Source organism: Helianthus annuus, chromosome 10 (genome assembly GCF_002127325.2).
Source record: "Helianthus annuus cultivar XRQ/B chromosome 10, HanXRQr2.0-SUNRISE, whole genome shotgun sequence".
Taxonomy (NCBI): Eukaryota; Viridiplantae; Streptophyta; class Magnoliopsida; order Asterales; family Asteraceae; genus Helianthus; species Helianthus annuus.
This window is the reverse complement of record NC_035442.2, coordinates 47,963,447-48,035,535: the sequence shown is the minus strand read 5'-3', so window position 1 is coordinate 48,035,535 and position 72,089 is coordinate 47,963,447. Positions and strand designations below refer to the sequence as shown.

Below are 72,089 nucleotides of genomic sequence, written 5' to 3'. Positions count from 1 at the left end.
ATGAATCTGCGGTTAAAAAAACCATTAACCGGTTACAGTTTCGGTTATTTAATCATTTATTTTGTGCACCTCTAAGCACACCCATTTTTCAAATTCAGGCCTGGGCCCAACCAAACAGCTACATTCACTCTTTATTTGTTTTTTTTTTCTTGGCTTTTTTCCAACGGTCCAACCTATAGGATCAGCTTTTCTTGGCCCTGTTAGATCTGTTCTTTGTGCATCTTCATTAGTTATAAATTTTTAATTATTGATGGTTGCAAAATATGCAGCTTGTTTGGAATCGTCGGGGTAACTGACAAATGCCTAGAAGCCCTCTCGAAATTCTGCTCAAACACACTCACGACACTTGATGTGAATGGATGTATTGGCATTAAGGTGAGTCAGATTTGACTTCACTGAACACTATATAACGGAATCCCAGGGAAGGATTCATAATCATATTGGTATTGTTAGTTTAAGCAAAAAGGGCAATCTTAACTCAGAAACTATCTAAAAATGGAATCTTTATGCTTCTCATGAATTATTTTGGACCGTATGACAATAAAGATCATTCGTTAATATTTATACCCTTGTAGAGACGTAGCCGGGAAGAACTTCTTCAACTGTTCCCTTATGTAAGATGCTTTAAGGTTCATAGTTAGTATATGGTTCCCTTGGATCATATATATCCTCGAAGGTATGTTTATGTTATTAATACTTGCTAGATAATGAATATTCAATATCATGCAATATGCACATTATTTTATCCTGAGTAAGTTTTTCTCTTCAGGCAGCTTCTTGACAACAGAACAATCTGCATAGTATCAAGTGAGCGTGGTGGTTTATTTATTTTTAATTTTAATTCAATATACATGTAGAATAACTTGTCAAAGAAATGCTGATGAAATTGGTTTGTTTTTTTGGTGAATTTTGCTGCCTTATTTGGATGATTTTGTGATGAAATATGAGTATAATTATTTAGAATGTTAATTGTTACAACAATTTGTTGAAGAGTTCTGAATGAAAACTAAGTTAGCTGAAAAATCTGACTAGATTTTGATTTTAGATGAAAATGGCAACAAAATTGAAACACTGGGGTCCAGATTCAAAAGGTTTGAGTTTTGGACTAAAGTGGTAAAAGTGACCAAACCTCAGAGATCATTATGGCAGTTTACGCTTAAATTTGTGAAAGTGTAATTCCATAATGATATTTAAACTAATAATACCAATATGTTCTTTTTCAAACGATAAATAACTTTCAAAATATGTTTTTTGTATGTGTTCTTAGGTAGAGATGCACAAAAAAACCCTTTAGCCTGACCTGGAACCAGTTCCTACTTGATCCGTGGGTACATACTAGTTTTGAACCCGGGTGTAGAAAAGGAACCGAATCGGGCCCAATCCTGAAACACCGGACCTAGTTCCACCTCTACCCTGTCAAAACCCGGACCCGAACTGGCCAAAACCCAAAAAAAACCTGGTCGAAAACCCGAACATACCCAGAATCGGTTCCTTCTCTATCCGGTTCTTGACTTTGTTGACCAAACCCGGACCCGATTCGTACCCGGATTCAGGTTCTAAAAAAACCCGATTTGTGCATCTCTATTCTTAGGAAGTGAAGGAAGTCCTGATTTTGAGGATCCAAAAAAGTCACAACCAAAGAATCCTCTCCAAAATTAGTAACCCCTAAAAAATCTATTACTTCTCAATCAGACAATCTTTCATTATCCATTTCTAGATCCTGTAAAATAAAACATACAACAGAAATCTCCATTGTTTTCTCTCATATTCATATGATACACACGACATTGATCCGTTGTCCACCCTTTCGATACTCCTACGAAAGGGTTTGTGTGTTTTCGGTGATAACCTTTGTTTAACTGTGTCGATAGATTCGACACGAAAGCTATGGTGATGATATAGTCTGCAAAAATAGGGATATATTATAAGTCATGGATGAAAGTCATGATGATCAAAATTTTAGATGTAAAATCAAGAACATATGGAATAAAACCTGTGTATTTTGTTGTAAGAAATATCCAATTCCTACAAGTATTGTGATCTTATTCTTTCTTTTGTATCTGTTCTTCCCTTTTGTCTTCAAACTTTTAATCTATTCTGTCCCTCTCGTTGGATTTCCGCTTCTTGTTCAGAGAGTTTTATCGGGTAACAACGATCGTCAAAAGATTAATAAACAAGTTGAAGATGATAGGAGGAAAAGGCTTGCAAAGTCGCGCAGGAGTTTTAAGTCTGTTTATAGTGATCGTAGTCGCCTTATTCGACAAAACACCCTAAAGAAAAGTGACGATACAAATGCTGACGACAACGATAATATTTTCTTGAAGAGTTTACATGATCTTTTGTCCGAGAAAAAGTCGAACGATATATTTAATTTTGAATCTTTTGTTGGAAAAGGTGAAAGTTCATCCTCAAATGATAAGGTTAAAAATTTTCATCCTCAAGTGGTTGATAAGGATCGTCTTGAAGATGATGACAAGCCAAAAGATCATAATAAGGTTGTGCGATGGACCGAAGATGATCAAAAGAATGAGAGGGATCTCGATCTTGCAGAAGCCGAAAGAAATAAGAGGTTGCAGAGTCTGATGGTGAGAAGAAGATCAAGAAAGAATCTTGGTTTTGAGGAAAGTGGATCATCAGGAAATGTTGAAATCCCTGCGGTAAAAACCACGAAAATAAATCCGTTTCTTGAAGATAAATCAGATGGTAAAAAATCTCCTGGTTCAGCTCCATCTTCCATGATAAAAACAAGCAATCCTTTTGACATTCCTTATGATCCTCATGAAGAAAAGCTGGATCTTACTGGAGATAACTTTCATGAAGAATTCACACTTGTTCAACCGAAAGAGCCCGTGTTTAGTAGACATCAAAGCTTTAGCTTAGGTGCTTTATCGCGTTCAGTTATCGCGCATGACAAACATGAAATACCATATTACAAAGATCTTTCCGACAAGCAGAAGTCCGCCATAGGATTTGTAACTTCAACCCTTGGTAGGTACATTTCACACTACTTGTTCTTATATGCTGTTTCCTGCTCAATCTACTGTTCCTTAACGTAAATAATGTGAATAATGGATCATTGCGCGTAACAGAAACATCTTTTCAAACTGTTAAGAATGAGTAAACTGCCATTTTGTTCCCTGAGGTTTGGTTACTTTTGCCACTTTAGTTCAAAACTCAAACCTTTTGCATCTGGGTCCCTGTGGTTTCAGTTTTATTGCCATTTTGGTCCAAAAATGAAATCAAGTCATACTTGTCTTATAAAATATGGTATTTATTTATAAAAAAAAATGATCATTTTGCCCCTGCGGAAAATGACAAAATAACAGGATTTTATAAGACAAATGACCTGATTTCATTTTTGGACCAAAATGGCAATAAAACTGAAACCACGGGGACCCAGATGCAAAAAGTTTGAGTTTTGCACTAAAGTGACAAAATTGACCAAACCACAGGGACCAAAATGGCAGTTTACTCTTTAAGAATAAAACTACATATTTTGAAGTTCATAAAAAATAACAAAATACACTTCACCAATCATAGAAACTTTAAGGTAGATTTTGCTACCTTAAAACTGCAATGTAATTTGAGATTATTTTTATTTTTCTAGCAGATAATGAAGATGACAACAAACATATGCAACAAGATAGTCCAATTTCAGATGATAGCATCGTCAGTAACCATCCGAAAGAAGAAGGAACCGAAATAAAACCTCAGGAAACTGATTCATATGATGAGCGAAAAGCTGATATTAATTTCTTCTATGGGAACAACAAGAAATCACACCATGCTGTAAGCTATTCCATGGTTTCTGACATGCAGGTTGAGCTTTCGGATGAAGATTCTGTCCCTACCATTGATGATCTAGACGTAGAAAAAGATAGAAAAAGTTTGTTAAACTTGTCAAACCCTCAGACGGATTCTGAAACGAACGAGGTACAACAATCAGATAACGTGTTGCATCAGACTAACAATGATTCAGGAGAACATCCATTTCGTGACAGAGATGTAAATAACTTACAGGTTGGTCAATTATAGCTTCCTTTACAACTTAGAGTACTAATCAATATAGTAACGTTCTCTTCATGGCTACACTAGTACATCATCTGATCACACGTTTTGCTTAAGTTGTTCGCTCTTATAATAAACGTGTTTCATTTATAAGCATGAAGAACTATAGATTAAATTATAACAAGTTTTCCGCTTATAATTGTAGAAACAACGTTCTCACTTATGACTTATAAGCGTCGACAAACATAAACTTATTTGTTATGCACTTATTTAATTGTAACCATTATTATAAATGTAACCATTCAGTACACGTTTACAAGTGCGAACAATTCGAGAAAAATAACAGTTTTTCAAAGTTTGCAAATGATATATATGTTGTAGCGCCCCTTACTTTCAAAATGATATGTGTTGATACTGAATGTTTAGTAAAATGTTCAAAGAGAAGTCCGTTTATTTAATAAACAGACGAACATGAAGAAATTTTTTCATTCATTTAATTAGACAAACACCATTCATTTGTGAATGTTCGTCGATAATTGGTTCCATTTCAACTGCTAGAAAGTCTATTGTTATTGTTATTGTTATTGTTATTGTTATTGTTATTGTTATTGTTATTGTTCTTGTTCTTGTTCTTGTTCTTGTTCTTGTTGTTGGAAATGTAGCAAACTAACGTTTGAATGCTGCTGTGAATTGGTGCAGGATCAAAATGTTCGTCAATTATAGAATCGAAACGAAGAACCAGATAACTCTGCTATGCTCAGTGACTCCAGCAGCAAGATGAACAACTACACTACAAGAAACATAATCAAAGACACCAGATATACATAAAATTTGTAAACATAGGCCATCCCATTTCACTATGAATGCCACTGCAAGATACACCACTGAAACCGCTGATGTTATCATATTAAAGTGATGTTAGAGTCTAGCTTTGTACATTAATCAGGGGTTTTGTCCTTTTTTTACAAGTAGAAGTAGTTGGTTTGAACATATAGGTTAATGCATATATTACTAGTTGATAATTTGGGAATGGAGATCATGTTAAACCTTTAATGTGCAATCTTCTGATATATTAAAAGCTATAAGAAGAAACTACAAGGAAAAAAGGTTTGATTTCACCGTCGATTTCAAACAACTTAATTGGTTTGTTACCTCAAACTAAGCTGCCATGGATCAATGTTCATGTTATTATGATGGATTATGTGTCACACCCGCTCGTAGCGGAAGCGCGAGGTGTGATTATGAAAGGTTTCCTTAGCATATTGCATTCGATAGTGTAAACATCTACCTGATTTAAAAGAAACAACGATGCCAAATATATAATAAATTGAAACGTCATTACAAGGCCAAGTATTTTGTTCACAACATAAACCATAAGTTTTCAAATTCACAAAAGTCTTAGAAACACAATATAGTTGTCAAATAACAAGGCTTTGACCGCTATGTTTCGAACGAAGGTGAAATACATGAGGCAAACCCTACCAAAAGGCATCGTTTCTTGTATCCTTTCTTTGACATCCAAAAATTCATGCATCGTTTCCTTTACTTCCCTGAAATACATGTTAAACAAAAAGTCAACGATAAAGTCGGTGAGTTCACAGGTTTTGCTTGACATTGTATGTCCCTGTAATCCTGTATAGATCGTAACAAGACTGCTAATCTACTAAGGGTGCGGAATCCCCTCGATAAACCTTCGAACACAGAATCAGAAACGTGTAGATGAATAAGAACTCGAACACACAAACTTTCAAACTGATCTTCTGTGATTATCAAACCTTAGAAACGTTTTACAATCACTAAGATCTCCAAGAACCTAACAGCCGATTTCTGTTTGTTCTAAAACTCTCTCAATTTCGAATACTCTCACACAATGTCTAAAAGTCTAACCCTAAAACTCAATCTAAATGATGTTTATATACACACATCCTATAACTCGAATTGGGCTTTGCCCATATTACATTTATTACGTAAACTTGGGCCTAATAAACTTGATACAAACTTGGACTTGATTGGGCTTCATAGAACTCGTTTTTCTTTAAGTCTTCATGATCCAATCCTGTTTAATATCCAAAGACCAATCCACAGCTGTTGTCACATAACATGCACCAACAGACATAAACGGATCTTTAAAACATTTGATAACTTTGTATAAAAATCGGTATGCACAGTGTCAATGAAATTCGTTGACCAACTAATGTTTTGCAATTACGTTAATATACATGACGACATAAGCCAACAACCAACCCTTGACAATGTTATGTCGTTCCGAAACACTAATCCTAGTGACGCGCGACTAGTCGGACACAAAAGCACTCCTACTGATCTTGTGGACCAGGAGTGGAGCTTGCCCACACTCAATAGATCTACCCAATTGTTCCTCGGTGATGTGTGTAAAATGCAACATATAAATTACATCAAATAAGGCATAAAACTAACCCTTTTTAAGTACTAATGTTGGAAAAAGAGTGTTTTTGTCTTCCTTTTGTATTTTCAGGATGAAATGAGCTCAAATTCACAAAAGAAGCAAAAAGACAGCTAATTCTAACATAAATACAAGAAAAGGAATAAAAGTAGACTGCCCGAACCCTCAACGGCATCCTCCCAAGCAAAGAAGAGAAAACAGAAGCCTGAACACGCCCCGTGCTCAGCCAGCACGGGGCCTTGCCCAAGAAGCAGCAGAAAAGACAAACCTGTAGAAGCTTCTATTGCCCACCACGGGGCCGTGTCCAGTGAGCACAGGGGCGTGGCGAAAGTACATCAGGCGCATTAATTGTAATTGCGAATTACAATTAATGAAGAGAGAGAGTGTCAGACGGGCACGGGGGCGTGTCCAGCGGACAATGGGCCATGCCCAGCCTTCTGTTCAGCCTATAAATAGGAGTGCTTGGTTTCATTCCAACTCATCCCTTGGCACACCACCTCTCTCACACTTCATCCACCACCCACCACCACCATAACACCATCATCCACCACCATCATCCATTGTCCATCGTAGAGTGTGTGAGTCGTCTCGGGATCCAAGATTGATAGTAAGAGTTCTTGACAATCAAGGCCATGTTTGCCTAAGTCCCTTACATCACTTGGTGAAGACAAGTGTTTAGTATAATACTTTTTATTTTTAATCTTTTGCACTTTTTATTTGGTTTTATATTAATGACTTTAATAACTAGTTGCTTATGTTGAAGGTGATCTTTCCTTATCGTTTGTCCGTGGTGTCTTGGCATTATTTTACTGTCTATATAAAATAAAAGATTTTCACCATTCATATCTCCACGGTCTATATGGAGGTATGTTGGCTACCTGGTCGGGGGTTAAGGGAACGGTTTGGTAAGGGTCTTGCCCTTGTTCAGCGTTTAGAGGTCCTGCAAGGGACCTGGGTCAAATTTAGTAGGATCTCCTTCAATGCCCATAGGTATTGGATGGCGGGGATCCAAACTCTTTGACCCCCTCATAAGTTAACTACTGTTAGGCCCTAAAGTGTGAGACTGACGCATCAAATTAACATAGCGGGCTATGGTTACGAACTGGGCCTTACGGTTAGTTTATATTAGGTTTTGGACCTTTACAGGTCACCTGGACCAAGCTTTAGGCCATGTGGGCCAAGCAGGCCCAAGGGGAGCCCATGTAGGGAAGTGGGCTTGAGTTAGTATATAAACAAGTTTACAACTTGTTTTAGGGTTTGATCTTGATAGTTACAATTTCTCTAGAGAGAGAGGTGATTTGGTGTGATCACTTGTACTAGACGGTTTTTCTTATTCAAGTAATAGAATCGTGTGCAAGTGGTTAAAGGTGATTCGGTATTGTTCTTCGTTTTTGTATTTTCAGTTTCTTGTGCTTAATCTTGAATCATCTTGTGATTGGATTCCGCACTCTCACAAGATTAGGTTTGATATCATTGAGAGATCCAGTTTACGGGACTTACAAGTGGTATCAGAGCCTTTAGAACCTATTCTAGGTTCGGTTTGATATCAAATATTCAAGAATTAGAATTTTTGTTCATCGCGTTCTTCGTGTTCTTGAAGTGTTCATCGGAATTTTATCAAAATTCATTATATTTTGGTATTTTGATCGTTTTGGAAGTTGTTAAAGGATTGGGGATATTGTTTTATTTTTTTAAAATTGATTTGAAAAATCCCAATATTTTCGAGATTTTGGTTGATAATATTTTGAAAATTTCTTTGTTTCCAACTTTAAAAAATTTCCATCTTCTGAGTATTGTGGTCTCGAGTCCCTTTCCATCAACAGGTTTCGTGTCAACAACTTCACTCCACTGTTACAATAGGTCTCGACATCAACAAATCATCAACTGGTCTCGACTCTTCACGGTTTCACGGTCTCGACTTGTCACCAAAGCTTCATTCATCAGGTTTCGAGTCTTCATCATCATTCCGACTCACAACAGTTTCGAGTCACCACATCTCCAGTCACAATCTCCATTTCGACTCCACCGTTCCGACTCGCATACATCGTTCCGACTCGCAACCTCCATCACCTCCACTGGTCTCGAGTTATCTCTTTCACGGTTCCGAGTCGCAACCGAGATCTCGAGTTATCAACATCCGTTGTCTTGAGTCGCAATGACGGTTTCGATATAGGTTTCGAGTTACACTTCCTCCTGTCGCAACCACCTCCGATGACCTTTAACTCACCTCCATATTCGTGGCCGTAACCTCCACGTCGAAACATACTACCACCATCTTCTCCGACGATCTCCGGCGACCACCACCTTCACCATTATCTCCGTTCATCATCTTCATCGTCGTATTGTCCAACACCGTCCATCTGATCATCTCCGGCAACCGTATCAACAACTCCGGCTGACAACAATCATCGTTCATATTTTCATCCTCTCCAGTTACCATCATCGTTCTTCATATCACCTTGGCGGCTGAAAAGGGAATTAGGGTTGTGGTTCGAATCTTTGTTACGAATAAGAAGGAACTTTGTTCTTTTCTGAATTAATTATAATAATAATTTATTAATCAATCATTACATAATCATTAGTTATTTATAATAATAATAATAATAAGTATTCTTTTATAATTAAAAAAAAAGTTTAAAATTTTTTAATTATTATTTTCTAATTAAAAAGGGGTTAGAATTAACTAAAAAAATAATAAAAAAATAAAAAGGAGGTTTGTTTGTTTGGTTGTGATAACGGTTTTGACAGATTTTTGAGGTGCGGTTCAGAAAGCGGGTTCATTCGATTGAAAGGGTTTGAGTTAGCGAGCACACGGATTCTCGTTTGGTTTGTGTTTTGAGGAGAAGAACAAAAGTATCAACCACCCATTGAAATTATGACATTACGTGAAGAGATACTTTCTGTCTTTTGCACTCCTGAGTGTAGAGAAAGAGTTGAGGCATATCGGTTACACAACGCTGAGTTGATTCAAGATTACAAAGATATTAAAAATAAAAACTTTACTTTGGCTAAAAATGAAAAACTTTATAAAGAAAAAATTGAAGCCCAAAGGAAAGATATCATTCGGTTGAAAGAAGATCTCAGCGCTAAGAATTGTAATTTTTTAGATGCTCTAGCAACAATTAGTGACTTGACCAAAGAACTAGAAAACCTAAAGGTCAAATATCAGGTAAATGAAATTAATATTAAAAAATTTGACACTTCTAGTAATTTGGTCAAGAACATTTGTGATATACAACTAGAGTACAAAGAAAAGAAAGGGGCTGGTTTGGGATACACAAAAACTCCTCCTCCATACAATCACAACTATACTTATTTGCCATTCACGGAAGAGGAGTTAATTAATGAGGGCAAGATGACTTATGGACCAAAAATTGATAAGTCATCAGTCAACAATGGTCCTGCTGGCAATAAACAGTCAGCCCCGTTAATGAACTTTGTCTCTAAAGGAGATGTTGATCCTAACCAATCGTTTGCATGTGCAGAAAGGGTAGACTTGAAATGTGAAGATACTCTTGGGGGAGAACAAGCTTTAAATTCTGATTTACCTAAAAATTGTTTTGATGAAAATAATCCTGATCTTGTTTTGGGACAAAATATTTTTAGTATGTTTCTTTCGTTGGCATCTAATGGGCCTGATGTTTTAGGCAAGACTGATGACGGTTGTGTTGAACCTGTGAACATTGAGTCTGGTGATGAATTTTCTTCAGTTAATGATTGTGAATGTGATGTTTCTAACTCTTCAGTTGATGATAGTGGTACAGGTGAGGTCCCTCAGGATACATTCAGTGAAACCACTGAAACTACTTCTCAAGAAAATCAAGAATATCCTGATTCTTCTTCTGAATCGGTCTCAGTGGGTGTCCCTAATGTTGAATCTAGTGGGACCCCATTGGAAACCGTTGATGCATGTGATGCAGAAACACGTTTTGATGAAACTTCTACATCTTCTGAAATTAAAACTGAACCAGATTTTGAAAAAGAAGAGGTGGTCACATTAAATGAAAAGTCACAAGAAAATGTTTCTGAAAAGGAAATTAAAACAGAAACTGAATCGTCTTTTCAAAATGATCCTGATAAAATTATAAAAGACGAAAAACATCAGCTGTCTGAATCTCATGCTTGTGCTAGTTCTGATCAACAGGTACAGAAGAAATCAGAAAAGGCACATGGAACACAAGCAAAGCAACCTAAGCATGCTAAGCAAGCTCGGTCATCTAGACCCATCAGATCAGCTACTGCTGCTGGCTCTCCGAATCTCCATACATTGAAGCGACAGACATGTTTCAACTGTGGAATTCCTGGGCACATTGCTAGAAATTGTGTTCATCGCCCAAACGTGCAACAAAATGCGAATATTCACTCTTGTGCTGATGTTTGTGAGCCAGTTCACAACACGCAAAAGGAGCCAAAACGAGCAGATCAAAGTCGGGGGTATATGAAGTCTGCTTATCAAGGACAATCACGATCTCATAAGGCTCGTGACAAGGTGATTGAAAGCTCCAATAAGGGAGAAAAGATGAAGAATGGTGCTCAGAGCAACAAGACTTCTGCGAACAACAAATACAAGCACCCAAATTCGTCTTCGTCTAAGAGAAATGTGCAGGCGTATCTAGCGCAAAAAGGACCAGTTTGTCCTTCAGGACCTGCTAGAGCAAATCAAGATGCTCAAAACTTTTTTCCGATGAAAAGACAAACTTGCTACAACTGTGGCATTGCGGGTCATATTGCTAGAAACTGCACACGGCGTCCCCATGTACCCTATTATATGCGAAATCAGAGGGTTACACCAAAGGATAACAATCATTCTAAGCCGATGAAGGTATCTTCACCTAAGGCAATGAAGAATGTGAATCCTAAAGTTAAACCTTCTGATGGGGATTGGAATGCTGCCAAAAACAAACGTAAAGCTTTTCAGGAACAAAAACATGTTTCTAACTCTAACAAACCTGACACAGTTACAGTTGCTCAACCGAAGGCAACAAACACGTTTGTTAAATCGAAACATATTTGGAAACCCAAATCTAAGGCAGCAACGTCTCCAATCCTTGAGACAAAAGGGGACTTGTGTTTGAAAGAAGTGTCTTACTTTGATGCTTCAGGAAATCCCAGGACCACGATGGCCTGGGTACCCATGTCTTACTAATCTCCTTACTTTTCAGGAACAACCAAGGAGGAGCTGTTGACAATCTCTGGAATGTTGATAGCGGTTGTTCCAGAGACAAAAACGGGTAACATTTCACTGTTGCAAAAAGTTCAATTTTTTTTTTACAGATGATGTGTTTCCTTTGGAGGAGATAAAAGAAGTAAGAAATGATCAGCAAAAGGTACCGTTTAAATTCAGTACTTTGATTTGAATTTGATTAGTCTTCAATCTGATGACAGAACGGTTAAGCAAAAAGATTTTTCTCTCTTTTTCTTAGTTTATTACCTTGTATATAAAGTGTCCCTTCTCTTGTAAATGGTAAATTTGCGCAAAAATACAAGATTTATGCACAAATTTAGGGGGAGAGAGAGACATATATAGAGTTTAGGGGGAGAAAATGAGAAAAATACAAAAAACATTAGAAAAATGAAAAAGCCAAAAAGAAAAATTGCATGATATGGGAAGTGAAATAAATGTTCGTGTTAAAGGGTTTGACTAACACATGTAAGGTGCCATAGCTGAGAAGACTAGGATCTACTGCGATATGTCGATAGGCTTGACGCTCAACATGATAAAAGATACTAAGTGATATAAACATAACGAACTATGTACCATGTGGGTAACATACCAACGACGTATGATTTCATGGTCTTAAATCTTGCGTTGATAGATAGCCAACATCTGAGGTTTCGGGTCTTTATATTGTTGAATCATCCGGGGATATCTTGGCTGTCTTTCTGTTCAGAACTAAAATTGTACATGACCCCAGGAAAGAAAGTCACTTGGAATTAGCTCATTTCTATTTGAATGTCTGTATGTTGTCCCGATACACACAATTTTGATCTGATTCTGAAATCTTCTCTGAAAAAAGTCGTGTACCTCCTCTGCTGCATCCAGATATATGCTGACCTGGAGGTGCTAGGCAACGACAGCTTCTGCTGCATCCAGATACATGCTGACCTAGCTGTACGTTGTCGCGCTATAGATCTAATGCACCCGAAAGAGGCCCTCTAGTGCCCAAAAGAAACCCAAGAAACCTATATCAAATTGAGAAAAACTCATTTGATCTGTATATTATACCATCTCTGCAAAAGATCTATTCTGTTCTCTTCTCAACCTACTCCCAGTTAAGATTTCAGAAATCTGGATTGGACTTGTGAAATATGTGGTAGGGAAGATACTTGCATGATAGAGTGTGCTGTTTATATTTCCGGGATTTGATTAGTATTTATTTGGGTGTTCATTGTTAAGAAAACAAAACATGATAAAACAGATTATATGCAGACCTAGACACAGTCAGGATATCTTAAAGGATGACATCAGTATACTCACCTGCTACGATGAATCGTTGTGCTTACCTTGATCGCGGGGGTATGCCTTGGAATGGGACACACGGGTATAATAGTATAATATTACCTTAAGCATATCACGAAGTTGAAAAATTGAAAGTTGAGCGTTAAAGTTTAAGTGGACAAACATATTGGCAATCGCATAGACCAGTCTGATTAGGCTCGTACTGAAAAGTGTTCCTTACTCTGCCTGAGAACGAATTTTGATCCCATTGCAATTGTAATTGTATATTATGGTAGTTGTTTATATTTTGAGTCTTTATTTGTTTTTAGTACTTAAAAATTAAAAATTAAAAAAAGATGAAAAATTCAAAAATACAAAAATAGTGTCTTGTTTTTCTATAAAACCAAAAATCCAAAAATAGAGTTTTTAATTGTTTTTCTTAAAATTAAAAATTATAACCGTTCTTGAAGATTTGACTTATCATAAAAAGTTAAAAGAGTTTGAATTGTGAAATCCGAGTACAAGTACTTGGATGTACCTAGTGTTCATATGGTACTCTCCCTGTTGCATAAGAAATGTTTGCTTATGAGTTTGTGAGCATGTGTAGAACTTGATTTCAATCAAGAACAGGGGTTGATGAAGACTGAGATGCTGTTAGTTGCTGAAGAAGCCTAAAGCATCACAACAACAAGATGTACCTGAGTCAGAAGAACTGGATACAAAACGCCGTCTGACAATGAAAGTGCATTTGAAGAAGTACCGTGAACCTGCTTGAAAGACAAAGAATGAAGAAGAAAAGAGCTGCTGAGAATCCTCCTCTCACATTCTTTTCAACAAGATTTTCAAGCAAATGCTGATCGTGATCCTGATATGAAGCTAACCACAAAATCTGAAGAAAGAGACCCAGTGCTGAGAGTTAAGAAGTCAAGAACTTCCACAACATCTGCAGCATAGCGACAACCATAGAATTTGTTGAAGACGTTGCTGAATTCATGTTATGAAGACAATTTGATGGCATCAGTCTAGGGGGAGATTGTTAGGCCCTAAAGTGTGAGACTGACGCATCAAATTAACATAGCGGGCTATGGTTACGAACTGGGCCTTATCGGTTAGTTTATATTAGGTTTTGGACCTTTACAGGTCACCTGGGCCAAGCTTTAGGCCATGTGGGCCAAGCAGGCCCAAGGGGAGCCCATGTAGGGAAGTGGGCTTGAGTTAGTATATAAACAAGTTTACAACTTGTTTTAGGGTTTGATCTTGATAGTTACAATTTCTCTAGAGAGAGAGGTGATTTGGTGTGATCACTTGTACTAGACGGTTTTTCTTATTCAAGTAATAGAATTGTGTGCAAGTGGTTAAAGGTGATTCGGTATTGTTCTTCGTTTTCTTATTTTCAGTTTCTTGTGTTTAATCTTGAATAATCTTGTGATTGGATTCCGCACTCTCACAAGATTAGGTTTGATATCATTGAGAGATCCGGTTTACGGGACTTACAACTACTATTAATACTATAATCCGGCTATTTAGGACTGTATTCCTGCTGACTCAGACTACTTAGCCGAGGGTAACGTCACCGCCAAAAGCGGGGCCTACCATAATTTGCATTAATAACTTAATTCATTATCTTCCAATAATCCAACCCTTTAGGATTGTATCCTTGCTGACTCAAACTACTGGGTTGAGGGTAACGTCGCCTTCAAAAGAGGGGCCTACTACAATAACTAAGATAATCTCTTAAACAAGTGCAAAAGTGCGAAAATAATCAAAGGTTATACTAATACACGAGTCGGATCCAAGTGATTCATCTTGTCTATCTGTTTTATTTTATTTTTATTTTTCAGCATTTAGTTAGTTTTTATTTTATTAGTTTAAAAACATTTTTCTAACTTTTTGATTTGATTAGACGTTGAGGATAAACCGGTATTAAAAGCTCTTGTGTCCTTGGACGACCTTGGTATCTTACCAACACTATACTACGTCCAACGATGGGTGCACTTGCCCATATGTGTGTTTAGTGTTAGTGAATATCGTGTTTTATAAATTTAAAACTTGGCTAAAGGTGTAAAAAGTGCTTAATTATATATCTAAATTATATACACACCGATACACATCAAGTTTTTGGCGCCGCTGCCGGGGACACAAGGATTTTAAGAAAGTTGGGAATCAACGACCTAATCATACTTTTTTTTTTTAGGATTTTCTTAGTTTTTCAGCTTCTGCAGAGGTCAGCACAGGCCGTGCCTGGTCGGACACGGGCCGTGCCCAGCATCGTTACTGGCAGTTTTTAGTTTTCCAAGATTACAGAAGGCTGACCACGGGGCCGTGTCGGTGCAACACGGGGCCGTGTCCAACTTCCAGTAACTGGGATCTGGAAAACAAACACTGTAACTCCGACCACGGGCCGTGTTCGCTGAACACGGGGCCGTGGTGAACCTTCTGACCAGCATTCTTTTCTGTTTTTATTGCAGGACTTGGAACCCGACGCCAATCTTACATAGTGTATGAGCTCCAGTTCTAATAAGGACATAAAAGAACCTCTAGAAGAACCCGAACGCTTTCTTAAAAAAAGATTAAAAGCTAAAAACCAAGAGAAGGTTTCGGGTGATTCACCTCCAATGGCGGACCAACGTACCCTCATGGATTATCTACGACCCACCGTAGGTAACTTAGGCGCCGCTATCAATGCTCCGAATGTTGAAGCTAATAACTTCGAACTTCGGCCGCATTTGATACAAATGCTCCAAAACTCCGCAACCTTCCATGGGCTTGCGGACGAGGATCCTCATCTACATATTACTAATTTCTTAGAAATATGTGATACCTTTCGGATCAACGGAGCATCAAATGACGCCATCCGCCTCCGAATGTTTCCTTTCTCACTAAAAGACCGAGCAAAAGCTTGGCTCAACGCCCTCCCAGCTGGATCGGTAAACACCTGGGATGAACTAGCCCAAAAATTTCTATATAAGTATTTCCCTCCCGCTAAAACGGCTAAATTAATGACTGAAATTAATACATATTCACAAGAGGACGGGGAATCCTTATATGAAACTTGGGAAAGGTTCAAGGAGTTATTACGCAAGTGTCCACATCACGGCCTTGCGATATGGCAACAAGTATCCACTTTCTATAATGGATTGTTACCACATACAAGGCAGACACTTGATTCTAGCTCTGGGGGACTTTTAGGTAATCGACGCCCGCATGAAATATATAACCAAATTGAGGAAATTGCTCAGACCAATTTTCAATGGCACACCCCCCGAGCAATAAATCTATTGCCCCGGGCGCCCATAAGGTCGATGAAAGCACTTCTTTACAAGCCCAAATCGAGGCCCTTTCTTCAAAAATAAAAAAATTGGAAATGACAAAAACAGTCTCGGTTATGGCTTATGAAGGGTGTGGTGGGTCACATGAAAATTGGAGTTGTATGAAAGAAACAGACGATCAACAAGAATTGGTAAACTACATTGATAATAGACCTAGGCCATCGGGTCCTCCAACGGGAACTTACAACCAAGGATGGCGAAACCACCCAAACCTTGGTTGGAGAGAACCCGGCAATAGTAGTAACCAACAAACCCAACGAACAAACTTTCAACAACCAAGAAATGAGTCACAAAATTTCACTCAACAACAAAGTGGACGAGAAAGGCTTGAAGATACTGTATCTCGCCTCATCTCCGACACTGAAAAGAAAAACACGGAAAGATTTCTACAATTAGAATCAAATTTTAGAAATCAACAAGCTAGTATTCAAAACATAGAAAAACAATTAAATCAAATAGCTCAAAATTTTGCCGAGAGACCGCAAGGCGCATTACCTAGCAATACCGAAACAAACCCAAAAGCGCAAGTTCACCTCATCACGCTACGAAACCGCACCGTAGGGCCTGCAGAAGCGCCGCCGCCAACAGAAGAAACGACACCCACACCTCTGCAGGAAAGGAACTCCCCTCCGTCACCAGAGCCTACCAAAGCTCCTCGAGTTCCATACCCCGGTAGGTTAATTCGTCAGAAGACCAATGAGCAATTCGCGAAGTTCGAAAGTCTATTAAAGCAATTGCATGTCAATATTCCTTTTATTGAGGTCCTAACCCAAATGCCCAAATACTCTAAGTTCATGAGGGACTTCCTCACTCATAAAAAGAAAATTGAAAATTTGCAATTAGTCAATTTAGGCGAAGAATGCTCTGCCCTCGTACTCAATAAACTTCCCCAAAAGAAAATCGATCCCGGAAGCTTCACGATTCCCTGCTCAATAGGGGAGTCCCCCGTTCGTAATGCCCTAGCCGACCTTGGGGCTAGCATTAACCTCATGCCTTCATCAATGTTTAAAAGACTCGGCCTGGGAACCACGAGTCCTACAAAAATGAGCATACAACTCGCTGATCGATCCGTCAAATTCCCACAAGGTGTCACTGAAAATGTCTTGGTAAAGGTAAGCAAATTCATCTATCCAGCCGACTTTGTCATACTCGATATGGAGGAAGACACCGAGGTCCCCCTCATACTAGGGAGACCATTTCTTGCCACCGCACAAGCGGTGGTAGATATGAATGACGGAACGCTCACCTTGAGGTATGGGGATGATGAAGTAAAATTCGGAGTTGGGAAGAGAATAGAGGACGACGACCCGGTCAACTATATGAAGGTTATTGATTCGAGCTTGGATGCTGCTCTCCGACGGTGTAACATGGGACGCCAAGCATCCCATTCAGAAAATATATAACCTCACATTGGGTCTAGCCAAGGACCCTTATAAACGTGGCGCACCACGGAGGCATTCCGCGGAACTATCCTTAGTTTAGTTTAATCTTTTAGTTTTAATTTGCAGGAATAAAACACACTCGTGGTGATAATGGATGAAAAAGGGAATGAGAAAAATGGCCCCATGCACAAAGAACGAAGCAACCCGACACAAATCTCCATTACAGAAGGCTCAACACGGGCCGTGCTCAACCAACACGGCCCCGTGCTGAACCACCTGCAGAAAAAAACGCCCAGTTCAGGTAACTGGACACGGGCCGTGTTCACCAGACACGCCCCCGTGTCCAGGCTTCTGTCTCATTTCTTTAATTTTTGTTACTGGCACCTGAACACGGGGCCGTGTCCGGTCCCCACGGGGCCGTGTCCAGACTGCCAGTAACATAAATCTATGCTTTTTAACACCACATTACACATCCAATCAACCTAAAAATTTATTTTTGGGACACATTGAGGACAATGTGTAATTTAAGTGTGGGGGGGGGAAGCTAACACTTTGAAATTTTGCAAGTCCTAACAACAAGCCTTACACAAAACTCTATTGGAGCCGCTAAACACCCCAAATTTTTTCAAAAATTTTTCATTTTTTTACTTATCTGAAGTTTAAGTTAGGAATCCCAAGATTAATAAGGTTATATTTTTATAAAATTTACAACCGAGAGCGTCGTGATAACAAGAACCAAGATAAGAAAATGATGAAACGGCATAACAAGTCTAGTTAAAATTTGATTATATATACTTGATCACATTAAAAACCCATTCCCACAAAAGTGAGTTTTGAGCCTTTATAGAGCATACAAATTTACATCTTTAGACTAAATGCTCATTTTTCGTTTCTTGTGTGAATAGCCGCTTGGTTCTTACAACTCTAGAACTTGCCACGACGATTCATTCCCGGTCCTTACCAACTTAAACCCAAGTAAGTAAATGATGGAGGCATTAGGACTAACCATTTTTCTTTCTACACCATTATTTTTTTTTACCACCTACCCAAAATCCCCCTAGTTAACCCCTTTGAGCATAAACCTTTCGTTTCTTTACCCTAAACCCTTTTTACCCACCAAAAACCCTTTTTATTTTTTTTTCACCCTTTATTTTAGTAACAAGCTCGGTTTTTCGCAAGCTCGTTCTTTTATGTGACAAAAAAAAATGATGATGAAGTTAAAAACAAACAAAGCTATACAAACAAAAGCTTGTTTGGAGAAATACTTCAAAATAAAAAGTCACTAAAAACAAAATGCGTTACGAAAACCGACGCTTTTTACGCTTTTTCGCCCTTTTACTAACCACTAACCCAACCACCCACCTTTAGCCCAAGCCTAACCCTTCACCCAAAAAGTCCTCTGGATATTTACAAAGGTATAAAGTTAAAAAGGAGGAAGATTGATTGCTTGGCAAGCCTATGGAAGGCGTAAGTTCCATGCCGCTCTCGAGTGATTCACAAAAAAAAAATACACCTTCGGCCGAGTGTTGAGTGATTTCTCCCGTGAGGTATGTGAACTTGTATATAAATGAAATTTTAAAAAGGCATGTTATGCCCAAATAAGTAATTTATCCTATGAAACGTTCTAAATAAATCATAACGAATAGGATTGTAAATAAATAAAAATAAAACCCAAAAAGATCTTGGATTCCCAACACTCTATGACAAGCCAAAAACCTTCTCTTCTACCCATTCCATTTGGGAGTGTAAGCCACATTTAAAGAGTTTTGCTTGAGGACAAGCAAAAGTTCAAGTGTGGGGGTATTTGATGTGTGTAAAATGCAACATATAAATTACATCAAATAAGGCATAAAACTAACCCTTTTTAAGTACTAATGTTGGAAAAAGAGTGTTTTTGTCTTCCTTTTGTATTTTCAGGATGAAATGAGCTCAAATTCACAAAAGAAGCAAAAAGACAGCTAATTCTAACATAAATACAAGAAAAGGAATAAAAGTAGACTGCCCGAACCCTCAACGGCATCCTCCCATGCAAAGAAGAGAAAACAGAAGCCTGAACACGCCCTGTGCTCAGCCAGCACGGGGCCGTGCCCAAGAAGCAGCAGAAAAGACAAACCTGAAGAAGCTTCTATTGCCCACCACGGGGCCGTGTCCAGTGAGCACGGGGGCGTGGCGAAAGTACAGCAGGCGCATTAATTGTAATTGCGAATTACAATTAATGAAGAGAGAGAGTGTCAGACGGGCACGGGGGCGTGTCCAGCGGACACGGGGCCGTGCCCAGCCTTCTGTTCAGCCTATAAATAGGAGTGCTTGGTTTCATTCCAACTCATCCCTTGGCACACCACCTCTCTCACACTTCATCCACCACCCACCACCACCATAACACCATCATCCACCACCATCATCCATTGTCCATCGTAGAGTGTGTGAGTCGTCTCGGGATCCAAGATTGATAGTAAGAGTTCTTGACAATCAAGGCCATGTTTGCCTAAGTCTCTTACATCACTTGGTGAAGACAAGTGTTTAGTATAATACTTTTTATTTTTAATCTTTTGCACTTTTTATTTGGTTTTGTATTAATGACTTTAATAACTAGTTGCTTATGTTGAAGGTGATCTTTCCTTATCATTTGTCCGTGGTGTCTTGGCATTATTTTACTGTCTATATAAAATAAAAGATTTTCACCATTCATATCTCCACGGTCTATATGGAGGTATGTTGGCTACCTGGTCGGGGGTTAAGGGAACGGTTTGGTAAGGGTCTTGCCTTTGTTCAGCGTTTAGAGGTCCTGCAAGGGACCTGGGTCAAATTTAGTAGGATCTCCTTCAATGCCCATAGGTATTGGATGGCGGGGATCCAAACTCTTTGACCCCTCATAAGTTAACTACTATTAATACTATAATCCGGCTATTTAGGACTGTATTCCTGCTGACTCAGACTACTTAGCCGAGGGTAACGTCACCGCCAAAAGCGGGGCCTACCATAATTTGCATTAATAACTTAATTCATTATATTCCAATAATCCAACCCTTTAGGATTATATCCTTGCTGACTCAAACTACTGGGTTGAGGGTAACGTCGCCTTCAAAAGAGGGGCCTACTACAATAATTAAGATAATCTCTTAAACAAGTGCAAAAGTGCGAAAATAATCAAAGGTTATACTAATACACGAGTCGGATCCAAGTGATTCATCTTGTCTATCTGTTTTATTTTATTTTTATTTTTCAGCATTTAGTTAGTTTTTATTTTATTAGTTTAAAAACATTTTTCTAACTTTTTGATTTGATTAGACGTTGAGGATAAACCGGTATTAAAAGCTCTTGTGTCCTTGGACGACCTCGGTATCTTACCAACACTATACTACGTCCAACGATGGGTGCACTTGCCCATATGTGTGTTTAGTGTTAGTGAATATCGTGTTTTATAAATTTAAAACTTGGCTAAAGGTGTAAAAAGTGCTTAATTATATATCTAAATTATATACACACCGACACACATCACTCGGTCTATAATGTGATTAGTGGCTACTGAAGCACACACTTATTCGCACAAGATCTAGTTGATTTCAATCCGTAACTAGCATACCATTGTATAACATGTATTTCCCCCTAGTTTTAAACAAAATATTTAAAAGAGGAGCTGTGAAAGTCACAGTTTGTGTTCCGTGCTAAAATGCTAGCAATCCAATGTTTCCTGATTTTTATCCGACCTACAAGTGTCCTAATTTCGTGAAGGCACTTATGGTCTACTTCTTTGTTCATGTACAAGTCTTTCACCAATAACCTTGTTAAGACTTATCCTTGTTTCGTTTGTTTGAAAATCCTTGTTTGTTTAGACACGTTGGTGGTTGATTATCCGAACGACCATATATGTATTTTATCCACACATATATATGTATCCTTGTTCGTGTAATGTCCGGGGCCTAGCCCCTTGTATAACCTTTTGTCCCGCTGACGGGTAATCCATAGTACGACCCTTAAGTGTATTAAACGATACTAAAACCCTACATTTAATCGGGTATTTATCTAGAATTAGATGACTACGTTTGCTCATGTTTCAGGTACGTACGGGGCTTTAAAAGAGTGGAAACACAGCTTTCGAAGGAGTTCGGTTGGTTTGGATATTCAAGGTTGCTGATTAAAGAACAAAAGGAACAAGTCCAGCACCCACCGTAAATTACGGTACCTACCGTGATTTACGGTGGCCCCCAGGATAAAATAGTCCACCGTAATGCAGAATGTTTGGGGCGTAGCAGTTTTAAGGCCACCGTAACTTACGGTGGCCAGCGTAAGTTACGGTGGCAGCCGAGACATTTTGTAACTCCTTCTTTTATGGACAATAATAGGTGCCTTTTCATTATTCCAATCATTGTGAACGTTTTGGAGCAGCTTAGAGACGAAAATTGGGAGTTCTTATGTGTTCTTGAAGATTGAAAACATTAAGTTTGTTTGTTTGATTCCTATGAACAATACTTTTGATGTTATGGTGATTCACAACACTATGAGTGACTAATTTCATTGGTGATCATCCTAAGTGTAAGGTTTGCTTGAGATACTTCTGTTTATGCTTGATTTCTAGAATAATAAACTTTGTATTTTGTTTAGTCTGTTATGGTGTTTGGATATGCATTTGTAAGTGTTAATTTGTGCTTGATCGTAGTTCTAAACCATACGTTCTTGGTGCCGTTGGCAATCGAGATATCGTGGGAGGGATTAGGGTTGGATATTAGATAATTGGTCATCAGGGAACAACCTCGCGTTCTAGGAATCCGAGTACTTAGTTCCTCTTCATCACAAACGTTTAATCAAACATGAGCCATGTCTATGTGGTTCAGTCTAGTGAGCATGAACATTAGTATTGCTTAAAACCTGAAACTTGGGATGATCGCTACCTTCTTAATCTGTTTTCAAAAACTTAACTTTGATTTGCAATTTAATTTAGTTCAAAAACATAACTTTGATTTGCAATTTAGAAAGATGCGACGCTTTCTTTGGGCACAGGGTAATAGTATCAGAGGAAAAGCAAAAGTGAAGTGGAGCAAAGTGTGTTTGTCGAAACAAGAAGGGGGCTTGGGTATACGCAGGGTCTTGGATATGAATAATGCTCTCATGGTTGCTCATGTTTGGAGTATTTTAACGTGTAGAGAATCCTTGTGGGTTAAATGGATTCATTTGTATTGCTTACGAGACAGGAGTTTCTGGGATGTTCCGGTAAAAAATAATGGGGCATGGAGCTGGAGGAAATTGTTGCAACTTCGCCCAACCATTCGGAAGCATATATGGACCAAAATTGGTGATGGTAATAAAACTCTAGCGTGGTTTGATATATGGGATGATGCTTGTCCTTTGATTTCCTTTCTTACTCCTAGGATGATAGCTAATGCCGGTTTTGGTATGCAAACCAAGGTTTCGGAGTTGTGGGAATTTGGAGGATGGAGGTGGCCGAACACATGGGTACAACGATACCCAGTTTTGCAAAACATGAGGGCTGTTACTTTGAATCCTAATATGCAGGATAAGGTGATGTAGAGATCCAGTTCGGGCACAGAATTGGATTATGGAACTTCAATAGTATGGGATGAGATTCGCCAACATCAGAATATAGTTCCATGGGCTAATATTGTTTGGTTTTCCCAAGCCATTCCTCGTCATTCATTTGTCTTGTGGCTGCTTATAAACAAGAAACTAAAGACGCAGGATGTTATGAGTGGATGGTGTTCCTCGAGAAATATGAACTTCAATCTCATGTGTTGCTCCTTGTGCACGCCAGGTCCAGATTCTCACGACCATCTTTGTGACAACCCGAAATCCTAACGTCCTTCGTCAACAACAACTCTTGACGAAGAAGGTTCTTCGCCGTTAACACACTTGACGAAGTATAGTGTTTCGCCAACGAGGGTTCTTCGCCAGGAACAGTCTCGGCCCAAGTGTTTACGCACCAATCCAGGCCCAGCTCACCCAGTTGTTTACGTATGACCCTGTCTGCGGTTTCCATAATCTGATAATCATAATTAGAGGTTGCAAACCCTAGCAGTCTCCTCTCCTCCTCTCTTGGATTGACGACAACCTCCCCCCTTGCCGAACACCATTACGCTTTGAAGTATCAACCCTCGTATGCTCATACTCGGTTAGTATGTTCATCATTAATTTAAGATACGTTCATTGGTGTTTTGTTTACATGTTTATGTGTATCGATGTGTATGAATTAGAGCATGAATTAGGGTTTCGCTTGTAGACTTAATTATATCAGATCAAGTGCTAGTAGGTTGCTAAATGATTAGAGTGGTATGATAACAAAGGTTGTAATATATTGGATATAATGAATCTGATTGTGCGGTTTTGATCTTATGATGATGAACTAGGGTTTCATAGTTAGAAGATGTTTATGTTATTCGATCCTACTGAATATTGATGTTTGAATGATGAATTCTTGTGATGATCACGTAATGAGTTATGTTGATGATGATTGAATGAATGGATGCTCATGGATTAGGGTCATGATGTTGACAAATTGTGGATGATGATGATAAACTTCAAGTTCCTAATGCCAGTGTCAAGGATATCAATAAGTTCAATCTGAATGTTATATGTGCTAAATTGTGTTGTTGGATCTATTAACTGATGTTACGAGAGTAGTGGGGAAACCACAGAAGGAAGTTATGTAACTGTCAAAGTGCAGCGACGAAAGACTTTCCCCCACGAAAAACATAGCTCGACGAAGAACTACTAGGGTTCTTCGTCACACTCATGATTGACGAACAACAGTTCTTCGCCGTAAAGGTCTTTCGCCGAAAAGACATTCCACGAAGAACTGGTTCTTCGTGAGGATGCTGAAAAAGGGCACGATGAACAGAACAATGGTACAGTTTAGGATGTGTATGATGATGGATATTTCTGTTGTAAAACTCTAATTGATGCGTGATAATTGTGACAACTCGAAATCTAGAACCTTCGTTGTGTCTTGATGTAACATACTTGTACGTTATGTGACTAGTTAACTGATTAAACGTAATGATAAACGTGACCCTTTTATGCGATATGTGTCTTGTTTGTGTGCATATATATATATACGTGTTATAAGTGAACCGAGAACCCAACCCGAAAACAAAGAACCCGACTCGAGACCATGAGGTCTCGAGTGAATAGTGACCGAGTGGGCCTTTGGGCCGTGACCTCTTAACCGGTTAGCAAAGCCCTTAGGTTGCACTTGTGGAGTATATATATACCATACTTGTTACCATGCTTGCCATTTTTGTTGAACAACACACACACACTCTCCTATCTTCTCTCCTACAAAACCCTAAGCAACACAAACACACTCCAAGTAATCGGCTCACACTTGGCCCTTGGATTCAAGCTTGGAAATCAACATTTGGAGTTCACCCTTCATACCTCCTAACCGGTTAGTGAATCATGTTAAGTGTTGTGCTTGAATTGATGATTTTGACACTTTGTTTGCTTGCTAATTGTTATGATAAGTGTTGGTTGATAGAAAGTTGTAATTGTTGACAAAAAGGATGATATTACATGTATGATAATAATGAACCGGTTAACATGCTTGATTTCGGATGGATGATGCTTGTGTTTAAAGGAGATTGAACCACTAGTTGTAAGGGGCATGAAATCGGTTTGTATTTATTATGTAATCGGGTTAATAAAGGATCCGAAGAATGGGGTGTTTGTACGAGGGGGGGGGGGGTTGGGTATTAAATGGAAACCGAATGTTAGGATGCATGCTAGTAAATTGTATCTTGATGGGTGTACATAATCTTGTTGAATAAGGGTTAATTATGTTATGAACATGATGAATATGTGTTTGAATGTTGAAGAACATGAAGAACAAACTTGAATGTGCTTTGAATGTTTGAAATTCTGCTTGTTTAATCTGATTTCATGAATTGTTAGACAACAAAACATGTTTTAGTGGATAGTACAATATTTGTGTTGCATGACATTCAAATTCTATTGGATAGTACAACTGTGCAGAATCAGCAACTGTTGGGGAGTCGAGACCCCTGGTTGCGACTCGAAATCTCCATGTTGCGACATCAGTTGCGAGTCGAGAACATCAGGTTACGACTCGCAACCATAACATGACAAGCCGAAACCGTGGTTGCGACTCGCAACCACCTATGATCAACACAAACAGCATAACTCGAGACCTCAGTTGCGAATCCGGTTACGACTCGCAACCAAAAAGCAGCACAACCCGAGACCGTGTAGTTGCGAGTCTTGTTGCGACTCGCAACCACACTTAATGGGCTTACGTATTTATGGGCCTACGATTAATGGGCCGGGCTTATGGGCTTTCTGTGTTAACCGTTGATGCATGATTTGGGCTTGAGTAGTTGGGTTGAACTTATGGACTGTATATGTGTTACTGTTAACTGAATCTGTTAAACTTTTACACCGTGATTGCTACTTGTATGTGCACTGCTTGGTTTGAATCTGATTATAAGCGGTATCTATGTTAGGACGTGATTGACTACTTGCAAATTGATTGACCCTTCTGTGTTACTACCGAGCAAACCGAGGTGAGTTCACACCCTCTACAAAGCATGGGATTCCCTGGGTTGGGAACGGGGTTAAGGAACGTGGGTTCCTCGTCCTCCTTGGGTAGGACGGCTATGGCTCAGGAATGTGATTCCTCGTCCGGATGGACGGATAACTCGTACTAGACTAAAACTCTATCACGAAGTCCCTCCTTTTTGTATCGACTTAATCGCCGGGCCAATGGCGAGCGGGTCATTAGTTAGATAGCGCTATTTAGGTCTGACAAACCTCACACCGTGCCGCAGAGGACGGGCGTGAACTAATGGATCTGGGGCACGTCAATGATGATAGACATTGATGTTTTCAGGGCACATAAACATGACTACAGTCAGCAGTCGATATGGTAACGAGTCTAGTGTACGCATGGGGTAGCCCCCACGGCCGAAATGCCTGATAACTAACATGGGGTAGCCCCCACGGCTGGAGTGCCGGAGTAACTGGGAAATTAACAAGTCACGTTTTAAAACTATGGGGTAACCCCCACGGCAGGATGCCAGACAAAGGAAACTGTTTTTGAAACAACTAAAACGAACACCCAACTGTGAACTCACTCAACTAGTTGTTGACTCGTTACTACATGCTTTGCAGGACCATAGGTACTCAGCTGGAGCTTGCATGGAGGAGAGTCGTTGTGGGACACGGATTGCTGCGTGTCATGTTTTATTTGAAAACATTTGAACTTATGTTATAACTTTAAACTTATGCTTCCGCTTACAACTTATATGGTTATTTATATGCTTGTTCAGTATGATTGGTGGCTGGATCCTGGTTAGTCACGCCTCCAAGCGGTAGTACTCCGCAGGTGGGATTTTGGGGGTGTGACAGATTGGTATCAGAGCCATTGGTTATAGTGAACTTGGTTTTAATAAAGGGAAAACGTTTTTGTTAAAACCAGACTATAACCGGTACAGTGCTCAACGGTCCACAACGACGCTCCACTCCACATGCAAGGCTCGACATACTAGGTAATATGATATGTGTATATTGCCTACTTGTTAGTAACATAGTACATTGCCCATGGTATGCTTGATTAGTATAACCACTGTTGATTGAACACGTGCGTGCTTACTCTATCCTACTATCGTGCTTTCGCGAACCTCTCTCACTCGTATTACTCTTGTTATGAAGAATCATGTCTGGACGCGTTAACATGACACAAGCCCAGTTGACGGCTTTGATCAACGAACGAGTTGCCGCAACACTTGCAGCTGCGAACGCAGGAGGTATATCCTGCAGTCCGAATTTGTTCTAGGATCTTTAGGACCCTACTCTCGTGAACCAACCTTTGTGTTAAATTCTGTCTTTCTTTCCACCTACCTTAGGTCAATATGCTCAGGCACCGGTGTGCACATTTAAGACCTTTATGGACTGCCGACCCACTACTTTTAGCGGAACTGAAGGAGCAGTAGGTCTCCTACACTGGTTTGAGAAACTAGAGTCTGTGTTCGAAATGTGTGAATGCCCTGAAGCGCGCAGGGTGAAGTATGCTACTGGTACTCTCGAGGGTTTGGCCCTCACGTGGTGGAATGCTCAAGTGCAAATGCTGGGGTTGGTTGCTGCCAACGCCACCCCATGGGAAACTTTCAAGGAAATGGTTAAGGAGGAATACTGCAGTCGCGATGACATCCATAAGCTGGAAGATGAGTTCTACAACCTCAAGATGACGGGGTCAGAGATTGAGGCATACACTAAGAGATCGCATGAGCTTGCCTTGTTGTGTCCTACTATGGTGGACCCTCCGTATAAGCGAATTGAACTTTATCTCAAGGGCTTGGTGCTAGAGATCCAAAGCCATGTGACTTCAGCAAACTTGACTACTATCCAGCAGGTTGTTCAGTTGGCTCACCGTCTTACTGACCAAGCGGTGGAGCAGAACAAGTTACCAAAGCGCATAGGTGCTGCAACTACTTCTGGTACTTCTAGTGGGGACAAACGGAAATGGGATGGAACTTCAAGCAAGGGTTCAACTTCTGTGCAATCTCAGTCTCAGCAAAGAAAGACTGACGACCACAAGAGCCCCAGTCAGCAATCGTCTGGTGGTCAAAGTCATGGTGGGTACAAGGGGAGTCACCCCAAATGCAATCGTTGCAACCTACACCACAGTGGGCCATGCACCAGGGGCAACTGTCATCGGTGCAACAAGCCTGGTCATGTTGCAAAGGATTGCAGGAGTGCATACCCCGCCAATCAGAACCGTCAGCAACCTCAGCAGAACCAGCGGCAGCAGCAGGGTAACAACAAAGGGTGCTTTCAGTGTGGAGCTGAAGGCCACTTCAAGAAAGATTGTCCCCAACTGAACCAGAACAACAACAACAACAATCAGGGGAATGGTAACAATGGGAACCACAACAACAACAATGGTGCTAGGGGACGAGTGTTCGTGATTGGCCAAGGTGAAGCAAGGAATGATCCCAACGTGGTGACGGGTAAGTTCCTTCTCGACGACTTTTATGTTACAGTCTTATTTGATTCGGGTGCCGATGCTAGCTATGTGTCACTAGAAGTTAGTAAAATGCTTAAGCGTATTCCAACACCCCTGAGCGACAAGCACACTGTAGAGCTAGCTAATGGTAAGAGTTTGGAGGCCTCACACGTAGTCAAAGGTTGCCAACTTGTCCTCGCTGACCAGACCTTCTCTATTGACCTTATTCCTATCGTCTTGGGTAGTTTCGACGTTGTCATTGGGATGGATTGGTTATCCCAACACCGAGCAGAGATTCTTTGCAACGAGAAGATCGTTCGTATTCCTGGTTTAGGTAGTGAACCTCTCATGATTCGTGGCGACAAGAGAAGTGCTGTTGAGAACATCATCTCTCTTCTTAAGGCCCAGAAGTGCTTACGAAAGGGTCACACTGCAGTTTTGGCTCTAGTTACTGACACCACAGAGAAAGAGAAGAAGCTAGAAGACTTTCCAGTTGTACGGGACTATCCTGAGGTATTCCCTGAGGAATTACCTGGTCTCCCACCCCATCGCCAAGTCGAGTTTCAGATTGAACTAGCTCCTGGAGCTGCGCCTGTAGCCCGTGCACCTTATCGTTTAGCTCCATCAGAGTTGGAAGAACTCTCCACGCAACTACAAGAACTCTTGGATAAGGGTTTCATTCGTCCTAGCTCATCGCCTTGGGGAGCCCCAGTGCTATTTGTGAAGAAGAAGGACGGTACCTTCAGAATGTGTATCGACTATCGTGAACTTAACAAGGTGACGGTGAAGAATCGTTATCCTCTACCACGCATTGACGACTTGTTCGACCAGTTGCAGGGGTCGAGCTACTATTCAAAGATCGACCTGAGATCGGGATATCACCAGCTGAGAGTTCGAGAAGAGGATGTCTCTAAGACAGCCTTTAGAACTCGATATGGGCACTATGAGTTTTTGGTCATGCCGTTTGGGCTGACGAACGCACCCGCAGTTTTCATGGACCTGATGAACCGAGTTTGCAAGCCGTACCTGGACAAGTTCGTTATAGTCTTCATCGATGACATCCTGATCTATTCTAAGAGTAAAGAGGAGCACGAACAGCATCTACGACTTATTTTGGAACTCCTTCGAACAGAACAGCTTTACGCAAAGTTTTCGAAGTGCGACTTCTGGCTTCGCGAAGTCCATTTCTTAGGGCATGTGGTGAACAAGGATGGGATTCACGTTGATCCATCCAAAGTGGACTCTATTAAGAACTGGCCTGCGCCTCACACACCAAAGGAGATTCGCCAATTCTTGGGATTGGCAGGTTACTACAGGAGATTCATTAAGGATTTCTCTAAGATCGCGCAGCCTCTCACCCTACTAACGCAGAAAGGCGTTGTCTATCATTGGGGAAATGCACAAGAGTTAGCTTTTCAGCATCTAAAGGATAGACTTTGTAGTGCACCTATCCTTTCACTGCCAGAGGGCACAGAAGATTTTGTGGTTTATTGTGATGCATCAATTCAAGGTCTTGGTTGTGTATTGATGCAACGAGATAAAGTCATAGCTTACGCCTCACGACAACTCAAAGTTCACGAGAAGAACTACACTACGCATGATTTAGAGCTGGGAGCTGTTGTTTTCGCACTTAAACTATGGCGGCATTACCTGTACGGAACCAAGTGCGCAATCTACACTGACCACAGGAGCCTAGAGCACATATTCAAGCAGAAGGAACTGAATATGCGGCAACGACGATGGGTCGAGCTACTGAATGACTACGAGTGCTCCATCAGGTATCACCCGGGCAAGGCCAATGTTGTGGCTGACGCCCTCAGTCGAAAGGACACTGCGCCTAAGCGCGTAAGAGCTCTACAACTCACGATCCATTCTAGTCTACCTTCGCAAATACGAGCTGCTCAGATAGAAGCACTGAAACCAGAAAACGTTAGAGCCGAAGCCCTACGCGGGTCAAGACAACGCCTAGAACAGAAGGAAGACGGTGCTTACTACGTAACAGGACGTATTTGGGTCCCACTCTATGGCGACTTACGAGAGCTTGTGATGGATGAAGCACACAAATCTCGCTACTCGGTACACCCTGGTTCGGACAAGATGTACCACGATATTAAAACTACGTATTGGTGGCCTAGCATGAAGGCCCACATAGCAACTTACGTCAGCAAGTGTTTGACTTGTGCGCGAGTCAAGACGGAATATCAGAAACCCTCAGGCCTACTCCAACAACCAGAGATACCACAATGGAAATGGGAGCAAATTTCCATGGATTTCGTTACTGGCCTACCAAGATCTCAGCGCGGAAACGATACTATCTGGGTGATCGTGGATCGACTCACAAAATCCGCACACTTCTTGGCAATTAAGGAGACGGATAAATTCTCCACTTTAGCGGAAACATACCTCAAGGAAGTTGTTTCGAGGCACGGGGTGCCCACCTCTATCATCTCTGATCGAGATGCACGTTTTACTTCGGAACTGTGGCAAGCAATGCACAAGTCTTTTGGCTCACGTCTAGATATGAGCACAGCATATCACCCACAGACGGACGGGCAGTCCGAGCGCACTATCCAGACATTAGAAGACATGCTTCGCGCTTGTGTAATCGACTTTGGCAACAGCTGGGAAAGGCATCTACCACTCGTGGAATTCTCGTATAATAACAGCTACCACACCAGCATTAAAGCTGCTCCGTTTGAGGCATTGTACGGACGTAAATGCCGGTCACCTCTTTGTTGGGCAGAGGTGGGGGATAGTCAAATCACTGGTCCAGAACATGTGGTAGACACTACTGAGCGGATTGCTCAAATACGACAACGCATGGCGGCCGCTCGAGACCGTCAGAAAGCCTACGCCGATAAGGGCAGGAAACCACTTGAGCTCCAGGTTGGGGAGCGGGTATTACTCAAAGTTTCACCCTGGAAGGGTGTGGTTCGTTTTGGTAAACGAGGCAAACTTAACCCACGATACGTTGGACCATTCGAAATCATTGAGAAAATAGGCAAGGTGGCCTACAGACTGAACTTACCAGCGGAACTCGGTGCAGTTCACAACATTTTCCATGTGTCGAATCTGAAGAAGTGTCTGTCAGATGAGACCCACGTAGTTCCTCTGAAGGAACTTACGATCGACGAACAGTTGAAATTCGTCGAAGAATCAGTCGAAATCACGGACCGGGATGTTAAGGTCCTCAAGAGTACTAGAATACCTCTCGTTCGAGTTCGTTGGAACTCACGTCGCGGCCCAGAGTTCACCTGGGAGCGCGAAGATCGGATGAAACAAAAGTATCCCCAACTGTTTGAGAACAGTACAACCGCTACTGAGGCTGAAGCTACGGAATTTCGGGACGAAATTCCAGATCAACGGGGGGTGGATGTGACACCCCAGGATAACCGGGAAAACCTTGCAACTTAACTAGCTTCCTCAGTGAGTGCCATCAAATTTCGGGACGAAATTTCTTTCAACTTGGGGATGATGTGACAACTCGAAATCTAAAACCTTCGTTGTGTCTTGATGTAACATACTTGTACGTTATGTGACTAGTTAACTGATTAAACGTAATGATAAACGTGACCCTTTTATGCGATATGTGTCTTGTTTGTGTGCATATATATATATACGTGTTATAAGTGAACCGAGAACCCAACCCGAAAACAAAGAACCCGACTCGAGACCATGAGGTCTCGAGTGAATAGTGACCGAGTGGGCCTTTGGGCCGTGACCTCTTAACCGGTTAGCAAAGCCCTTAGGTTGCACTTGTGGAGTATATATATACCATACTTGTTACCATGCTTGCCATTTTTGTTGAACAACACACACACTCTCCTATCTTCTCTCCTACAAAACCCTAAGCAACACAAACACACTCCAAGTAATCGGCTCACACTTGGCCCTTGGATTCAAGCTTGGAAATCAACATTTGGAGTTCACCCTTCATACCTCCTAACCGGTTAGTGAATCATGTTAAGTGTTGTGCTTGAATTGATGATTTTGACACTTTGTTTGCTTGCTAATTGTTATGATAAGTGTTGGTTGATAGAAAGTTGTAATTGTTGACAAAAAGGATGATATTACATGTATGATAATAATGAACCGGTTAACATGCTTGATTTCGGATGGATGATGCTTGTGTTTAAAGGAGATTGAACCACTAGTTGTAAGGGGCATGAAATCGGTTTGTATTTATTATGTAATCGGGTTAATAAAGGATCCGAAGAATGGGGTGTTTGTACGAGGGGGGGGGGGGTTGGGTGTTAAATGGAAACCGAATGTTAGGATGCATGCTAGTAAATTGTATCTTGATGGGTGTACATAATCTTGTTGAATAAGGGTTAATTATGTTATGAACATGATGAATATGTGTTTGAATGTTGAAGAACATGAAGAACAAACTTGAATGTGCTTTGAATGTTTGAAATTCTGCTTGTTTAATCTGATTTCATGAATTGTTAGACAACAAAACATGTTTTAGTGGATAGTACAATATTTGTGTTGCATGACATTCAAATTCTATTGGATAGTACAACTGTGCAGAATCAGCAACTGTTGGGGAGTCGAGACCCCTGGTTGCGACTCGAAATCTCCATGTTGCGACATCAGTTGCGAGTCGAGAACATCAGGTTACGACTCGCAACCATAACATGACAAGCCGAAACCGTGGTTGCGACTCGCAACCACCTATGATCAACACAAACAGCATAACTCGAGACCTCAGTTGCGAATCCGGTTACGACTCGCAACCAAAAAGCAGCACAACCCGAGACCGTGTAGTTGCGAGTCTTGTTGCGACTCGCAACCACACTTAATGGGCTTACGTATTTATGGGCCTACGATTAATGGGCCGGGCTTATGGGCTTTCTGTGTTAACCGTTGATGCATGATTTGGGCTTGAGTAGTTGGGTTGAACTTATGGACTGTATATGTGTTACTATTAACTGAATCTGTTAAACTTTTACACCGTGATTGCTACTTGTATGTGCACTGCTTGGTTTGAATCTGATTATAAGCGGTATCTATGTTAGGACGTGATTGACTACTTGCAAATTGATTGACCCTTCTGTGTTACTACCGAGCAAACCGAGGTGAGTTCACACCCTCTACAAAGCATGGGATTCCCTGGGTTGGGAACGGGGTTAAGGAACGTGGGTTCCTCGTCCTCCTTGGGTAGGACGGCTATGGCTCAGGAATGTGATTCCTCGTCCGGATGGACGGATAACTCGTACTAGACTAAAACTCTATCACGAAGTCCCTCCTTTTTGTATCGACTTAATCGCCGGGCCAATGGCGAGCGGGTCATTAGTTAGATAGCGCTATTTAGGTCTGACAAACCTCACACCGTGCCGCAGAGGACGGGCGTGAACTAATGGATCTGGGGCACGTCAATGATGATAGACATTGATGTTTTCAGGGCACATAAACATGACTACAGTCAGCAGTCGATATGGTAACGAGTCTAGTGTACGCATGGGGTAGCCCCCACGGCCGAAATGCCTGATAACTAACATGGGGTAGCCCCCACGGCTGGAGTGCCGGAGTAACTGGGAAATTAACAAGTCACGTTTTAAAACTATGGGGTAACCCCCACGGCAGGATGCCAGACAAAGGAAACTATTTTTGAAACAACTAAAACGAACACCCAACTGTGAACTCACTCAACTAGTTGTTGACTCGTTACTACATGCTTTACAGGACCATAGGTACTCAGCTGGAGCTTGCATGGAGGAGAGTCGTTATGGGCTTTCTGTGTTAACCGTTGACTCACCAGCGTTGTCTGATACACTTGTGTGCATGCTCGTAGGTTATTGATATGTGTGGATGTGGAACTTGCTATCTGGGATGCTGGAGTGGTTATGGGTCGTGACACATGGAAACTTGAAACGAGACTAGTTGATTACATACACATGGGTTTTGATTAAACTTTGTATTATGCTTCCGCTGAACATTACGAGTTATAAATAATGTTTTGTAACACTTTAGCTTAATGAATGAAAGCTTTTATTTGAAATCTTGTTATGAGTTCAATATGATTAGTAGCTAGATCCTGGTACGTCACACGCCTCACGGGGGATTTCGCATGTGGTATTTTGGGGGTGTGACAGTTTGGTATCAGAGCCAGGTTATAGTGAACTTCGTTTTAAAAATGTTTTTATAAAACCAGACTATGACCGAACAGTTCTGAATACGTAAATACGACCATGACACTCAGCTCCAGATTGCAAGGTTCGTCTTTTTACCTGCTGCATACATTACATGACCAGTACACATTTGTTTATGATGTAGAGTACGGACACACACTCGTCACTATAGCATGATTACATGAATTGCTTGTTTACATTATGATGTGTTGATAGTATCTCATAGTCCTTGGATTTATGTGATCTTATCATTTTGATAACCTCCGTTTGATATCTGAGTTTGAAGAACCATTTGACATGAGTTAGGAGGAACTGAGACGAGCATGCAAATCACAATATTATTGTGGGTGCACACATAATAACAATGTGGGGTGAATACGAGTCCCAGTGAGGCTTAACAAGTGAAAAAGGGGTTCTGTTCTGTTATTTGATCATTGTGAAACACAACGATCCATAGGGGTCATAGCAATGGCTGTCTCCTGCATGGACGTCGTCCTTTCACTTCCCTCTGAACCCTTACGAATCTTGATGCTATCGAGTATTACCTGAACACCCATCTGAATGCCTAGTGAACTGTGTAGAATGTTAGGTGCTTGTACGAACGTCCCTGAGTTGGATGTCGCAGCGTCAAATGATTGGTCTATACCATTCTCACTCCTCTTCGTTTGCTGGAACTCAATGTATTGACGCCTTAGATCCCGAAGTGCAATCACTTCTGCAACACTCTAGAAGCATACCGTGTATTACTCAATCAACTTGCAAGAACGATGGACAAAAGGATAAGCGTAGTACCTTACCGACCTCAGTATTAGGACGACCCTGACTACCGGCAACGAGCACCAGCAAATTGGCTTCAATCAAATCCTTAACCCTAGTCAGCGACATATGGGAGTCAACTCTTATGAATCAATCGGGGCATAAGTGATGAAAATTGGTGATAGTATGGAATGTGTAATGATGTGTGCAAAATGCAACATATAAATTACATCAATTGTGGCATAAAACTAACCCTTTTTTAGTACTAATGTTGGAAAAAGTTTGTTTTTGTCTTCCTTTTGTATTTTCAGGATTATATGAGCTTAAATGAACAAAAGAAGCAAAATGGCAGCTAAATCCAACATAAATACAAGAAAAGGAACAAACGTGGCATGCCCGACCCCCCGACAGCATCTTCCCAAGCAAAAACAAGAGAATAGAAGGATGAACACGCCCCGTGCTCAGTGAGCACGGGGGCATGCCCAAGTGTCTGCAGAAAAGACAAAGTTGAAGAAACTTCTATCACCCACCACGGGGGCGTGCCCAGCGGACATGGGGCCGTGGTCAACTCTAAGATTCACAGAATCTGAGGAAATCTTGATAGTACAGATACGCTTCTACACACGGGGTCGTGCCCCGCGGACACGGGGGCGTGGTCAACTAATGCAGACAAACTGCAATTAATGAAGAAAGAGAAGATGGGTGGACATGGGGCCATGCCCAATGGACACGGGGCCGTGCCCGGGCTTCTGTGCAGGCTATAAATAGGGGTGCTTGGCTCATTTGCAACCCATCCCTTGGCACACCACCTCTCTCACACTTCACCCACACTCCACCACCACAACAACACCATCATCCACCACCATCATCCATCATCCATCATAGAGTGGTTGAGTAGTCTCGGGATCCAAGATTGATTGTAAGAGTTCTTGATAATCAAAGGCCATGTTTGCCTAAGTCTCTTACATCACTTGGTGAAGACAGGTGTCTAGTGTAATACTTTTTATTTTTAATCTTTTCGCACTTTTTATTTGGTTATGTATTAATGACTTTAATCACTAGTTTCTTATGTTGAAGGTGAATCTTTCTTATCATTTGTCCGTGGTGTCTTGGCATTATTTTAAGTCAGACAGTAAGCTGAACACGGGGCCGTGCCCACTTAACACGCCCCGTGCCCAAGTTTCAGTTACTGAAAACAGAACCGTAAGATCCCGACGGTTGGTAATTTCTGACACAAACATGAGTGTAACGGGTGATCCGTAGGACAACCCTTAAAAGGTTTAAATATATGCACATTTCATGCTTTATTCGGTTAATTGCTTGAACTTGGTAACCACTCTACGTTTGATGGTGCAGGTGTTAAAGTGCTCAAAATGCAGGTTCTAAGTGGTTTGAATGGATGCTAGAAGTCGGGGAGTCAAAGATTAGAAGAAAGCACGTTTTAATGGAGAAACAAGAAAAAAAGATAACTCAGCGCCGTAACCTACGGCTACTGCCGTAGACTACGGCACCCAACATGTGCACAAGTATCCGGCGTAGATCAGAGGAGAACCGTCGTAAGGAACAATTGGGCACCGTAAGCTACGGCAGGCGGCGTAGCTTACGGCGCCATGTGTTGACATTTTACCCTGTTGACTGCCGTAAGCTACGGCAGGCGCCGTAGCTTGCTTCGCCGACTGCCCTCATCTTGTAGCTTCCACATTAAATGCCGTCTTGAAGATGTTTTATGGTCCCTTATCATGGGTATTCAGTTACAACCTGGAGGCAAACGGATTTGGAGCATATATTGGAGACTTGGGAGTGAAGAACACTATCCTTATCATTAATTTTTGTTGTTTTGATCTTGATGAACATTAAGACTTTTGTTATGATGATTGTCCAAGCCATGTGCGGCTAAACTTATGGTGGTCATCTTTGGTTGAAGGTTTGTTTGAGACGGTTGTGTTTTGATTCCATATTTCTAGAATGGTAAACTTTAACTATGTTTTGTTTATTATGGTGTGTGATTATTCGCTTGTAAATTGTTGATTCTTATGTTATTCTAGTTTGAAACCATACGTTCTTGGTGCTGTTGGCAATCGAGATATCATGGGTAGAATTAGGATTGGGTAAGGGTTAATTGGTCATTGGGTTACAACCTCACGTTCTAGGAATCTGTGTACTTCGTTCCCTTTTATCACAACAAGTAATTACATATGAACTATGTCTATGTAGTTCTTTCTAGTGGATGATAGCACAAACGTTGAAGCAAACCGAAAACTAAAGATGGTCATTTGTCTCTAAATTGTTTACAACCAACACTTTCATTTTGCAATTAGAATAGTAATCTTAGTTTTAAAAACCAAATCAATCAATCCAACTCTTGAATTTAATTTTATTGCAATTAGTCTAATTTAGTTAATTTAGATAAACTTTGAAATAACACATATTCCACAAACTCTCTGTGTTCGATACCCACTTGACACTAACTATTTAGTAGTATTTAGATTAAATTTGATTGTGACCACAACTGCACGTCAAATTTTGGCGCCGTTGCCGGGGAGTAGTGCGCAACGTGTGTTATTTTTGTTCTTTCTAAGTTTGTTATTTTTCTGGTTTACGCTGGGTGTGTTAGTGTGCAGGTATTTACAGGTGCATGCGTACTAGAAGCTCTCACAAGCTTTCACCATTAGCATTTGATCCGAAAATCGAACGAACTTTGCGAGCAAACAGGATTTTGTTAAGGGAAAACACAATTAGCGGTTCACCAACAACACCAATTACACCGATTACACCATTGAGATACATGGGTTCACCACAACCACCACCCACTACGGGTGAACCTGTTCCACCATTTATACCAACAACCACTCAACCTTCACTAATACCACCATTCCAACCACTACCACCGAACCTACTTTACTTCAAAATGTTACACCAACTAATACCACACAACCCACTACCACTCAAGAAGAACCATCCGTTACTTTTAACCCTTCCTCTACCATTCCACCATTATCTCACTTCTTTCCTGGTGCGGGTCAATCATATTCAAATTATACTATAGCACCAAATTCAACCATTGTCCATGCCACTTCTACTTTTAGACCATCGAACCAGTCGGGTTTTCAATACTCGACTCTTCCATTTGGGCAATCTTCGGGAATTCAAGGAGATGGTTATGATGAGGGATATGAGGAATTTGAGGGTTATGATGAAGATGGGTATGCTTATGGGGGGTGATGGAGATCAAGGAGAGTTTGGTTATGTGCAAGGTCAACTTCAAGGAATGCCAAGTGTTGGTGGAGTGCCACAACAACAACAACTCATACCACAACACGTTAGGCCGAGGCCACAAGGGCCACAAGTGCAACGTCCTATACCATTGCAACAAGCTCGTCCACAGAATGTACAACCGCAATTCCAAAGGCCAATTCAACACCCACTGATGCCACAACAACAATTTCAACAACCATTTGCACCACAAGAGCATATACCAAGACCAATGGGTCTTGTTCGTCCAAGGGGTAGGTTTGGTGTACCAAGAAGGCATCTTAGAGAACATGCGAGGGGTATTGAAGCGCATTTTAGGCCGGTGATTACTCATAATCCTTCACCGGTGGTTATTCCTCACAACAACCAAGGAAGAACTTTTGAAGTAAGGACTAATTCCTTACAAAGTTTGCCGAAATATAAGGGTCTAGCAACGGAGGAGCCTTATTTCCATTTGGAAGCCTATGACTCAATTTGTAATACTCTTAGGAGTCAAGGTGTTTCGGCTGATGATGTCAAGTTGGTCTTGTTTCAATTTTCTTTGGAGGATAAGGCAAAGAAGTGGTTCTACAGTTTGCCTTCAGCATCTATTTACACTTGGGCGGAAATGCAACAAATTTTCCTAGATGAGTTTTATACCGCCCAAAAGACCAATGATGCTAGAAAAGGGTTGAGGAGTTTTCAACAACAACAAGGTGAAATGTTTCATGAAGCCTTTGAGCGTTTCAACATGATGATCAAAAATTGCCCTCATCATGGAATTGAACTTTGGGAGTTGATGAATGCCTTCCACGAGGGGTTGAGTGCCAAAGATGCTCGTGATTTGATGTCCATTAAAAATGGGTCTTTTGGCACAAATTATGAGAATGATGATTGGGAATTCTTGGAACAAATGGCAATTACTTCAAAGAGGAAAGCTCAAGCATCAAGGAGAGCACGACCGGCCGTTACCCGAACACAAGTGCATGCGGTTGATGATGGTAATGTACAAACCTCTAATCAAATTTATGATGTTTGTGCTATTTGCAATGAAATAGGTCATGCGGCTGAAAATTGCCAAGGAGTGTTGGAAGGGCAATGTGAAGTAGTTAATGCGGTACAAGGTCAAGGAGGGGGTGGCAGAAACTTTAATATGAATTCTAACACTTACCACCCCGGGTTGAGAAACCACCCAAACTTTCGTTATGGGAACCCTACAAATCAAGCAAACCCGAATTTTCAAGGTAACCAAGGTAACTTTGGTTCGCGCCAACCTTACAATAATCAGAGTGGATATCGAGGTGGGAACAACCAAGGATACCAAAGACAATATCAAACGGGTCAAGAACAAGGGGGTCTTCGGGTGGAAACGAAATGATGGATATGTTGAAGAGCATGCAAGCGGAGATGCAAAAGAGGAATCAAATGGATGACGCTCTCATACAAAAAGATAAGGCCCGAGATAAAGCAATTCAAACTTTGACCACCCAGATGGGTCAACTTGCAATCGAAGTGTCAGAATTGAAGAAAAACAAAGGTCAATTACCAAGCGACACTAAGGTAAACCCCTCTCATAGTACTTCAAGAGGTAATAATGTTAACATTCACCATGTAAGTGTTTTGAGAAGTAGGAAAGAGTACAAAACCAATCCTTCATCGGATTTGGTCGATGGGGTGGTTGAAGATATAACGGGTCAAGATAGTGAGGAAGAAAATGAACCAACTATTGTTTCTTCTAAAAAAACCCAATTTTGAAAAACCCGAAATTAATAAAGAACAAGGAAATAAAAATGAAGATGAGGGAACTAGTCAAGTACCATTTCCCTCGGCTTTATTAGATCCGATAGGAAAAATTTTATTTCAAAACGGGGTCCTCAAAAAGAGGAAATGTGGGAGGTTTTTAAATAGGTAAAAATTAATCTTCCTTTACTTGAAGCAATCAAACAGGTACCCGCTTACGCCAAGTTTTTAAAAAAATTGTGTACCCAAAAGAGGCAACAAAAAGTGCCTAAATTGGTTGACTTGACGGAGCGGGTAAGTGCAGTATTGAAAGGAGATCTTCCTCCTAAGCTACAAGATCCGGGAACGCCTCTCATAAACATCCAAGTTGGAAATTTTCAAACTGCAAGGGCGTTATTGGATCTTGGAGCCGGAGTAAGTATCCTACCAGGGGGTTATATGACCAATACGATTTTGGTCCATTGAAACGTTTAAAACAATGGTGGTATTAGCCGATTTGTCTCACAAACTTCCCCGGGGTATTGTACGGGATGTGATAGTTAAGGTTGATGAGTTTTATTATCCCATGGATTTTCTTGTGCTAGATTACTCATCCGCGGACCCAATTCAACAACAAAATGTTATTTTGGGTCGGCCATTTTTGAACACCGCACATGCCGTTATTGATTGTCGATATGGTACGGTCGACATGACATTCGGTAATAAAAAGATGAGATTAAATGTTTTTACTAACGGTACTAACGTTTATGCTGATGAGTGTTTTCTAGCAGATTTCATAAATGGATACGACCCGAAGGAGTTCGAAGAAGAAATTTTGAGTTCTTGTGTTTGTGATGTGTCATTGCAGGTGCATGCATGTGATTTGGAAAAGGAAGAGAAGGAGCAAGAAGCTCTTGCGGTGAAAGAAGGAAGACCGCCATGGACCCACCAAATGGACACTCTACCGGTGGAAATTGATTCGGGCACAAAGCCTTCCTTGGAATGTCCACCAAGTGTGGAATTAAAAGAGCTACCGAAGCATTTAAAGTATGCATTTTTGGGGGAGAATGACACCTTACCGATGATCATTGCTTCTAATTTGGCGGTAGCTCAAGAGGAGGAATTAATACGGGTGTTGAAGGCTCACAAAGCGGCAATTGGGTGGACGATAGCCGATTTAAAAGGTACTAGTCCGTCCATTGTGATGCACAAAATCATTACAAGTGAAGACGCAAAGCCAACTCGTGAAACACAAAGAAGGTTGAACCCGAATTTGAGAGAGGTGGTCAAGAAGGAAGTTATCAAGTGGTTGGATGCGGGGATCATTTATCCCATATCGGACAGTGCGTGGGTAAGTCCGACTCAGGTAGTGCCTAAAAAATCCGGCATCCAGGTAATAAAAGACGAGCAAGGTGAGCAAATTGCCACCCGCCCGGTCACCGGGTGGCGAGTTTGCATTGATTATAGAAAGTTAAATGCCGCTACATCCAAAGACCATTTCCCGTTACCCTTCATTGACCAAATAATTGAAAAACTTTCCGATCAAAAATATTATTGTTTTTTGGATGGGTACTCGGGATATAACCAAATTGCTATTCACCCGGACGACCAACACAAAACCACGTTTACATGTCCATATGGTACATTTGCTTTTCGGCGAATGCCATTTGGACTATGTAATGCCCCGGCCACATTCCAAATATGTATGATGAGTATATTTTCGTACATGGTCGTGGAATCTCTTGAAGTGTTTATGGATGATTTTTCCATCTTTGGCCCAAGTTTCGAGTCTTGTCTTGATGAATTAGAAAAAGTTTTAAAAAGATGTGTAGAGACCACTTTGGTGCTAAGTTGGGAAAAGAGCCATTTTATGGTTCAAGATGGTATTGTGTTGGGGCACGTGATTTCGGACCGGGGAATGGAGGTAGACAAAGCAAAAATTCGGGTAATTTCATCTGTACCCCCAATAAAGAATGTTAAAGGGGTGAGATCGTTTTTGGGACATGCTGGATTCTATAGAAGATTCATTAAGGGTTTTAGTGTAATTACAAAACCTTTATGTAATTTATTATTGAAAGATGTTCCATTTGATTTTACTGACGAATGTTTGCAAGTGTTTCGTGTTTTGAAGGAACAGTTGGTGAAGGCTCCTATCTTGCAACCACGGGATTGGTCAAAGCCGTTTGAAATTTTGTGTGACGCAAGCGACACGACCATTGGAGCGGTTTTGAGTCAAAAGGTCGATAAGAAACCGGTGGTGATCTATTATGCAAGCAAAACTTTATCCGAGGCGCAACTGAATTACACCACAACCGAGAAAGAACTATTAGCGGTGGTGTATGCCTTGGACAATTTTAGATCTTACATTTCGGGGAGCAAGGTGATTGTGTATTCGGATCATAGTGCGGTTTGATACTTAATGGAAAAGAAGGATGCAAAGCCCCAGTTTATTCGTTGGGTGCTTTTGTTGCAAGAGTTTGATCTCGAGATTCGGGACAAAAAGGGGTGTGAAAATGTTGTAGCGGATCATTTGTCCCGGATCCCATTGGAAGGTGTTTATGACACGAACGAAATTAATGAACGGTTTCCCGATGAACAATTGCTAGCCGTTCCTACTTTTGTTGCACCTTGGTATGCCCATTACGTGAACTATTTGGCCAAGGGTGCAATTCCGAATCATTGGACGAAGAAGAGACGACAACAATTTCTTAGTCAAGTGAAGCAATATATATCGGATGAACCGGATTTGTTCAAAATCGGACCCGATCAAGTGATAAGAAGGTGTGTTCCCGAAACTGAAGTTTTAGAGATTTTGACCCATGCTCATTCATCGGCATGTGGAGGGCATTTTAGTGGGAACAAGACGGGTTATCGGGTGTTATCTAGTGGGTTTTATTGGCCCACGATTTTCAAGGATTCCTGTGAGTATGCCCGAAATTGCATAAATTGTCAAAGAGTGGGAAGCATTTCGAAGCGGGATGAAATGCCGTTACAACCAATTTTGGTAGTGGAGGTATTTGATGTTTGGGGAATAGACTTCATGGGTCCTTTTCCCAATTCAAACGGGTTCTTGTATATATTGGTTGCGGTTGATTACGTTTCGAAATGGATTAAAGCTATCGCTACGAGGACTAACGATCACTCCGTTGTATGTAAGTTTGTGCAATCCAATATTTTTGCTCGACTCGATGTGCCTAGGGTGATAATAAGTGATGGCGGTTCACATTTCAAGAACTTCAATTTTGGGAAATTGTTAAAAAGATATAATGTGAACCACCGTGTAGCTACACCGTATCATCGCAAACGAGTGGTCAAGTTGAAGTGTCCAACTGTCAAATTAAAGAGATTTTAATGAAGACGGTAAGAACAGATAGAAAAGATTGGTCGACCAAACTTGATGATGCATTTGGGCATATCGAACGGCTTACAAAACTCCACTTGATACAACTTCGTATCGAATGGTGTATGGAAAAGGGTGTCATTTGCCTATGGAGTTAGCACATCGGGCATATTGGGCGATTAAAACGGTGAATGCAAACTATGACGAAGCGGGTCGGGTGCGAAAGCTACAATTGAATGAGACTGAGGAAATACGGGGTCAAGCCTATGAGTGTGCATCCGCATATAAAGACAAGCTGAAGAAAGTTCATGATGCAAAAATAAAGAAAAAGAACTTTGAAGTGGGTCAAAAGGTGTGGTTGTATAATTCAAGGTTGAAGATGTTCGCGGGAAAATTCAAAAGCAAGTGGATGGGTCCTTACGTCATTCGAAGAGTGGGGAGGTTTGGAGATGTTGATATACAAGACGAACAAACAAATAAGCAACAAACGGTGAACGGGCATCGGCTCAAACCGTATTTGGAAGGTAACGACATCAACAATCTCGAACTTGATAAAGTGGGTTACATTCTACACTCATTGGATGATGAGGAAATTTGAAAGAGGCCCAGGTTTGATGTTTTGTACATATTTAGTTTAGTTTGTCTTGTTTGAATAAGTCCCGTTTAGAACCGGTGTTTGAAATAAGTGTGGGGAAATACGTACGAATTTCCCGAACATAGTGTTGAGGACAACACGGGTTTTTAATGGGGGGGTAGGGATAATTTTCGTGTTTCTAAAAAATTATAAAAAAAACAATAAAAAGTATAAAATTTATAAAAGCTAAAAAAAACAGAGAACATGAACCATTTTTTTTGGGCAAATCGGAGTTTTTGGCCAGGTCCAATCGCCCAGCTATTGCCGTTAAGCTACGGTCCTGTGGCGTAGCTTACGGCAACCATCAATAAAAAATTTGCCTTACGGCACTTGGCTTCTGTTTTACGGCAGAGATCTTTATGCCCAGACACCACCGTAACCTACGGCAAGGTGCCATAGGCTACGGTACCGAGTGAAGCCAAATGATCCCTTTTGGTCGTCGTTTCATATATAAAAAAACCGAAAAGTTATTTAATAATTAATAATAATATATTTAATAAACACCACAATAACCCCAACCACACATACCATCCAATCGATCCCCAACCACAAGTATTATTCTTCTCCATCTTTCTTTTTCTTTCTCTAGAACCCTAGCCCACCATAACCACAAATCTCCACATCTTCTTCATATCTTAACTAAATCAAGTGATTTTTGGGTCATTTTTGACTAAAATTTCACAAGGCATTCTGATTTTGGGTAAAGATTTGGAAGAAAACCACATTCTCTTGGTTGATTTTTGGACCCTAGGAGCCGAAAATTTGGGGCTTTTTGTGGGTTTGTGTTTTGAAGTGAAGTGCTTGCTATTCTCATTTTCTACAACATTAAGGTATGCAATTTCTTGTCATTTTTTGAAGTACATTGAGGTTTGTAAGTTTTCAATTATGGTTTTGCTTACATACTTGCTTGTATGAGATAGACGGTAGGATTTTGTGAACCATTGAATGTATGGGTATAAATGTGTTTGATGTCTAGTGAAAGGTTTTAGAAAAATTCTGAATTATAGGGGATATCATGCCGAAATTTTGCTTGAAAGAATGAAATTTTGGTTTTTGCACACTTATACCCATAACATTAAGCAAGTGTGGGGAAGAGTGGGAAGTTGAACTAACTTGAATTGTTTTGCGTGGTTTATGAATGTGTGTAGATATGGTGATGAAAAAGGGAAAAGCAGTTGCAAGTTCGTCTAGAAAGCCTCAAGGGGAAGATGCGCAACAAAAGAGGAGGAGATTGACACGGATAGGCGACCCGGACTCGGAGGAGGATGCACCTCCAAGGGGTCCGAAGCCGGATTGGACATCCGGTTCATTGCTAGACCAACCCGCGGAATGGAGAGAGGATCTATTTCATGAACAAATGAACAAATTGAAACAAAGAGGTGAAGCATTTATTTGTGAAAAGGAAATCCGTGAAGCTGATTTTGGGCAATTCGGGATCACCGCAAAGTTCAAAGCATTGGGTTGGGGGGCAGCCTTGAAGTGTTATGATGGCGAGGTGAAGAAGATGTATGACACTCAAATTCAAGAATGGATGGCTTCACTCGAATGTCCCCCGTTTAAGGCTCCGAAACAGATGAAGCTTGTCGGATGATGTAACGGGGTCAAAGTTGAGATGTCCTCTGACTCACTGCGTCGCATAGCGAAGTTTGATGACGGACCATCAAATGAATACATCTATCCAAGCCTAAAAGATCTCTATCACGAGCCCGAAAAGCATCCTCAATGGCAAAATAGGCTTGATTACCTTTTCCTCCCAGGAACGACACATGGGAAGTTGTATAGACGGAACCTGAGAATGGAAGCAAAATTGTTATTGGTTTTATGTACACGCAATGTCGTCCCGCGGCGGGGTGACAAGATGGAGGTGCGTTTCCAAGAGGTGCCGATTTTGTATATGATGAGGCATGGTTCTCCCAAGGTTCCCTTCAGATTTCTAGTGTTGAACAATATTTGGATAAGCCGCAACAGTGGGGAAAGAAAAATTGTGCCTCATCGTCGGTTGATCACTGCGTTGTTAAAAAAGTACGGGGCAATTAAAGGTGATGAAAAAGGTTCTTACAAGAAGTTTAGCCCGTTTGACATAAAGAATTTTGGATTCGGATGGGAGTACAAAGAGTCGGAAAGGTATCACAAGCTGAAAACAGACGGGAGAAGATGGAGAGTTATTAAAGCGGATGCAAGACCGCTACGACCAGGTGAGGCGGATGAGCCCGAAACGACAGATGAGGAAGTTAGTGGTGATGACGACTACCGTGAAGACACATTCATGGTTGATGCTCATGTTGGGGGTGTTGGTCCGGCGGGAGTTCAGGGAGCAGGTGTGCAATCTGGTTATGTGGGGAGTGCATTTGATTATGCACAACAGGCCTATGATCCCTATTGGGCCCATTCGGGGAATATGGGCCAAATTATTAAACAGAGGCGGCCACCCACTTTTGGCGGATGGAGTGAACAAAATCAAATGCTCTTTGATCAACAATCTTTTATGGGTGCTAGCATGGAAAGAGCTATCAAACGGAGCTATGATAGAAACGAGCAATGGAACCGTGCTCATTTGTATGCCCATGAAGAAGAAGTGAACAACCGCTATTTAGACGATCGCCAAAGACGATTACATGATCAGTGGCATGCAGGCCAACCTCTTGAAGCGGACGCGCCAGTTGTGGACTATACCACGTTGCCACCTAATGAGGGTAGTGTGTCATATCCCACCCCACCATTACATCATTCTCAATGGGTGGATCCACACGCTATGAGTTATCAGCAGGCGAATCCAAGTGGTGATTAAGGAAGCAGCAGTAGCAGCGGAGCATTTGGCTTTGGCGAGTGGAATGATATGATGACATCCATCTTCGGGCCACCACAACCGAAGTACTACTAGCCAGGTCGTATCTTGCTCCTTTGTATGTTAGTGTATATTTTCATTGTGTTTGTTCATGTTTATGGTTGGGAGGTAGGGTGGTGTTTTGATGATTGATGTGTTTGTTGGGGTGTGAAAGTTGGTGGTGTTTTTAGTTATAAAATAAAATAAAAAAATTTACAAAAAGAAACTTGGGATTTGAGATTATTAGCGAAAGCTAATGTTGTCGGTTTAAAGCGATTTTTTCCTCAAAACCATACATTGAGACAATGTATCCCAAGTGTGGGGATGGGGGAAATTTTTGAGAATTTTTAAATTTTTGTAAACCCAAGCGAAAATTGTCAAAAATTTGAAAACTTGATATTGTTCCACTTGACACACCGACACCCATTCCTAGTCTTTTCTTGGTGAGAATTTGAAACACATATGATTGTTATTGATATTTCTTTGTTTGAGTGGCGGTGCGTGTAGTGTGTTAATAGAACTTGTGTGCGAATCCTTGTTAAATCCTAGAGTTAGCATGCTTTTGGAAATGATAGGGAACTTTTAGGTAGCCTCGTCTAGATGTGTGAGAGTGCGGGATTGGTGGGTTGGACCTCATACTTTACATATATGAGCTAGGTATTGTGAGGGGTGGGGGTTTGGTCCTTAGAAAGCCATGTTTGAGCCTTAGACCATTTGGTTGTGACCCAAGCCTACTTCCTATAAAATTTTACCCTTTGAGATGACCCGGTTTAGGAGATTTAGCATGTAGTATTGATGTTCTTGTATATATTATTGAAGTTAGACAGTTATCTAAAAAAATGAGAAAAACACAAAAAGAAGAATGTAGTTGTGTTAGTGGTTGAAAAGTTGATAATGTTTGTATATAGTTGATGTTGCTTTGTTTAGTAGTAAAAAATAAAAACCGAGTCAAATCAATTAGCTCTTTCATATGTATTCCACCATTTCCTACCTTTGCACCTAGCCCCGTTACAACCCGTAAGTTCCTTTGATTCATAAGCATGCTAGATATTTGTTAGGAGGAAACTTGATTTTTATACAAGCTTATTGTCGCGCACACACACACACACACGCATTGAGTGGTTTAGTATTATGTGCTAATATTTCTTGTCACCGAGAGTTCTTGTGAGGGGTGTGCCTTGTGGTATGATTGAAAGTTAGTAAAAGGACGGCACATTTTAGCTTGGTTTGCACGATTGGTCGCTTGTGGTTATGAATAGTTTTTGAATGGGTTGCTTGGGACAAGCAACGGGTAAGTGTGGGGATGTGACGGGTGGTCCGTAGGACAACCCTTAAAAGGTCTAAATATATGCACATTTCATGCTTTATTCGGTTAATCGCTTGAACTTGGTAACCACTCTACATTTGATGGTGCAGGTGTTAAAGTGCTCAAAATGCAGGTTCTAAGTGGTTTAAATGGATGCTAGAAGTCGGGGAGTCAAAGATTAGTAGAAAGCACGTTTTAATGGAGAAACAAGAAAAAAAGATCACTCAGTGCCGTAACCTACGGCTACTGCCGTAGGCTACGGCACCCAACATGTGCACAAGTATCCGCCGTAGATCAGAGGAGATCCGCCGTAAGGAACAATTGGGCACCGTAAGCTACAGCAGGCGGCGTAGCTTACGGCGCCATGTGTTGACATTTTACCCTGCTGACTGCCGTAAGCTACGGCAGGCGCCGTAGCCTACGGTGCCGACTGTCCTCATCTTGTAACTTCCACAATAAATGCTGTCTTGAAGATGTTTTATGGTCCCTTATCATGGGTATTCGGTTACAACCTGGAGGCACACGAATTTGGAGCATATATTGGAGACTTGGGAGTGAAGAACACTATCCTTATCATTAGTTTTTGTTGCTTTGATCTTGATGAACATTAAGACTTTTGTTATGATGATTGTCCAAGCCCTGTGCGGCTAAACTTATGGTGGTCATCTTTGGTTGAAGGTTTGTTTGAGACGATTGTGTTTTGATTCCATATTTCTAGAATGGTAAACTTTATCTATGTTTTGTTTATTATGGTGTGTGATTATTTGCTTGTAAATTGTTGATTCTTATGTTATTCTAGTTTGAAACCATACGTTCTTGGTGCCGTTGGCAATCGAGATATCATGAGTAGAATTAGGATTGGGTAAGGGTTAATTGGTCATCGGGTAACAACCTCACGTTCTAGGAATCTGAGTACTTCGTTCCCTTTTATCACAACAAGTAATTACACATGAACTATGTCTATGTAGTTCTTTCTAGTGGATGATAACACAAATGTTGAAGCAAACCGGAAACTAAAGATGGTCATTTGTCTGTAAATTGTTTACAACCAACACTTTCATTTTGCAATTATAATAGTAATCTTAGTTTTAAAAACCAAATCAATCAATCCAACTCTTGAATTTAATTTTATTGCAATTAGTCTAATTTAGTTAATTTAGATAAACTTTGAAATAACACATATTCCACAAACTCCCTGTGTTCGATACCCACTTGCCACTAACTATTTAGTAGTATTTGGATTAAATTTGATTGTAACCACGACTGCACATCAGAGTGATACTGATATTTTTTACTTTCGGCACTCTTATGGTACGTGGTGTCAAATATGTGGTGGCCCTCATAAAGAATTAGAATGTTATTTTCTAAATTATAAGCCCCATTATATAGACCCATTGTTTTCCAGTAGCCTTAAGAGGGGCGAAAGTAAAAATAATCCCTATCTCTCCCTCGAATGCTCTCATCCGGACCTTCTAGGAGAAATGCTTCTTGATGAACTATTCCAAATGGAAGATTTAATTCTTAATTGGTTAAAAGAACTTGAGTTAGACTTTCTATCTCAAGACGATACCCAAGAAGAATTGTTGGGATCACATTCGAATAAAAACAACTTCGTTGTTCCCGATATTACCTCTAACTCTAGCGAAGACTTGAGCGATAGTCATCCCTGTGTCGATTGTGCCATGAAGGACTCCCCATCGACTTCCTTCGGTGCATACATAGACCTAAGCGATTCGGCATACACCTTCTTTAACGAGAGCCCGGGAAAGGGTTGGACTTGTCCACCTACATTTAGCATAGGAATCACCCTCACCGATAACCTCTTGCGTTCTCGTCTTAATCTAGAGCAATTAAGGTATCTCAGGCACTTTGGGGTTGTTCCATCCAGTAAGGAACCACCCGATCCAGATAAGTTCCTTAGAAATAGATGAAACTTCATAAACAGCCTCTAGACACGGGGCCGTGTCCAGGTCAACACGCCCCCGTGTCCACCAAAAGATTCCTTTCTGACTTTTTGTTAGAATACGGACAAAATGTGTCAGGACCTTGCCTGCACACGGGGACGTGTCCAGCCGACACGGGGCCGTGTGCAGCGTGCTGTCGTTTTCTAAAAATGCAGCCAAGAATCCTGCACATTTAGACCATTCCAGGGACAGAGATTTGGTGTGATCTTCATACATACCATCCTAGGTATTTTCTAAAAGAAGGTTCTCAACAACCATCTTGTCCTTTCCTCTCTTGTCCATTACCTTCTTCTCCATTTCTTTTACCTCAACACCTCCGTTAGAGCTTGAGATCACCATGATTCCAAGCTTTATTGTGATGTTTGTTAGGTTTTTGTTCAAGGAATCTTGTTAAAAATAAGTTTTGCAACATTGTTTAAGTTATTTCTGCTTAAAAATGCTTTAAAAGTTGGAAAAATAATTTAAAACTCCAAGATTCCATGTTCCAAAAATCTGCAGAAAGGTGAACATGGGGCCGTGCTCATTGAGCACGGGGCCGTGTCCGAGGTTACTGTTTCATTAAAATGAACTCTTTTCCGTTTATTTTCGTAGAATGTCAAGCCAAAACAGAGGAACCACTTCTACGCACTCCAGAAACAGTCGTAGGGAAAGAAGGTCTTCAATTGAAGCAACTCTCGTACGCTACGAGATGGCATTACGTGAGCCTCTTGATGTGATGATATTGGTAGAGGAGGTCCTCATAGACCGTATAAATTATCTTACGATGGGTTTGAAAAACAGTTTTCAAGAAATCAACCTCTTGCACCAGAGGTTGAACATTATTGTGACACCTCCCATGGAACCAATCCTCCCTCAAGAGGATTGGAACCTAGCACTTGGAGTCAACAATCCTACCGGATGGGATGACATTCCAGCGGAACCTCCTCTTGAAGATCTACAAGTAGTCCCGATGGAGGTTGCACCCCCTCAAACCAATGCGAATGAGCCCGCCTTTCTTGTCCCAAGGGAGATAGAGGAATGGCTCGCCGACGTGTGAGGGACCCATATCCGGAGGAAGAAGTTCTTCGAGCCGCATCCAACCGAGAGAATTATGTGACAACTCGAACTTTTGACTCGTATTTAATGCACGTTGACCTTGACCATTGACTTTGACTGTGTAATTGTTGATTTGTTTGACTGGTAACTGTGCACATGTTATAATGAAACGCGTTTTGAATATTGCTTGTGTGTGATTATATTTTAATAATGAGACTTAGTAGAAAACCATTAACGGTTTACACATGAATAGGCCCGACGAAACACAAGATGTGTTTCGCCAATAATACCTCGACGAAATGGGGTTCTGTTTCGCCGACCCGTCAAATTCATCGAGGCCCAGTTACGGCCCACACTTATATGCGTATATTTATAGATTAGGGGAAACGGAACCGAGATTAAAAAAAAAAAAAAGAAAACCCTAGACTCCTCTTCTATTGACGGCAGCCCTGTGGCTTTGTGATTCGGGAAGAACATCACTTTCTTGTTCATCGTGGTTAGTTCTAGTTATTATCTGGTTATTCGATTATTTGAATATCATTCTTACATATTTGCTGCGATAATTATTTGATATGTTTGTTGTTGATTGACATGGTTGCATCACTAAATGATTTAAGATTGCTTAAAACCGCCGGCTATTACACTTATGATTGCATGTGTTTTTGTCAGTTATTATATGTGATAATAGTTGTGGTCAAATGTTGTTGAATTGTTGGGTGCCATTGGCTCAATTGGCGGCTTGAACTAGGATGGTCCAATCGAAAAATAATGGCATCTTATACACTCAAATACACCAAAAGTCTATTCAACAGTGCTGTCGGCCATAGAATTTAATGTTAGTTGATTTCAATATCAAGTTTAGAAGCCACCGACCCACTAATTTTTTTGGGTCTAATCAAGTGGACAAAAGTCTGAGTGCACCATGTGAAAATTTGTAGAAAATAATGATGATATTAAATGAATATAGGAAACTGTGTATTCGGTTATATTACTGTGAATTGAATTCGGATCTTGTGTGATTGAGGGATGTGGGCGGCAAGTGGAAGGCCATTGGGTGTGGGTTTGGCCCAATGGGGCTAGAGAACCAAGTCATGGAGTAACTAAATTACACATGGCCGCCACCCCCCTCATTTGACTAAAAATGTGATCGGCCCTATAGCATTTGGCGGTGGTTGCTTATGTCGGCCACTTGAGTCTTGTGTCATGATTATTTAGTAACACAGTCTTGGCTTTGACGAAACAAAAGTGTGATTCGCCAAAGGGGATCTTGACGAAACAGAAGGTGTTTCGCCAAGGATGTTTGACGAAATAAAAAAAATGTGATTCGTCAAGGAGGTTAACGAAATAGAAATTTGATTTGTCAAAGGGTAGTTGACGAAACACAATGTGTTTCGTCAACCTGTGTTTCGCCAAAAATTCTTGTTTCGCCAACTTGGCTATTTTTGCACAGTAACATGATTTAACCTTGTCAAATGTTAACTGAGATATTTAACTGCTGTTAAGTGATGAACATGACTTTTATGATAGTAGACGCATGCTAGTACTTCTGTGATTATAGTTATACGTGAACAACTTGGATATAAACTGATTATGTGTACGTGCGTATTTAGGACGTGATTAATTAACTGTGAGCACTTATTTAGCATACCGAGCAAACCAAGGTGAGTTCACACTCTTACCAAGGCATGGGATTCCCGGGTTGAGGGAATGGGATTGAAGGGTTAAGGTTTAATAGATTCGTACTGACACTAATACTAGACTACCATACCACTGTCCTCGGTTGTGCAGGACACATACTTATGTTATTCACTGTCCTCGGTTGTGCAGGACACATACTTACAATCTACGTAGACTTATACTTATTACTATCCTCGGATGTGAAGGATACGCACGTAAAACCTACGCGCACTTATACTTACTACTATCCTCGGTTGTGAAGGATACACACGTAAAACCTACGTGTATTTATACTCACTACTATCCTCGGTTGTGAAGGATACTTATGGTCACGAATAGTCTAGTGGTTATACAACATGGGAAGCCCCCACCAATTGAACGTACTAACGGCCCAGTAGAGCCACCTGTTACAAACGATCTTACTATTACGCATTTACTTTCTGTGAACTCGCTCAACTAGTTGTTGATCCTCTGTTACATGCCTTGCAGGTCGTTAGGTACATGGAGCTTGCACAGGGAGCAGCAGGTCGTTGTGGGGCTTGGATCGTGTTTGTTTTCTTTAAACACTTATGACATTACATTATTAACTATGTCGGTTTACTTACATGCTTCCGCTACTTAAACAAATGTTTGGTTTGAACATCAATCATGTCTTGTTGAATTATATTATCTACTTTTATTATTAAATGCTATGTCCGATATGATTGATGGCTTGATCCTGGTCAGTCACGCTCCCGAGCGGTGATACTCCGCATGTGGATTTTGGGGGTGTGACAGATTGGTATCAGAGCCATTGGTTATAGAGAACTTGGTTTTAATATGGGAAGACGTTTTTATTAAAACCAGACTATAACCAGAACAGTGCTCTCAACGATCCACAACGACGCTTCGCTCCACGTGCAAGACTCGACATCCTAGGTAATAAGGTTTATGTTTATTACCTGCTTGCTAGAACTGCTTAGAACTTTGCTCGTAGTATGCTTACCTTACTTTTGCTCACTACCTGTTATTGTTTAAGAACATCTATGTGCTTACAGTCTTCTGTCATCGCTCTATTCGCGAACCTCTCTAACTCATGTTGCATTTGCTATGAAGATCATGTCTGGACGAATCAACATGACTCAAGCCCAGCTAGAGGCTCTTGTTCAGGCTCAAGTTGCTGCGGCACTTGCAGCTGCTCAAGCTGGTAGTATATCCTGCAGTATAGACACACACTAGGATCTTTAGATCCTACATAAATTCTCGTATTTAACTTTGTCCTATTCGTACCCAATAGGTCAACACGCGCAGCAGCCTGTCTGCACTTTCAAGAATTTCATGGATTGTCGCCCTAACACGTCCAGTGGCACTGAAGGAGCGGTTGGACTCCTCCACTGGTTTGAAAAGCTCGAGTCTGTGTTCGAGATGTGTGAATGCCCTGAGGCACGCAGGGTCAAGTATGCCACTGGTACTTTGGAAGGGATCGCGTTGACTTGGTGGAACGCGCAAGTGCAGATCCTAGGGTTGGCAGCTGCTAACGCCACCCCTTGGAATGACTTCAAGGAACTGATTAAACGTGAGTACTATACTCGGGAAGACATCCACAAGCTGGAGGATGAGTTTTATCATTTGAAGATGACTGGGTCGGAAATCGAGGCCTACACCAAGAGGTCAAACGAGTTGGCCGTGCTGTGTCCAACCATGGTGGACCCTCCATACAAGCGTATTGAGTTGTATCTCAAGGGTTTGGCGCCAGAAATCTAGAGCCACGTAACATCGGCTAATCTCGACAACATTCAGGCTATTCAGCGCCTCGCTCACCGCATCACAGATCAGGCAGTGGATCAGAACAGACTGCCAAAGCGTATCAGCGCTACTGCTACCGCTACTGCTTCTACTACACTTGCTACTCCCAGTGAAAGCAAGAGAAAATGGGATGGGGATTCTAGCAAGGGGTCAGCTTCAGTGCAGTCACAAGCTCAGCAACGTAAGACAGACAGTTACCAGAGTCCCAGTCAGCACTCCTCAGGCAGCCACAGACAGGGGGGATATCGAGGAAACCTCCCAAAGTGTAACACCTGCAACCGACACCACGGTGGCCAGTGTAATAAGGGTCGCTGTCAAAGATGCCTCAAGATGGGTCACGAGGCCAAAGATTGTAGAAGCCCTCGACCTACGAACCAGAATCAGCAGCAGCCCCAAGCACAGCAGAATCAGCAGCAAGGCAACAAAGGGTGTTTTCATTGTGGTGCAGAGGGTCACTTCAAAAGGCACTGCCCTCAGCTGAACAGGAACCAGAACAACAACAACAACAATCATAACAACAATCAGGGTAACGGCAACAATAACAACAACGGAGGGAACAACAATGGCAATGAAGCAAGGGGTCATGTGTTCGTGTTGGGGCAGGGTGATGCCAGAAATGATCCCAACGTCGTTATGGGTAAGTTTCTTCTCGATGATATTTATGTTACTGTTTTGTTTGATTCGGGAGCGGATACGAGTTATATGTCTTTGAAAATGAGCAAATTGTTAAAACGTGCACCAACACCCCTAAGCACCAAACATGTCGTTGAACTAGCAAATGGTAAAAGTGTGGAGGCCACACAGATAGTTAAGGGTTGTAGCATTGTCTTAGCTGGTCAGACCTTCTCCATCGACCTTATTCCTATAGTTCTGGGTAGTTTTGACATCGTCATCGGCATGGATTGGTTATCCAAGCAGCAGGCAGAGATTCTATGTAAGGAGAAGATCATTCGTATTCCTCGTTCGGGAAAGGAACCTCTCGAGGTTCAGGGCGACAAGAGTGGTGCTGTGGTTGGCATCATCTCTTTCCTGAAGGCTCAGAAATGTTTGCGAAAGGGTCATATTGCTATCTTGGCACTGGTTACTGATGCAGCTTCGAAAGAGAAAAGAATAGAGGATATTCCTGTTGTACGCGAATTTCCTCAGGTGTTTCCTGAAGATTTACCTGCTCTACCGCCTCATCGTCAGGTCAAGTTTCAAGTCGAGCTAACTCCAGGAGCAGCACCTATAGCCCGTGCACCGTATCGTTTAGCTCCAACGGAATTGGAAGAACTGTCAAAGCAACTACAAGAGCTCTTGGATAAAGGCTTCATTTGTCCAAGCTCTTCGCCTTGGGGAGCTCCAGTACTATTCGTGAAAAAGAAGGATGGCACTTTCAGAACGTGCATTGATTATCGCGAACTGAACAAAGTCACAGTGAAGAACCGTTATCCTCTTCCTCGTATTGACGACTTATTCGACCAGTTGCAAGGGTCGAGTTACTATTCCAAGATTGATCTGAGGTCAGGTTACCATCAGCTGAGAGTCCGGGATGAGGACGTCTCCAAGACAGCATTCAGAACTCGCTACGGCCATTACGAGTTTCTGGTCATGCCATTCGGGCTTACGAACGCGCCTGCAGTCTTCATGGATCTTATGAACAGGGTGTGCAAACCTTATCTTGACAAGTTCGTCATTGTCTTCATCGACGACATTCTGATCTACTCCAAGAGTCAGGAGGAACACGAGCAGCACTTACGTCTTATCTTGGAACTTCTTCGAAAGGAGCAACTGTACGCAAAGTTTTCAAAATGCGACTTCTGGCTTCGTGAAGTCCACTTCTTAGGCCATGTGGTGAACAGGGATGGGATTCATGTCGATCCATCCAAGGTAGATTCGATCAGAAACTGGCCTGCACCGCGTACACCAACGGAAATACGCCAATTCCTGGGTTTGGCGGGGTATTACAGAAGGTTTATCAAAGACTTCTCCAAGATCGCGCAGCCGCTCACGATGCTGACACAGAAAGGTGTTGTTTACAGATGGGGTAATACGCAGGAAACTGCTTTTCAGTACTTGAAGGGGGCTTGGTTGTGTATTGATGCAGCGGGATAAAGTTATTGCCTACGCCTCTCGTCAACTCAAGGTTCATGAACGGAACTACACGACGCACGATTTAGAGCTGGGAGCTGTTGTTTTTGCGCTTAAGATATGGCGACACTACCTGTACGGTACCAAGTGCACAATTTACACCGATCACAGGAGTCTCGAGCATATCTTCAAGCAGAAGGAATTGAATATGCGTCAACGACGATGGGTCGAACTGCTGAATGATTACGAATGCGCCATCAAGTACCATCCAGGAAAAGCCAATGTTGTGGCTGACGCTCTCAGCCGGAAAGACACTTTACCTAGACGCGTACGAGCCTTGCAGCTCACTATTCAGTCCAGTCTTCCCGCACAGATACGAACTGCTCAGATGGAAGCATTAAAGCCCGAAAACGTCAAAGCTGAAGCCTTACGCGGCTCAAGGCAACGCATGGAACAAAAGGAAGACGGCGCCTACTATGTAACGGGGCGTATTTGGGCCCCACTTTATGGCGGTCTACGAGAGCTTGTGATGGACGAAGCACACAAGTCTCGCTACTCGGTACATCCAGGGTCGGATAAAATGTACCACGACATCAAAACTACATATTGGTGGCCTAGCATGAAAGCTCACATCGCTACTTACGTCGGCAAGTGTTTGACATGTGCAAAGGTCAAGGTGGAATATCAGAAACCCGCAGGTCTACTGCAACAACCCAAGATACCACAGTGGAAATGGGAAGAAATTTCCATGGATTTCGTTACGGGCTTACCTAGATCCCAGCGTGGGAATGATACCATATGGGTGATCGTGGATCGACTCACCAAGTCTGCACACTTCTTGGCTATCAAAGAAACGGATAAGTTTTCTACGTTAGCAGACATCTACTTGAAAGAAGTTGTTTCGAGGCATGGAGTGCCAACCTCTATTATTTCGGATCGGGATGCACGATTCACGTCAGAACTATGGCAAGCGATGCACAAAGCGTTTGGCTCTCGTTTAGACATGAGCACAGCATATCACCCTCAGACGGATGGGCAGTCTGAGCGCACGATTCAAACTCTAGAAGACATGCTTCGAGCGTGTGTTATTGATTTCGGCAACGGCTGGGAAAAGCACCTCCCTTTAGTGGAGTTTTCATACAATAACAGTTACCACACCAGCATTCAAGCCGCTCCATTCGAGGCATTGTACGGACGTAGATGCCGGTCACCTCTCTGTTGGGCAGAGGTGGGGGATAGTCAGATTACGGGTCCAGAGATTGTAGTGGACGCCACAGAAAAGATTGCACAGATACGGCAACGCATGGCGGCAGCACGCGGCCGTCAGAAAGCCTACGCGGATAAGCGTAAGAGGCCATTGGAATTTCAGGTCGGGGACCGGGTTTTACTTAAAGTCTCACCCTGGAAGGGTGTGGTTCGATTTGGTAAACGAGGCAAACTCAATCCACGGTATGTTGGACCGTTCGAAATCACTGAAAGAATAGGCCCAGTAGCCTACAGACTAAACCTACCAGCTGAACTCGGTGCAGTTCACAATGTATTTCACGTGTCGAATCTGAAGAAATGCCTGTCAGATGAGACCCTCATAGTTCCTTTTAAGGAACTCACTATCGATGAGCGGTTGCAGTTCGTCGAGGAACCAGTTGAAATCACGGACCGGGATGTTAAGGTCCTCAAACACAAGAGAATCCCTCTTGTTCGAGTTCGTTGGAACTCCCGACGTGGCCCAGAGTACACCTGGGAACGCGAAGACCAAATGAAAGAAAAGTACCCTCAGTTATTTGAAACCAATGCATCCACTACTGAGGCTGAAGCTACTACTGCGGAATTTCGGGACGAAATTCCAAATCAACGGGGGGATGATGTGACACCCCAGGAAAACCAGTGAACACTACGACTTACCTAGCTTCCTCAGTAAGTGCGTACCAAATTTCGGGATGAAATTTCTTTTAAGTTGGGGATAATGTGACAACTCGAACTTTTGACTCGTATTTAATGCACGTTGACCTTGACCATTGACTTTGACTGTGTAATTGTTGATTTGTTTGACTGGTAACTGTGCACATGTTATAATGAAACGCGTTTTGAATATTGCTTGTGTGTGATTATATTTTAATAATGAGACTTAGTAGAAAACCATTAACGGTTTACACATGAATAGGCCCGACGAAACACAAGATGTGTTTCGCCAATAATACCTCGACGAAATGGGGTTCTGTTTCGCCGACCCGTCAAATTCATCGAGGCCCAGTTACGGCCCACACTTATATGCGTATATTTATAGATTAGGGGAAACGGAACCGAGATTAAAAAAAAAAAAAAAGAAAACCCTAGACTCCTCTTCTATTGACGGCAGCCCTGTGGCTTTGTGATTCGGGAAGAACATCACTTTCTTGTTCATCGTGGTTAGTTCTAGTTATTATCTGGTTATTCGATTATTTGAATATCATTCTTACATATTTGCTGCGATAATTATTTGATATGTTTGTTGTTGATTGATATGGTTGCATCACTAAATGATTTAAGATTGCTTAAAACCGCCGGCTATTACACTTATGATTGCATGTGTTTTTGTCAGTTATTATATGTGATAATAGTTGTGGTCAAATGTTGTTGAATTGTTGGGTGCCATTGGCTCAATTGGCGGCTTGAACTAGGATGGTCCAATCGAAAAATAATGGCATCTTATACACTCAAATACACCAAAAGTCTATTCAACAGTGCTGTCGGCCATAGAATTTAATGTTAGTTGATTTCAATATCAAGTTTAGAAGCCACCGACCCACTAATTTTTTTGGGTCTAATCAAGTGGACAAAAGTCTGAGTGCACCATGTGAAAATTTGTAGAAAATAATGATGATATTAAATGAATATAGGAAACTGTGTATTCGGTTATATTACTGTGAATTGAATTCGGATCTTGTGTGATTGAGGGATGTGGGCGGCAAGTGGAAGGCCATTGGGTGTGGGTTTGGCCCAATGGGGCTAGAGAAACAAGTCATGGAGTAACTAAATTACACATGGCCGCCACCCCCCTCATTTGACTAAAAATGTGATCGGCCCTATAGCATTTGGCGGTGGTTGCTTATGTCGGCCACTTGAGTCTTGTGTCATGATTATTTAGTAACACAGTCTTGGCTTTGACGAAACAAAAGTGTGATTCGCCAAAGGGGATCTTGACGAAACAGAAGGTGTTTCGCCAAGGATGTTTGACGAAATAAAAAAAAATGTGATTCGTCAAGGAGGTTAACGAAATAGAAATTTGATTTGTCAAAGGGTAGTTGACGAAACACAATGTGTTTCGTCAACCTGTGTTTCGCCAAAAATCCTTGTTTCGCCAACTTGGCTATTTTTGCACAGTAACATGATTTAACCTTGTCAAATGTTAACTGAGATATTTAACTGCTGTTAAGTGATGAACATGACTTTTATGATAGTAGACGCATGCTAGTACTTCTGTGATTATAGTTATACGTGAACAACTTGGATATAAACTGATTATGTGTACGTGCGTATTTAGGACGTGATTAATTAACTGTGAGCACTTATTTAGCATACCGAGCAAACCAAGGTGAGTTCACACTCTTACCAAGGCATGGGATTCCCGGGTTGAGGGAATGGGATTGAAGGGTTAAGGTTTAATAGATTCGTACTGACACTAATACTAGACTACCATACCACTGTCCTCGGTTGTGCAGGACACATACTTATGTTATTCACTGTCCTCGGTTGTGCAGGACACATACTTACAATCTACGTAGACTTATACTTATTACTATCCTCGGATGTGAAGGATACGCACGTAAAACCTACGCGCACTTATACTTACTACTATCCTCGGTTGTGAAGGATACACACGTAAAACCTACGTGTATTTATACTCACTACTATCCTCGGTTGTGAAGGATACTTATGGTCACGAATAGTCTAGTGGTTATACAACATGGGAAGCCCCCACCAATAGAACGTACTAACGGCCCAGTAGAGCCACCTGTTACAAACGATCTTACTATTACGCATTTACTTTCTGTGAACTCGCTCAACCAGTTGTTGATCCTCTGTTACATGCCTTGCAGGTCGTTAGGTACATGGAGCTTGCACAGGGAGCAGCAGGTCGTTGTGGGGCTTGGATCGTGATTGTTTTCTTTAAACACTTATGACATTACATTATTAACTATGTCGGTTTACTTACATGCTTCCGCTACTTAAACAAATGTTTGGTTTGAACATCAATCATGTCTTGTTGAATTATATTATCTACTTTTATTATTAAATGCTATGTCCGATATGATTGATGGCTTGATCCTGGTCAGTCACGCTCCCGAGCGGTGATACTCCGCATGTGGATTTTGGGGGTGTGACAAATTATCTTTTCAGAAATTTTGCGAATAAAATAAACTTTAGGCTAGAACTTCTTGGTTTAAACTTCTTGTGTTTCTTTTGACCTATTTATCTAGAATTTTTACTTATTAGGAATACTATGTAATTTCTCTTTATTTGAATGGAATGATGGTTTTAATTTGGTGTTTGGATGATGTTGTAATGGACAAAACGCACTCGGGATGGTGAAGGATACCAAGGGAAACTTGAACCAGCACCCCATGCACAAAAACAGGGCCACCCGACAATTTTTCTTCATTACAGCAAGTTCAGCACGGGGTCATGCTCACCCAACACGCCCCCATGCCCAACCATCTGCAGAAAATGCCCAGTTTAGGTAACTGGACACGGGGCGTGCTCACTGAACACGCCCCCGTGCCCAGGCTTCTGTTTCTTTTTACTAATTTCTGTTACTAGCGATCTGAACGCGGGGCCGTGCCTGGACACCACGGGGCCGTGTCCGGACACCCAGTAACACAAATTTTTGCTTTTTCACACCTTTTTACATATTCAATCAACCTAAAAGCTTATTTTTGGGACACATTGAGGACAATGTGTAATTTAAGTGTGGGGGGGGGGATGCTAAAACCTTGAATCTTGCAAGTCCTAATTGCACGCCTTACACAAAACTCTATTGGAACTGCTAATCACCCCAATTTTTTTTGTCAAAAATTTTTCAATTTTTTACTTGTCTAGGTTTAATTCTGGAATCTCAAGTTCTAAAAAGTTTATATTTTTTACAAATTTACAACTGATAGCGTCGTGATAAAAAGAACCAACATAAGAAAATTATGAAACGGCATGACAAATCTAGTTAAAATTTGATTATATATACTTGATCACATAAAAACCCATTCCCACAAAAAGTGAGTTTTGAGCCTTTATTGAGCATACAAATACACATCTTTAAACTAAATGCTCATTTTTCGTTTCTTGTGTGAATAGCCGCTTGGTTCTTACGACTCTAGAACTTTCCACGACGATACATTCCCGGTCCTTACCAACTTAAAACCCGAGTAAGTAAATGATGGAGGCATTAGGACTAACCCTTTTTTTATTTCTACACCATTATTTTTCTTTTTTTTTTTACCACCTACCCAAAATCCCCCTAGTTAACCCCTTTGAGCCTAAACCTTTTCATTTCTTAACCCAAAACAAACACCCTTGTACCCACCAAAACCCTTTTTTTTATTTTAAACCCTTTATTTTAGTAACAAAACTCGGTTTTTCTTATGACTTTCCTAAAAAAATGATGAGGATGAAGCCAAAAAGAAATAAACAAACAAGTTTATCAAAAACAACTTTGTTTGAAGAATTGCTCCATCAAAATAAAAAGTTACAAAAATAAAAAGTCTTACGAAAACCGACGCTTTTCTACTAACCACTAACCCATCCACCTACCTTTAACCCAAGCCTAACCCTTCACCCCAAAAGTCCTCTTGATATTTACAAAGGTGTATAGTTAAAAAGGAGGAGGAATGATTGCTTGGCAAGCTTATGGTAGGAGTAAGTTCCATGCCGCTCTTGAGTGATTCACTAAAATACATCTTCGGCCGAGTGTTGAGTGATCCCCTGTGAGGTATGTGAACTTGTATATAAATGGAATTTTAAAAAAGGCATGTTATGCCCTAATAAGTAATTTATCTTATGTAATGTTTTAAATAAATCATGACGAATAGGATTGTAAATGAATAAAAAAAACTTAATAAAGAATCTTGGAAATCCTGACACTCTATGACAAGCCCAAAAACCTTCTCTTCTACCTGTTCCATTTGCGAGTGTAAGAGCCACATTATAAAGAGTTTTGCTTGAGGACAAGCAAAGATTCAAGTGTGGGGGTATATGATGTGTGCAAAATGCAACATATAAATCACATCAATTGTAGCATAAAACTAACCCTTTTTTAGTACTAATGTTGGAAAAAGTGTGCTTTTGTCTTCCTTTTGTATTTTCAGGATTATATGAGCTCAAATGAATAAAAGAAGCAAAAAGGCAGCTAAATCTAATATAAATACAAGAAAAGGAACAAACGTGGCATGCCTGACCCCCCGACTACATCTTCCCAAGCAAAAACAAGAGAACAGAAGGCTGAACACACCCCGTGCTCAGTGAGCACGGGGGCGTGCCCAACTGTCTGCAGAAAAGACAAAGTTGTAGAAGCTTCTATCACCCACCACGGGGGCGTGCCCAGCGGACACGGGGCCGTGGTCAACTCTAAGATTCGTAGAATCTGAGGAAATCTTGATAGTACAGATACGCTTCTACACACGGGGTCATGCCCAACGGACACGAGGGCGTGGTCAACTAATGCAGACAAAATGCAATTAATGAAGAAAGAGGAGATGGGTGGACACGGGGCCATGCCCAATGGACACAGGGCCGAGTCCGGGCTTCGGTGCAGGCTATAAATAGGGGTGCTTGGCTCATTTGCAAACCATCCCTTGGCACACCACCTCTCTCACACTTCACCCACACTCCACACTCCACACTCCACCACCACCACAACACCATCATCCACCACCATCATCCATTATCCATCATAAAGTGTGTGAGTAGTCTCGGGATCCAAGATTGATCGTAAGAGTTCTTGACAATCAAAGGCCATGTTTGTCTATGTCTCTTACATCACTTCGTGAAGACAAGTGTCTAGTGTAATACTTTTTATTTTTAATCTTTTCGCACTTTTTATTTGGTTATGTATTAATGACTTTAATAACTAGTTTCTTATGTTGAAGGTGAATTTTCCTTATCATTTGTCCGTGGTGTCTTGGCATTATTTTACTGTCTATATAAAATAAAAGATTTTCACCATTCATATCTCCACGGTCTATATGGAGATATGTTGGCTACCTGGTCGGGGGTTAAGGGAATGGTTTGGTAAGAGTCTTGCCTTGTTAAGTGTATAGATCCTGCAAGGACCTGGGTCAAATTTAGTAGGACCTCCTTCAATACCCACCGGTATTGGATGGCGGGGGTCCAAACTCTTTGATCCCCTCATATGTAAGCTACTATTAAAACTTTAACCCGGCTACTTAGGACTGTATCCCTGCTGACTCAGACTACTTAGCCGAGGGTAACGTCACCTTCAAAAGAGGGGCCTGCCTCATTACGCATTAATAACTTAATTAATTACCTTTCAATAATCCAACCCTTTAGGATTGTATCCCTGCTGACTCAAACTACTGGGTTGAGGGTAACGTCACCTTCAAAAGAGGGGCCTACTACAATAACTAAGATAATCTCTTAAACAGTGCAAAAGTGCGGAAATAATCAGAGGTTACACTAAACACGAGTCGGATCCAAGTGATTCATCTTGTCTATCTGTTTTTATTTTATTTTATTTTTCAGCATTTTAGTTAGTTTTATTTTTCTAGTTTAAAAACCTTTTTCTAAACTTTTGATTTGATTAGACGTTGAGAATAAACCGGTATTAAAAGCTCTTGTGTCCTTGGACAACCTCGGTATCTTACCAACACCATACTACGCTCACGATGGGTGCACTTGCCCATATGTGTGTTTAGTGTTAGTAAATATCATGTTTTATAAAATTAAAACTTGGCTAAAAAGTGTTAAAGGGCTTAAAATATAGATAAAAAACTATACGACACTTCACACGCATCATGTAACTACCAGCACAGTGAGTAGCGCTTTAGGACGTGACTTGGAATGTGAAAAAGGTGGACCCGGCTGGTGAAAGATCGTAGAGCTCCGTTTCAAGCAACGACATTAGAGGCAACATTCACGGCAACATCAAGGTACTTGTAATGGTAGCCAACAGTATGGAAATGAAGGTGCCTACGACATGGAGTGGCCGTTGTTAAATCAAGACGACAACAACCAAGGGAACGACGACAATACTGGAAATTCTCGTAACGAGAACAACAACACGGGAAATGATGCTCGTGGAAGGGCATTTAGGATTGGCATGGACGACGCCAGGATTAAAGCAACATGATGGCCTGCACGTTCTTGGTAACTAATCGTCTCGTCTCTGTTCTCTTTAACCCTGATGCTTCTTGAAACCGAAGCTGTTGTGGAACCGGCTGATGGCAAGTCCATTGTAGGTCCCCTTGATGTATGGATCTTTCACATAATTGTCAATCTAATCAATAGTGCGGAATCCTCTTGATCAGAGTATAGAAGAAAACGTGTAGGAACAACAATTCACTTTCAAACCGGGTTTCTATTGATTATCGATTACAAGAATTACAATCAATCAAAACCCTAACCAACACAATTTCGTCCAAGCCTAGAGACTCTCACGAAATTCCTCACACACACTGTTTTGGCTGATTAACCTAAACCCTAAAGCCTAACCTTGTTTATATAACGCAAGGTTTACAACTTGGACAAGGGTTTCCTACATGGGCAAAGCCCAATTCGTCCCCCCTTGACCCAATTGGGTTTTGTTTAGCCCAAACTCTATAATCTCACTAATACAAAGCTAAACCCGCTAACCGTTTATCGATTAACTAATTACAAGATATCCAAAGACCAAATCTAAGCTGTTGTCACAGAATATGCACCAACAAACTCTCCTTGACAATAGCTTCATAAAATAACTTTGTCTTCAGTCTTCTTGCAATCTTCATATAATCTTGCACTGTCTTTGGTCTTTGGATAGCTTCAGCTTCAATAGCTTCTGTCAGCAACAGACTCCCCCTAAGCTGATGCATCCAATCACCAAATCTTCAAAACGTTAGCACTTGAGTAAACTCCAGTTCAGCATTTGTAAACCAATTTTCAAACTCTTCAACTTTGTCTGCAATGTAGAAAGGAGGTTCTATCATGCATCCAATCTAACTCTCATCTTCACACTTCACAGCAACTTCTCAGCAACAAACTGCTTCAATCTGTATACTATAAAATAAACATCTCTAGAAACCATAAGTATTTTTCAACGAAGTTAAATAAATTATTATTTTTCAAGAGATAGTTAAACTGTATCACAGATTAAGCATTTTCAACTTATCACCAACACGCAAAACTTTTTGTTCAACACACAAGAACCTGCATGATTTAAAAATTTTGAACTCACTTTCTAACACCGTCTCCCCCTATCAGTAACAATTCCTCCAAGAATAACAGTTTTCCGTACATTAAGAGTTTTAAACAGAAAAAGACACTATTTTTGGATTTTTATATTTTCTGAAAGCAAGTAAATACAAAAGCAATAAACACTCTATTTTTTTTTTTTGAGAATCACTGGTAAGAAGATCATATCAGCATAATCAAACTGTTTCACACTATTAGATAATTCTTATGTTAATTTTTCGTGAAAAGCAGTCCAAGACGATTACCAGTATGTTTGTCCACTTAAACAAAATGCATGAACATTTCAAGTACCATTACCGTATGATACGTTAAGGTAATTTTATGATACTGAAATACTAGTGTGTCCCACTTCAGGATATACCCCCGCGATCTAGGTATGCACAAAGATTCATCGTAGTAGGTGGTGAGTCTACTGAATTCATCCGTTTTATTTTTCAACGTTTAGATAATTGGTGATTAGGTCAGTACTTTCGTACAGCAAAGAGACCAAAATATCTAACGAGGGCTAAGGCAAATACCATTTTTTGGTACGATTTATGGTTTTTGCACCTTTTTGAATGACTCTCTAGGAGAGCTTCTTCATTTATGGGATTTGGCATTTTTTGCTCTTTTAAGATATCTTGGTTGTGCCTAGGTCAGCATGTATCTGGATGCAGCAGAAGGACAACCCTGATATCCCCAGATGAAATAACAGTATAAAGACCCAAAACCACAGATTTTGGCAATCTATCAACGCAAGATTTAAGGTCAATAAACCATACACCACTGATGTGTTCCCCACTCATACTCAGTTTATTTAGGTTTATATCACATTGGTAAGTTGATTATTTCATGCTTTTTGCCTACTGGTACATCGTATAATGAAGCTGCTATCACACTTAAGCAATTTAATTTCAGTTTGAGTGTGACAGTCTAACTTGCTGATGTACTATCATTTCTTCTTTTTCACACAGTGACAACTCATTTTTAATTTTTCTATTTTTTTATGTTTTTTATTTTTTTTAATGTTTTTGTATTTTTGATTTTTAATAAAACAGTAAACTATTGACAAAATTCTTATGAAAAACCAGTTATTCAGGATTCCTCATCCCGTTGAGTTCGACTAAATGTTCAAAGCGAGCCCTGTCAAATGCTTTAGTATAAAGATCTGCCAGGTTATCTTCTGTGTCGACTCGATGTAATTCAATTAGTCTCTTTTCAGCACAATCCCGTATAAAATGATGACGTATGTCAATATGTTTTGTGCGACTGTGTTTCACGGGATTATTAGTTATTGAAATTGTGGCATTATTGTCTATCATAATAGGAGTACGAGTGAAATCCAAACCGTAGTCGCGCACCTGCTATTGAATCCAGAGAACCTGAGAGTAGCAGCTACCCGCTGCAATATATTCAGCTTCACGCGTAGAAGTAGACACACGGGATTGCTTCTTGCATTGCCAAGACACAATCCTGCCTCCTAAGAACTGACAACCACCTGTTGTAGACTTTCTGTTCGACTTGCATCCTCCAAAGTCTAAATCAGTGTAAGCAACAAAATTCAGATCACTATCAGTTGGATACCACAACCCAAGTTTAGGTTTCCCCTTCAAGTAACGAAGAATCCGCTGCACTGCTTTCATGTGTGACTCTTTTGGATTCGCCTGATATCTGGCACACAAGCATACGACAAACATGATGTCGGGTCTTGAAGCAGTCAAGTACATTAGAGAACCAATCATTGCCCTGTATTGAGTAGGATCAACGTCTTCAGTGCTTTTGTGATCTGGGGCAAGATTGTGATTTTCACATATGGGTGTGTTGAAAGTAGAGCAATCATTCATTTTGAACCGACTCAAAATGTCATACACATACTTTGTTTGATGAATAAACATCCCATCCTCCTTCTGTTCAACTTGTAATCCCAAAAAGTAAGACAGCTTGTGACACCTATGTCACTTCAACCATCAAACAAATACCAAACCAATGAAATATCGTATTTCATACTTTGGATTTGTAAAAATATGTGTATCATTTGCACATATCAATTCTTGTTCGATTTCGGGCTCTAAATCGCTTTCTGGAAGGTTATATGCGCACTGATGCATAAATATAACCAGTTTAACGCAACAAACACTCCAGAATAGTGACATAGGCTTAACATACCTTAAATAACCTTTAAATAACTTAGAAATAAGTTTTGGAAGGTTTGGTGTGCTGAAATCAGGTTTATTCGCTTACAGGGACTAAATTCGACAAACTGCGAAAGTATGTCAATTTGTACTGTAACGGACATTCCGGAACTTGACCATAAGTTAAACACACCTAAAATATCCTTTACATAGCTTAGAAATAGGCTTTGAGGGGTTCGGTGTGCTAAAATAAACTTTATGCTCATTCAGGGACTCAAAGCGTCAAAAAGTGCATAAGTTTGCATTTTCGCGCATAACTTACGTTCTGAATACATCCGGACATCCAAAAATTTATGTAATCATTAAAATATTATGTTTTAGTGATTGGCTTGTCAAAAATCCATTCGTCGCGCAATTTGGATCGTTTTTGCGTCCGTTATGACTTCCGTCGTAATTTACCGAACAACGCAACAGTACGACCAAACGAGCCGACATCCGGGATATTTTTTAGCACATTTTAAGTTCCCTACACTTTAACTTCATTTTAAAGCTTTGAAATGGGGTTAACGGGGCTTAAACGTGTCAAAATGGGCCGAAATGCATGTTTCTCAAGTGCAGGGACCATTTTGCAATTTCTTGAAAGTATCAGACCTGCAAGGTCCTTACGGACCGTATGGGAATGGTCTTACGGTCCGTAAGTAGGTCCCAGATCAGCAGAATTGCAGAAACAATGAATCTGGCCTTTCCCACCTATTCCCATGGTTTTCTTTGCTTGTTTTCTATCTTGTGGGTTGGTTTTGGATGCCCCTAGATTTGTAAAACAATGGGCACACATGGAGGGTTGAGATCGAAGCTCGGATTTCAAGAAACGATCCTAACGGTTCTACCAAATCTATAAATACCCCCACCCTTTTCACCCCCAACTCACTTGAATTCTGAGATTTTCTCTAAGTTGGAGTGGTTATCACTTCATACCTGAGAAATACTTGGAATTCAATCTTGCGGGGACCTTCTGTAAGTGTTCTTTCGTGCTTTTCTTTCGTTTTAACGTTAAAGTCAAACTGTGTTTGACTTTCTGCTTTGACCAGTCAATGGTCAATGTGAAGTTCAGTTGAACTTCATAACGTGAGCGTAATCACGATGGTTATAGTCCCTAGTGACTATACCTACTGATTACCACGTTATCTAGGCTCAGTGACGAGTCGTAGTTTCGGCCAAAATGCGTTTTCTCACGTATTTTGTAACCAAACTACCCTAGGGTATCAAAACCGTTTGTTTTGATACCAAACTTGTTTTCTAACTTAACTAAACATGTTCTAGCATGTTTAGCTCGTCACTTTTAGGTTTGTGCTTGTTTAGGGTCGTAAAGGTAAGCGATCTAATCAATCGCTTATACTTTCGAACCCGACCCATTTAGTCGATCATTAGGATCCGACCAAACGCATTTAGGTGACCATAGTTGTATAGGGAATAATCTTCCGAGGTTATACCTTATGGTCACGTCGTTAAGTAGTTGTATGATAAGTAGTTATTATGCCTTAGGTAAATTACCAAAATGCCCTTTTTGCGCTAAAATTCATTTTAAGCCTATGTAACATAACTTTTGACATATAAACTGTTTTGGAAACAATATTAAACATGTTAAGGCATATCTTGCTTGTCATAGGACTAGTTAGGCATTCCGAACGCGTTTTACGCGAACGGCGCGTTAAAGTAGCATAAGCTACCTAAACGGGTCGTAATGGGTTGTAAGCACTTAGGTTAAGTTTCATTTTAGTATGTAGGCTTTGTTAAACCATATTATATGAGTTCCAATACTCATTTGGTTTATGAAACCTCATACTATCCGATCTCCCGATTTAGGTCAGGTTATTTATGTAGTTATCTATATAGGGTGCCGTTTGATTCCGTGATCCCTCTAGCTTTGCTTGGTTGTTGTTCAAGACTTCTAAGCACCCTCAAGTGAGTACATAGTCCCCTCTTTTACTGTTTTCAAACATTTTGGGGTGAAACACATGTGCCTACTTGTTACTTTCATGCTTTTCATGTTTTCTTATCATATACTTGTTATGTTCACTAGTACACTATTAGTACATGATTTCATTATGTTTTTGCTATGTATGTCCGTTGTTGCATACTTAGTACATTTGATTTACATTACATTACACGCTATGTATGTCCATTTAGTGCATACCTAGTGCATTGTTTTACATCACATGCTATGTATGTTCATCATACTTAGTACATTTGATTTACATTACATTTTCATGCTATGTATGTTCATCATACTAGTACATTGTTTTACATCACATCACATGCTATGTATGTTCATTTAGTTCATACTTAGTACATTCACATCACATCACATGCTTACATTTGGTATAACATTTGGTTTGTTTAACGGATCTTTATTACATTCATTAACACCGATCATGCCGCTCGGTAGTAGGTAATGGTACCATAGGACTTGACAAATCCCGTTCCTAGAATCCTAGGTTTGTTTGGATGGATGGAATGACCGAATCTGAAAACATTTCTTTTTGATAACTTTTACTCTAAGGTTATCCTGCTGTCTCAAGGCTTGAATGTATGCGTTTAACATACCGCATAAGTGTTTGTATCATTATAGCATGCATTTCCACAAAACATAACTTTGATTTAAACCAAGTTTTACTTCAATACTTTGTTTTGTGCATTCTTTTTACCTATGGTTTAGTTGATGCATTTCGCTAGCCATACATATCATTTTGGTTACACATTACATAATTTACATTTGACACATAAACATTTTGACATTGGTTATACATTACATGATTTACATTTTGACATAAACATTTGACATATTATTCAATACATTTGGTAATTGGTTTAAACATAGACATTTGACAGTGGTGGTTTGTTTGGGTAAAGTGATTTAAGTAACGAGGCGTGTGTAATATGATACAAGCATGGTGGATACGCCGCTGGTACTTCCTATATATAAGTGTTTGTATGATATTACATATCGCAGCGTTGTTTAAATCATTTCAGTTTAGGCATATAACATATTTTTCACAATACATTGTTTTACAAACAACTTATTTTATACAAACTCATTTTTACTTGGCTATTCATTTAACCTTACATTACTCTTTTACATATCATTTACCTTATATCGCTTTTCAAACATTTTATAAAAGCAAACACTTAAACTGGATTCATGACAAGTTTTCATTAAACATTTTCTTAAACCTAAGTCATGAATCCTATTTTCACAAAACCTATGTACTCGCTGGCATTTTTATGCTGATGTATTTTCACATGTGTTTCAGGTACAATAATTGATGATATTGATGCATGCTCACATAGGATTGGACGAGGCCTTAGTGACAATAAAAGATGCAAGACTAGATAATTATGTTATATTTCTTTGCTTGTTTTGACATTGTAACTCAGTTAATCAATAAAACAAAATTTCAAATTTCCATGTGTTATGAAACAATGATTCTGTTACAATACTCCCCGACGATTCTGCCA

At 40.8% G+C, this 72,089-nt stretch overlaps 1 protein-coding gene and 2 non-coding genes across 6 annotated transcripts in view; 1 reads left to right on the top strand and 2 right to left on the bottom strand.

Annotated features, from left to right (window-relative positions):
• Positions 1 to 5,037, top strand: part of LOC110885553 (F-box protein At3g58530) — a 9,061-nt gene extending 4,024 nt beyond the window's left edge. The window contains exons 1-4 of one of the 4 annotated variants that reach the window (XM_035978931.1): positions 667 to 676; positions 774 to 2,988; positions 3,611 to 4,020; positions 4,708 to 5,037. In XM_035978931.1, coding sequence (XP_035834824.1) covers positions 1,932 to 2,988; positions 3,611 to 4,020; positions 4,708 to 4,731 — 1,491 coding nt within the window. In that variant the 5' untranslated portion in view covers positions 667 to 676; positions 774 to 1,931 and the 3' untranslated portion in view covers positions 4,732 to 5,037. Of the gene's footprint in view, positions 1 to 269; positions 376 to 575; positions 677 to 769; positions 2,989 to 3,607; positions 4,021 to 4,707 lie in introns of those variants that run through there. The other 3 variants (XM_035978930.1, XM_035978932.1, XM_022133250.2) reach the window with 3 other exon arrangements.
• Positions 5,038 to 15,862: 10,825 nt separating this feature from the next.
• Positions 15,863 to 15,969, bottom strand: LOC118483434. Its single transcript, XR_004870722.1, has one exon. It is a non-coding gene; the product is annotated as a small nucleolar RNA R71 (small nucleolar RNA).
• A 23,381-nt stretch (positions 15,970 to 39,350) lies between these two features.
• Positions 39,351 to 39,456, bottom strand: LOC118483648. Its single transcript, XR_004870935.1, has one exon. It is a non-coding gene; the product is annotated as a small nucleolar RNA R71 (small nucleolar RNA).
• Between the last annotated feature and the right edge of the window lie 32,633 nt (positions 39,457 to 72,089).